At 41.9% G+C, this 62,363-nt stretch overlaps 4 protein-coding genes across 8 annotated transcripts; all 4 read left to right on the forward strand.

The window, feature by feature from the left end:
* Positions 1-384: 384 nt before the first annotated feature.
* Positions 385-1,486, forward strand: LRRC3C (leucine rich repeat containing 3C). Its single transcript, XM_003768302.2, has one exon. It carries the CDS (start codon positions 479-481, stop codon positions 1,241-1,243), a length of 765 nt encoding a protein of 254 aa, XP_003768350.1. The 5' UTR covers positions 385-478; the 3' UTR covers positions 1,244-1,486.
* A 1,886-nt stretch (positions 1,487-3,372) lies between these two features.
* Positions 3,373-19,197, forward strand: LOC100925970 (gasdermin-A-like). The gene is given in 10 exon segments (XM_012548309.2): positions 3,373-3,962; positions 9,216-9,399; positions 10,129-10,297; positions 14,623-14,716; positions 15,039-15,089; positions 16,054-16,156; positions 16,158-16,260; positions 16,747-16,897; positions 17,270-17,343; positions 17,652-19,197. Coding segments are annotated over 10 exon segments (2,034 nt in total). The 5' UTR covers positions 3,373-3,745; the 3' UTR covers positions 18,540-19,197.
* A 2,265-nt stretch (positions 19,198-21,462) lies between these two features.
* On the forward strand, positions 21,463-32,485 carry LOC100913948 (gasdermin-A). Of its 5 annotated transcripts, none has more exons than XM_031966205.1 (12): positions 21,463-21,656; positions 22,925-23,170; positions 23,382-23,562; positions 24,236-24,401; positions 25,584-25,680; positions 26,053-26,100; positions 26,897-26,923; positions 27,788-27,820; positions 28,361-28,515; positions 28,915-29,029; positions 29,116-29,189; positions 29,668-32,485. In XM_031966205.1, exons 2-12 carry the CDS (start codon positions 22,957-22,959, stop codon positions 29,908-29,910), a joined length of 1,353 nt encoding a protein of 450 aa, XP_031822065.1. In that variant the 5' UTR covers positions 21,463-21,656; positions 22,925-22,956; the 3' UTR covers positions 29,911-32,485. The 5 variants fall into 5 exon arrangements, with proteins under 5 accessions (XP_031822065.1, XP_031822066.1, XP_031822067.1 ...); XM_031966206.1 differs by having other exon boundaries at positions 22,952-23,170; XM_012548336.2 differs by having other exon boundaries at positions 21,464-21,656; positions 27,788-27,808.
* A 3,573-nt stretch (positions 32,486-36,058) lies between these two features.
* Positions 36,059-46,140, forward strand: PSMD3 (proteasome 26S subunit, non-ATPase 3). The gene is made up of 12 exons (XM_031966209.1): positions 36,059-36,477; positions 38,067-38,257; positions 39,523-39,660; positions 40,187-40,323; positions 40,774-40,964; positions 41,174-41,277; positions 43,982-44,096; positions 44,185-44,304; positions 44,405-44,508; positions 44,781-44,936; positions 45,457-45,507; positions 45,708-46,140. Exons 1-12 carry the CDS (start codon positions 36,246-36,248, stop codon positions 45,783-45,785), a joined length of 1,617 nt encoding a protein of 538 aa, XP_031822069.1. The 5' UTR covers positions 36,059-36,245; the 3' UTR covers positions 45,786-46,140.
* The last annotated feature ends 16,223 nt before the right edge of the window (positions 46,141-62,363 follow it).

Genomic DNA, 62,363 nt, shown 5'->3' on the forward strand with positions numbered 1-62,363 from the left:
TTGAGAGAAGGGGGCAGGAGCCAGAAGGGAGAAGACTCAAGTCTCTCCAACTGGTCTGGATCTTATCTCACTTTTCCTTATCCCTTTAATGTCAGTTGAAATCTAGCATCATGGAGATCTTCCTGACTACCCTGCCAATCTATCAATCCTATACTTAGGTGTGGGGGTAGGGCAGAAAACAATGTCCCAAATAAGAGAACAGAAACATAGGGAAGGGCAGAGATTTAGGACTCCCCAGACACTCAGTCACCTAACAAATGATCTCAGACAAAGATCCCAGAGGGACCCTTTGGATAGAATGTAGAGACCCCACCCTGCCCAGACCAAGACAGATCCTACAAAGCAAGGGCTAGGATTACTTCCTAGATACCCCTGAGCAGAATCAGTGGGAATATTTTTTAATTTTATTTTTTACTGGGGTAGGGGAATTACTTTTTTCAGGTCCTACATAGCCTGAGAACTATGTCAATCTGTGGTCATGATCCTGCCAACCATTCATCTTTTCCTCCTACTGCTGATGATGGACATGGGGAGTCCTATGCCCAGTGCCCGGGCACCTCCCCGGGGTTGCTATGTAGCAGAGGAAGCTGGTGAACGTACATTCCGGTGCAGCCAGGCTGGTCTAGTTGCTGTGCCTCTAGGCATCCCAAATGATACCCGCAAACTCTACCTAGATGCCAATCGGTTGGCATCCGTGCCTGCTGGTGCCTTCCAGCATCTTCCTGCCCTGGCTGAGCTAGACCTGTCACACAATGTCCTTGTCCGCCTCTCAGATGCTGCCTTCCAGGGTCTGGGAAACACCCTGAGATACCTGGATCTCTCTGCCAATCAACTGACATCTGTGCCTGCTGAGGCCTTTAGAGAACTACAGACCCAAGTGAATCTGTCTGCCAATCCATGGCGCTGTGACTGTGCCCTTCAGGAGGTGCTGAGATGGGTGAGGCTGGTGCCAGAAACTGGGGCGGGCATTGTCTGTGGGCCAAGTGCCCGGCCAGAGCTGGTGGGACGGGAGTTTCTGTCATTGATAGAAGAAACAGAAATGTGTGGGACCGGGAGAGGTGGGACCCGGCGAGGCACAGATGCTGCCCTGCTTGTCACCATGGGAGGCTGGTTGGCACTAGTGGTGGCTTATCTTGTTCACTATGTGCGGAGGAATCAGGAAGAGGCCCGTCGTCCACCAAAATTGCCTCCCACCGTGCCGGCCCACTCCGAGGATTCATCCATGCTCAGCACTGTTATTTGATGCTTCCATCATTCCCTTCCCTTTCACTCCTCCCTCCCACTTTCTGCTTCTCCATCCTTCCCACCGTAGACCCCTTGTGTTCCTAATGTTGCTGTCCCATCTACTTCTGTCTCTCCTCTGTCCCCTCCTGGCTGACTCTACCTCCCTTAAGTATTTACCCTCTTCCCTCCCTACCTCCTTTCTCCTCTCACAGTCAGCTAAACCTTAGTCTCTCCTACCCCAATCTCCCATACTCAGCTTCTCCCTTCCCCCAGCCAACTCTAGTTCCAGCCCTATCCCCCATGCAGAACCCACCTTCCTGTCTTAGTTCTTATACACAGGGCTGTCCTTGTCACCTCCTTGTGAAACAAGAGAGCTCATCATGAATCAGACTGGAAGAGGGAAATGGAGGTAGGGGAAGATATGGGTATGTGGTCTGATAAGCCTCCCTTCCCCCCATCCCTGATGTATTAGAAAACATTCAATAAAGGTACAATTTGTGGCTTCTCAAATATCTTTCCCATAGTTCCCTGTTGTGGTGGACAGAGCAAAGAGGATTGGCTTACAGTTCCCCTGGTAACCTCACCTCCACCCCTAGGGCCTCCATGCTGTATCTCCTCCTCTCCTCCCACCTTCTACCTCCTGATACTAGAGTCTATTTGAGCAGGGAAACAAGAAACTTGAACCAAGTTGTGAATTAATGATGATATACTGGGGAGTCTTGGGGGATGGGAAATGAGAAAGTATGCCCAGATACTGAGCAATAAAATGAGATTGGGAATTTAACTATGTTTCCTCTGTTTACCCCTCACATCATCTTAGCAACCTGGATCCATCCAGTCTCTCCAGTCTTGGAGACAAAAGAGAAAGCAACAGGGGAAGGACCAACATTCCTTATCTTCTCCCCAGGGGAACTGAAGAAGGGGCGAGGATTGAACTCTAAACTAATTCTGCTTAGAGTTTAACAGAAGTTTCAGAAGACTCTGGGTAGAATTGACTGCCAGTGAGATGAAATGACCCTTACAGTTCCTTGGCGGCATCTCAAAATGCCTTTTCCTCCCCACCCCCTGCATCCATAAATTGTTTCTGAAAGAAGGGCTGTCTCTGGACGGCTTGTGGGTGCCAGTGATGGAAACCAGAGATAAGGACCATCTTCTCAGTGTCCCCACCCTATGTAGGATACAAGTTTATGGGTAGAGTCAAGGAGTAGGAGTTCATGAAAGATGAAAATCTGGTTCCTCCCTTATCACTTAATTTCTATCCACTCTCACCCACCTCTGACTCCTTTCTTCTTGACCTCTTTTCTGATATCTACACCCACACTCTTTTTGTTTTTGGACTGTCCCACCCTCCCCCCTTCCAAAAAAAATCATATCCAATCTTTTGAGTGAATGGGCTCTGTATCACTCCTGATTTCTTCTAAACTGACCAAAGAAGGGATTGAAATCTTCTGTCTCCTCCCCTGTGAAATAGTAGAAATCTAATGGCCCATTCCCCACATGGACTTATTCAACAACTCAAAAATACCAAGGACCTTGTATTCTCTTGGCTCACAAATAGGTTGCACTTATGACCAGCCATTTTGTTGCTCTTTCTCAGGAGGAAAGGACATGGTCTTTTCATGGGCACTCTTTGAGTGAGATGCTGTCTTCCTCTGCCCTGTACCCCCCTACCATGTAAACACTGTCACATTCACCTCCTCCTTCCAGTGCCCTTCCCTTCCCCCTCCCTACTTTCTGGGAAGTGGACTGTGTGGGAACATAAGGGTGGGGACAGGTGGGTGCGGCAATTTCTCCACTAACAGGGACATCAGAAGGCCCATTTGTTGTGCCCATCATACCTGAGAGGCATCCAAAACCAACCTCTTAGAGGTGAGCCTGGAATCTGCAGTAAGAAGGATCCCCTTCAGTCTGAAGTCTTACTCTGAAGCCATCTGGGCATTTCTAATCTCCTAAAGGTGAGCTGGGAAAGACATGGGATCCAATAATTGAGAGAGAGTTCTTTGGGCTTGAGGGTGCCAATGTCTGACTTAGACCTTGGGGTGGGGCTCAGTAAAAGAGATAGGCTTTGGGGAAATATATGGGAAAAGATATCTCTTTGCTTTTTTCTCCGTAGGTGCCCAGATTAAGACCTGTGGAGTACAGGGACTGGGGAGGTGGGAGTCAGAAGCAACCAATTCAGTTAAGTCAAAGAAGCCAGACAAAGCTCTATGCCATTCAAGGGCAGGAGTAAGTGGGAATTCTCCCAAAGTGGGGCAGTGAGGATCAGATGTGGGAGAATTTGCTTCTCTGAGAAGGAGGGGCCAAGAGTGGGCTGAGGTCGTGGATGGTGTCCAGCAGAAAAGAGAAGCACAAAGTGCTCTTCCATCCATGATGTGCCTGCCCAGTTTTAGGGAAAGTCTCCCACAAAGACTAGGGGAAAAAATACAAGGCTAAGGAAAATGGGGGTAGCCAAGTAAAGCCAGAGATAACCTGTTCTTGCTCTGTTCCATCCTCCAACATTCCCTGCCAGGTCTTAGGAATCATGGCTCCTGTATTTCGAAACACCACTCAAGCTTTGGTACGGCAACTGGATCCAACAGGGGACCTGATTGCCACAAGCAGCATCATTGATGTCTCACGTTTCCGGCCTTTCTGCTTGGTGCGGAGGAAGAGGAAGGGTACACTCTTTTGGGGAGCCCAATATGTCAAGACAGATCTCTCTCTCAGAGATATGCTGGAGCCAGGAATTAAGCTGCCAGGTATAGTCATCCATAATAGCAATTCCCCTACACACACACATACACACACATATACCCCTCTTCCATGATCAGGAATACAGCATCCATACAGAAGATGCTGGAAACGCATGTACTACATATACTGCTCTTAAGCCATTGCATTCATGTAAAGAGATAGGAGAAGGAGAAAAACCGAACAATTATTTTATTCAATTGCCCATCTCCTCTTGTCCTTAAATGCCAATTTCTGGGGCAAAGTTCTGGTACCAGGCTCACTGCAGCTCCTTTGGGGCTGACACATATCCCTAGAAGAAGCAGATTGGCCAGTAATGCTAAAAGCTATAGGCTTTCATTGTGGGCATATTTTAAATCACAAATATGCAATGTTGCTTGGTGGATAGAGTCAAGAAAGGCCTGGGTTCAAATCCCATCTCTGATCCATATTGATTGTATGACTTGGGACAAGGCACAATCTCTGCATGCTCCAGACTACCTCTGAGCTACAGAGAAGGTGCTAATCTATCCTGGCTCAAGATGTTTTCTCAAAAGGAACCTTCCTTATGCTGGTGAAATCACAAGTCTGGTTCCAGACACTTTAACTTAGACAAGGAAAATCATAATTTCAAGCCCAAGTCATGGGACAGTCACTAGAGGGACCTCCTCCGTTCCCCCGCCCCTCCCCCCGCTCTGTGCCTATAAGACCTTGGCAGGAGGAAGCACACAGCCAAGTCAGGCCAAGTTCTCCTCCCTGCTGCTTTCAATGTGGGAACACGTGGGCTCCATCCTTCACACATCAGGGCAACTCAGTACCCCAGGGAAGGCCAAAGGTTGTTCTTTTTGTTTTGGGTTTGGTGTTTTAGAGGGGAGGGTCGCATTCGGCACATCTGATTGGCTGCCTATTTCTGAAATTACAGGGAGGCCCGAGGGATTGGTCGTAGCTGCCTTTGTCAATTAGGGCACGGACTGGGATGTTTCTGGCATAGCTACACTCCACATATGGAAAGGGGAAGGGTAAAGAGGGATGAGAAGGGGACAAGCCGGGCAGGGAGAGCAGAGAGAGGCTCCGTGGGGCACCCCCAGGGGCATTCAGGTCTTATGGACCTCAAAGCAGGGAAGCTCTCAGACAACCACAGTCGCTAAGAAGGGAGTATGGAGAAAGAAGCAATAAGGCGAGGATCCAAGGCACTGACTTGGAATATTATCATAGCTAGGAGTGAGCATGAATTAAGTGCACACTATGTCTATTAGTAGCAAGCAGCTGCAGAAAAAAGGAACAACTGGAGTGGGATGGGACGCAATCACAGCCTAGTTCCCTCTGACTGCCACCACCCTTAGTTGAAAGGAGAGGTACTTTTTTGTTACATAGAAACTTTCTCTTGATGTCAGGGTCCCTGATTTCTGTCTGCTTCTTGGGGACCACTGGTATAGCTATATCCTTAGGAAAGAGAGGGAAGGGAAAAAAGGAGGAAAGGAGAGAAAAGGGAAGAAAGAAATGAGAGGAAGAAGGGAAAAGGGAGAGAAGGAAAGGAGGAGCAACCAAGATGGAGGTCATCAGGTCCATGTACTCATGCATTCTGTTCTGGCCTTTATTCAAAGTCTATTTTTTCTTCTTTTAAATAATAACCCACAACAAATTAGGAAAGAGCCTGTTATTGGCAAGTTCACTTAGATAAGGTTAGACATTAGATTGGAACTGTGACTTTACTGGTATAAGGAATTCCCCTATGAGGAAAATCTTTCTACCAATGTTGGTTGGCATTTCTCTTCTACTTGCCATCTTAGAGAATTGCTTAGAACTCTAAGAGGTTAAATGACTTGCCCAGAATTACATAGTCATGATATGTGAGAGATAGGAGTTGAATCCAGGTAGCAATAAGGAAAAGAGATGGCTGACAGCCTGAGTTAGAAAAGAAAAAGGAAATTCAAACATAGGAGGAAAGGAAATTCATACATACATCAGAAAGCTACCTGGGATCATTTAGTATATGTTTATATACCCAACATCACTCAAAATACAGTACTATGTCGGTTAAATTGTATTTAGTATACTATATTTAATAGTGTGGGAAGTGTGAGGCAGATAATTTTAAAGGTGGCACGATGGGTAGAGTGCAGGACCCAGAGTCAGAAACACTCCTCTTTGTGAGTTCAAATTCAGCCTCAGATACTAACTAGCTGTGTGACCCCAGGCAAGTCACTGAAGTCTGTTTGCCTCCATTTCAACATCTATAAAATGAGCTAGAGAAGGAAATGGCAAATGACATCAATATCGTGCCAAGAAAAACTGAAATGGAGTCACTGTCAAACATAACTGAAAACAACTGAACAACAACCCTAACGAGTGTTTAAGTAAAATATAAATTTCTATTTTTAAAGGTATAAAACATCATCTATTCAGAAAACACACCTCTCCAGAAAGACCTCTTCTCAGTTCAACAAATACTTATTAAGCATTTTCCATCTGTAAAGTTAGGAAAGCAAAGACTAAAAAAAATAAATAAATATAAAAGCCCTTGCCCTCAAGGATCTTATATTTAATAATAATAAATAAACAATTGCTAAGAGCTGGACACATAAAAAGAGGCAAAAGATACCTACTACACATCAGGCAGTATGCTAAGGGCTGGGAATACAAAAAGAGGCAAAAGACAGTCCCTGCCCTAAAGGAGTTTACAGTCTAACAAGGTAGTCAAACTGTAAACAAATATATACAAAGCAAGCTATATATAGGATTAATTTGAAATAATAAACAGAAGGAAAATAATGGAATTAAGTGGAGTTAAAGCAGACTTCCTATAAAAGTCTATTTGGGGCTTAAAGGAAACTAAAGAAGTCAGTAGGAAGAGTGGAGGTTGAGTTTTCTAGGGATGGGAAACAGCCAGAGAAATGTCCAGAGCCCTGATGAGGGGAAGGCAGGAACAGCATACATGTAAACACATAATATGATATATGGTAGAGTGAGATTGGAATAAATGAAAAGTTTAAAGTTCAATAGGAAAACTTGAAGACAAGAGAACACTTTTTGCTTTCAATTGAGAGAGTGATCCTTAAAAGCTTCATGGAGAAAATAGCACCTGAGTTAAGGCAAGAAGGAGAAAAAAGCCATTTCAACAAGTAGAGATAAGGATGAAGTGTTTTCCAGGAATAGAGTCTAACCTAAGTTAATGCATGCCAACAGGAGATGGTAGGATATTATCAAGGATCAGCTAGAAGTAACGATTAAAAAAATGAGTATTTGAAGGGGAATCTATGGAATGAGGTTAGAACGATGAGTTGGATCCACACTGTGAAGGGCATTAAAAGTCAACCATAGGATCATGGACCTAGGATGGGAAAGGATCTCAGTGGTCATCTGATCCAACTATCCAATTTTACAGATGGGGAAAATGAGGCTCAGTGAAGTGAAATAACTTGTCTAAGATCACACAACATCTCTGAATTAAGATCCTCTGACTTCAGACCACTGTTCAATCCACTGTACTATGTTATGACAATATATACACATATATACATAATACATAAATATATATGTTTGTATACATATAAGACTGACTCCCTCTTGCTTATAGGAATATATATACACATGTATATGTATATATGCATACATACATACACATATACACACATATATATTTCTCTATAAAGAAGAAGGAACCAGTTAAAGTTTTTCTAGATAAATAACATGATCAGAACTGTTCAAGATAAACTGGAGAGGGAAGAAACTAGATGCAGAGATACTAGTAAGGAAGTTGTTATAATAGTCTAAGTGGCTTGAGATGAGGCAATTAGGTGGTACAGTGGATGGAGCTCAGTGTCTAGAGCCAGGAAGATTCATTTCCTGAGTTCAAAACCAGCCTCAAACTCTTACTAGTTGTATGACCCCAGGTAAGTCACTTAATTTAGTGTGCCTCAGTTTCTTCATTTGTAAAATGAATTGGAGAAGGAAATGGCAAATCACTGTTATCTTTGTTAAAAAAAAAAAAACTAAATGGAGTCACAAAGAATTGGATACAACTGATAAATGACTGAACCAAACAAAAGGAGACCTCCCAGAGAGGAGTGAGAGAAGGAAGGAAGAAAAGGGAACAAGAAAAAAAAGGGAGGAAATTGAGAGAGAGAAAGAGAAGGGAAGAGAATGGGAAAAGAGAGAAAGGAAAGAGAAAGGAAGTAGGAAGAAGAACAAAGAAAAAGAAAGGGAGGAAGGGAAAAAGGAAGAAAGGAGGAATAAAGAGAAAAAAGAAAAAGAGGAGGGGAAAGATGGAGGAGAGGGAAAAAGAAAGAAGAGGGAAAGTGAAGGGGGACAGAAAGTATATGTAGCCTTTGAGAAACAAATTGACATGAATGATAACAGAGAAGAGTTTTAAGTCTAAATATGGGCAAGAATGGTGATGTCATCAGCCCAAAGAGAGAAAAGGGGAGAAAGGGTAAGCTTAATAAAGGAAATCATGATCTCCCTAACGTTTCCAGTTAGCCAGTGTATATTCATTTCTCAGCCAGTGTATATATATTTCTTAGCCAAAGTATATTCATTTCACTGTACAGTATAGGCAAATTATAGCTACAAACTCATGCCACTCAACAGCTGATATAGGACTAAATCATAAAATGGTAGCTCTCAGATGGTTCCTTCATTATTCGCCTTTTAATTCAGAAATTCTTCCTTTAGATCTGGTATTCTTAACCAAGGATCTCTGACCTTATTTAAAAAAATTTTTTTATTAAATATATTCTATTCAATATAACTTGTTTTCCTTTGGAGCACAATGTGTTTTATTTTATGCTTTTAAAAACATTCTACTGAGGACAAATCCATAAAGCTTTATCACAATGCCCAAAGTCCACAACACAAAAAAGGTTAGTTAAAAACCCCCACTCTAGGTCATGATCTTTTGGGATTTTCATGCTTATGACTGACTAGCCTGCTTCCATACTTCAGTGAAAGGCTGAAGTAAACCCATTATAGTTTCTGGAGGTTCAGGAGCCATTCTCACTTAGATCTCATGTCTAATTCCTATCAATCTATTATCTAATTAACATTTTTGCACTGGCCTTAGGAATCCTACTTTCTTGTCGTCCCTTCTGTACCCTAAAGACAGGCTGTTCAAATTCCCTTACCCTCAAATTTGACTCACCCTATATTTTTTTCTCTCCTGACCTCTTTGCCCTTGGAGGAAGAAGGGGGCATTTGTTACTGGGAAGAAATCCAGGTACTTTTTGGAGGAGATGAATTTGGAGCAAGGTAATAAAATGAGCTATGGGTTCTCTATCTGGCAGCACCAAGAAAAGACACAAAGATCACAATTCAGGGGAACAGTGAAGGAAATATGCAGGCTGGAGTGAAGACAGAAGCCATTGGAATACCCGTAAATATCACTGTGTCTGCTGGTGGCTCCCATAAAAATTCCTTGGAGATTCAGAAGCTCAGCATTCTGAATGAATTGGAATCCTTAAAGAAATGGTAAGACCCAGGTTGGGAAGGAATGGATGAAGGGTAAATTATAAGAGACTGGCACAATTCCAATGGGCTCCATGACTGCCTTCTTTCTACAAACACAAGCTTGCAAAGACGAAGAGATAGCCTGATACAAACAAAGCCACAAATACATAGGTTTTCTTAAATTCAAAATGTCACAAATTTTCATGTACACACAAAGACACTAAATACAGACACTCAGAGAGACCCCACACATAGGCATCTGTGAATAATTAAGAATTAGTCTTTATATAGTACAATAAAGATTAAAAAGCATTTTGCCTATGTTATCTTGCTTGATCCTCACAGATCCAGGAAGGTAAATTCTAGGATTATCCCTGATTACCATTGAAGAAACCAAGTACGAGAAAGATTTGATGACTTGGCCAGGAAGAGTCTGAGGCAAGATTCAACCTCAGATCTTCCTGACCTCAAGTCCTTCACTCCTCACTGTACTATCCTGAGGTCATATGATGAATTCAGAGACACATACATCTTTCAGGCAAATCATGTGTGTCAAGATAGTCTCAGCTCTTATGGCAATCACTCACTGACTGTCTTGACTTTCCCTGTAGTCTCTGGAGTCTAGGAGGAATAGGGAAGGGATAATTCAGAGCAGAACAGCTAGACAGCAGAGGAGATACTTGGGAAGAAAAGTTGCTGTCCATCAGCAGTCACAGAGACCAATGAACACCATGGTTCTCCTTCTTCCAGGAAACTGAAAAAGCCAGAACCATCCTTCCTGAAGAAGCTTCGGGAGCGTGGAGAGAATCTGTATATGGTGACAGAGGCAGTGGAGACGCTGAAGGATGCCAAGCTGCAGCAGGGGAAGAAAGCTGGAGCAGACATTTCTATACCTCTCCTCACAGCCATGGGGCTCAAGGTGGGAATTCTGACATTTTTGGCTCCTTTTGGAGCTCATCCACATAACCCAAAACACTGGAAAAACCATAATAAAAAGATCCATTACATATATCAGGCCCTTTCCCTCAAAAAATCCAGGCCTTTGGCTTTCTCTTCTTAAAACTGCCAGTCCTATAATCCTTTTCTTCGGTCTTCTTAATGTTATTCCTAATTTATTAATTACTAATAATTACTTTCTAACATTCCTCCAGCATGATGTACACGACAGGACATTAAACTTGGGATTCAGGAAGACTCCAAATGTTCAAATTGTGCCTTAGATACTTACTAGCTATATAACCCACCTTTCATAGGAAGCCTTCCCTAACCCCTCTTAATTCCAGTGCTTTCCTTCTTTCAATTATTTCCTAATTCATAGAGCTTACTTTGTATATACGTGTGTGTTATCCCTTCCATTATTAGATTGTGAGCACCTTAAGGATGAGCACTATCTTTTGTCTGTTTCTGTAATTCGAGTTTAGCACAGTGACTGGCACATAGTAGGTTCTTAGCAAATGTTTGATCCCTGGGAAGCCATGCAATCTCACTTAGGGGAGCAGCTAAATGGTACAGTGGATAGAACACAACTGTGAAGTCACGAGGGCCTGTGTTAAATCCAGCCTTAGACACTTATGATCACTTAACACCAATCACTTTCTCCCCAAATTTAAATGAATAATCTCGCTTGGCCTCAGTAAAATAAGCTGTTAGATTTAATGGCCTCCTTGGTCCCTTCTGGCGCAGCTATACAGTGGTATAGTAAATAAAGTGCACCAGGCCTGGGGTCAGAAAGACTCATCTTTAGACTTTAGACCCCAGGGTCACATAGCTAGATGATCCTGGGCAAGTCTCTTAACTCTGTTTGCCTTAGTTCCTCATCTGTACAATGATCTAGAGAAGGAAAATGGCCAACGACTTCAGTGGATTTAACAAGAAGATCCCAGATGGAGCTACAGAGAGTTGAACACGAATGAAACAACAACAAAAATGGTCCCTTCCAGCTCTAAATCTATAATGTTAGGAGAGGAAGAAGTAAACATTTAATAATTATCTCCTATGAATGAGACAGTGTACTTACACTTTACAGATATCTCATTTGGTACTCACAACACTCCTGTGAAGTAGATTCTCTTCAGTTGAAGAAACTGAAGGAAACAGAGGCTAAGTGACCTGCCTGCAGTCAAAGCTAGTGTCTAAGGATGGATTTAAATTTAGGTTTTCTTTGGTCCAGATGCAGTTCTCGGTGCACTAGGGCGCCATCTTCCCTGATTAGATTTTCCTGACTGCCCAGTTCTCGGTGCACTAGAGCGCCACCTAGCTGCCCCATCTTCCCTGATTAGATTTTCCTGACTGCCCAGTTCTCGGTGCACTAGAGCGCCACCTACCCGCCCCATCTTCCCTGATCAGATTTTTCTGATTGCCCAGTACTCTGTGCACTAGGGCGCCACCTAGCTGCCCCATCTTCCCTGATTAGATTTTCCTGACTGCCCAGTTCTCGGTGCACTAGGGCGCCACCTAGCCGCCCCATCTTCCCTGATTAGATTTTCCTGACTCTGCCCAGTTCTCGGTGCACTAGGGCGCCACCTAGCCGCCCCATCTTCCTTGAGTAGATTTTCCTGACTGCCCAGTACTCTGTGCACTAGGGCGCCACCTAGCTGCCCCATCTTCCCTGATCAGATTTTTCTGATCTCGGTGCACTAGGGCGCCACCTAGCCGCCCCATCTTCCCTGATTAGATTTTCCTGACTGCCCAGTTCTCGGTGCACTAGAGCGCCACCTAGCTGCCCCATCTTCCCTGATTAGATTTTCCTGACTGCCCAGTTCTCGGTGCACTAGAGCGCCACCTACCCGCCCCATCTTCCCTGATCAGATTTTTCTGATTGCCCAGTACTCTGTGCACTAGGGCGCCACCTAGCTGCCCCATCTTCCCTGATCAGATTTTTCTGATTGCCCAGTATTCTGTGCACTAGGGCGCCACCTAGCCGCCCCATCTTCCCTGATTAGATTTTCCTGACTCTGCCCAGTTCTCGGTGCACTAGAGCGCCACCTAGCCGCCCCATCTTCCCTGATTAGATTTTCCTGACTGCCCAGTTCTCGGTGCACTAGGGCGCCACCTAGCTGCCCCATCTTCCCTGATTAGATTTTCCTGACTGCCCAGTTCTCGGTGCACTAGGGCGCCACCTAGCCACCCCATCTTCCCTGATTAGATTTTCCTGACTGCCCAGTTCTCGGTGCACTAGAGCGCCACCTAGCTGCCCCATCTTCCCTGATTAGATTTTCCTGACTGCCCAGTTCTCGGTGCACTAGGGCGCCACCTACCCGCCCCATCTTCCCTGATCAGATTTTTCTGATTGCCCAGTACTCTGTGCACTAGGGCGCCACCTAGCCGCCCCATCTTCCCCTGATTAGATTTTCCTGACTGCCCAGTTCTCGGTGCACTAGGGCGCCACCTAGCCGCCCCATCTTCCCTGATTAGATTTTCCTGACTCTGCCTAGTTCTCGGTGCACTAGGGCGCCATCTAGCCGCCCCATCTTCCTTGAGTAGATTTTCCTGACTGCCCAGTACTCTGTGCACTAGGGCGCCACCTAGCTGCCCCATCTTCCCTGATCAGATTTTTCTGATCTCGGTGCACTAGGGCGCCACCTAGCTGGATAAGTTACTTAACCCTGTTGGCCCCAATTTTCTCATCTGTAAAATAAATTGGAGGAAATGTCAAACCACTTCAGTATCACTGCCAAGAATGCCTCACAATGAGACACGACAAATGAATAAGAGGCTCTCTCCATTCCACTCCATCCCCTCACTCCTGTATTTCCCCAACCTGAGTCCATCTCTTCTCAATTCCTCTCCTATTTCCAATACTTCTTAGCTGTGTGACTTAAGACGAGTCAGGGATGATTTGAACTGATTCTAAATCTAGCACTCTTTTCACTATAAAAACTTTAAAATAGGCCAACTTGTCAGAGAAAAGATAAGGGCTCGCATGAGCTCTCCTCCAAACTCCTTTAAACACCGTTAAATAATGTCCTAAAAAAATTTGGGGGTGGTAAACCCACAAAAAGACAATTCGAAATACTTTTCTAGACAAATACAACTTAGGCTGGCAGGAAAACTCTGGTGCACCTAGGTGAGAGGGCAGGCCATCCCCTTACTAATAACCAGGATCCAGCACAGACCAAGGCCCATCAAACTAGGAGCAAACCCTGGGAGTCACTGACTCATCAGCAGCAGTTCTGGAATTCTCAACCCACAGATGGTTAGGGCATCAAATAATTGATCAGAAGAAGATTGCAGGGTCTTTGTGCTGGCACTGGAACAGGACTGTTGCTTTGCCCATATTCCGATCTGGGTCACAGTCCTGGGAGACAGTTCTAGGGTGAGAAGGAGCTACTAGCTCATCAGAGCTTGTAGTAACAGCAGAGCAAGGACCCTCCTTACATTTCCAGGGCAGAAAAGAGTGCTTGTTATCACTCAGGGACCACAGAGCATGGGCCAAGAGGGTAGTGAAAGCACCTGTCTTTAGGTCACACCACCTTGGAAGAACTGAAAATTTATAGGCCCTTAGAAGTATTTCTGAAAACAACTGCACAAAATCCCTGAAGCTCAGGATAGTACATCTTCCATTCTGGAAGCAGAGCTATACTTGAACAAAGAGTTAAAAGTCAAGAAATGGCTGGAAAAATGAGCAAACAGAAAAAAATTCTGAGCATAAAAAGTTACTGTGGTGACAAGGAAAATCAAAACATTCTCAGAAGAAGACAATAAAGTCAAAACTCCTACATTCAAAGCCTCTAAGAAAAATATGGATTGGTCTCAGGTCATGGAAGAGTTCAAAAAGGATTTTGAAAAATCAAATGAGAGGTAGAAGAAATATTGGGAAGAGAAATGAGAGTAATGCAAGAAAATCGTGAAAAAAGAATCAATAGTTTGTTAAAGGAGGTACAAAAAAAATACTGAAGAAAATAACACCTTAAAAAAAAAAAAAAAGACTTAAAAGAAAGCACCAAACTAGGCCAAATGGTAAAAGACATACAAAAATCCAATGAGGAGAGTGGCTTGAAAAGCAGAATTGGGGGGCTGGGGAGTGGGAAAGACACAAAAATTCATTGAAGAGAAAAACTCCCTAAAAAGTAGAATTGTTCAAATGGAAAAGCATAAAAACTCACTGAAGAAAATAATTCCTTAAAAAAAACCCAACAATCTATATGTGTGTTAATGTATTTCTTAATCATAGAGCATTATGTAAATATGTTATGATTATGATTCATAATCTTTTCTTTCTCTCCTTTTCTTGCCTTCCTCCAGGGTTCCTTTAGCTTCAGTACCATCATCCATGTCTCTCTGGGCTCCATCCTAGCCTTCCGACTAAGGCAGCTTGTCATTGGAGAGAAAAATTGGGGTATGTTGCAGCAAAGTGAGGAGGGAAGAAAGAAGGAAGCAAAACCGTCTCCCTATCAGGTCATTGAACTTCAAGGATCAGTCCCCAGAAGACCATTTACCTCCTAGGTTTCTATTCTTGTCCTTTTCCCCCTAATTCCCCAGAGTCTATAGCCCAAAGTTCCATTGAGACCTTTCTTTCCCCATTCCTTTACATGTTGACTTCAGAACTATAGGTCCTCTTCTCCCCTTGTCATTAAGCACTCCTAGTCTCCCCATCTTCCTGGTAGATTCCTAAACAAAGCAACCATAACCCTTGCTTTCTCCTTCTCTATCTACTACAGACATCTCCTATCTCAAAGATAAAAAGCTGAAAACTTTCACCTCCACTGAAGGTGGGTATGGCCAAGGGGCTGCTCTCCCTTCTCTTTTTCTATAATATGATTGAGCTAAAAGGAGCAGAAAAAATCTCAAGCAGGGAGAATTTGCATAGCTCCTCAAGTTCTGGAAGTGAGGAAAAAGCTGCAACGAAGGTGCTCATTAGCCAACCATAAGGGAGGGAAGGAGATGGTGAACTCAATTTCACATAAATACATAGAGATGGTGAGTGGGATAGAGGTGGGGGAAAGCAGGGCACAGTGAGGAGGAACCAGAATTCTTCTGCAGAAGCTTCTTAGGCCATTCTGCTGCTTCCCCAAGCTACCTAGTGAAGAAAAGGGGTATAGAGGTTAAATTAGCATCTGCATTATTAATCATTGCTCTCTCTTTGTGTTTGTCTTCTCTGGCGTGTCCCTGACATTGCTTCTGCTTTTGCTGAAGAACCCAAACCCCAAACAAGTAAGAAGCTGAACTGTCACCTCCCTTTACCACCAGACTCTGTCTAGGGAACTAGGGTTGGACAGTGAGGGAGTTAGAAAGCCAACAAACAAGAGTTGCTATCTCCAAAAGCCCCAATTCAAGAGAAGGAAGTGGGACTCTATCTACCCTACTGCTATCCAAACTTCCTTTAAAACAAAAGCCTTGAGGGGTAGAGTTGGAAAAGGAAGAAAGAGAAAGAAAAGAAGAAAAAGAGGATAATGTTGAAGAGACAGGAGGAAGGAGAGGGAAATAGGAAAGAGGAGGAAGTTGGAGAGACAAAGAAAGAGGGAGAAGAGAAAGGGGAAAGGGAGAATGAGGAATCACTGAGGGAGGAGGGAAGAGGACCACACTGGGGGCGAGAGGAAAGCTACAAAGGGGCAGAGGGACTGAAAATGTAGACAGAATGCTTGGCTGCATGGCAGAGGGAAAGTACTGGATGATCAGATGTGTATGGAAAGCTACTGGCTGAATGAATAAATGCTGGGGGGATTCTGGACTTAGGAACTAGTCCCAATCACTATGTTTCCAAAGTAGGGTTACGGGCTGAGCCTCCCTCCAAAGAGCTCAGGGGATTCGAGGCACTTCAGGCCGAGGTGGAGGCAGATGCCCATTTTGAAGATCCTGACGCTGGAACAAAGTGCACTTCTATTGAAGGCTCTCCTTTGGCTTCTGGGCCAGGCCAAAGCTCTGCAAGAGTTGGAGGACCCGGTAAAGTGGGCAAATACAGGAGTGTGGGGTGTAGGTTAGGGGGTGGAGTCAGCTTCCCCCCATGCTTGAAAACTTATAGATAGGCCCCAAAGAAGGCAGGTCCAAAGAAAGGAAACTAAGCTCCCCATGTGATGGAGACCCCCCATTTTAAAAAGTCCTCTTTTGGAAAAGGAGAGATGATTCCTATTCTAGAACAGCTTTTCTGTCTCCCCTGTTGTGGAAAGGGGTGAGAACTATCAAGACTCATCCACTTTCTTCAGTAGGCCTTTCCTAGCATACCCCCACTGCTAACACTGCTCAGATTACCTCTCATTTATCCTCTGTATTTTGGATGGACATCATCATTTGTATCCCAATAGAATATGAGTTCCTTGTGGGGAAATGTTTATCTGCCTTTCTTTGTGTCTCTGATACTTATCACACTGCCTGGCACACTATTAATCCCTTAAAAAATGTTGGTTGAATTGTTGGCTATCTCTTTTCCAGATGAACCGAGCATTGGACCTTGAGGAGCCAGTGATCCAAGGATTCCTGGGAGGTCCTGGGGATATCATTCTAGCCAAGCTGCAAGATATCTCAGGAAAACTCAACCCCATCCTAGCTGGGAGTTTTCTCTACCTGTTAGGAGCACTCCAAGGTAAAAGGAAAGTTGGGAGCCAAAGGCAGTCTCACTGGAATAGCCTTCATGGAACACATTTCTATGATGCCTGTGTTTGAACAGTGACTGTAGCTCACATCATTGCTCCTTCCTCCCACTATGAAAAAGGGCAAACAACTGAGCCTTTATCCTCATTGTTCCCCTATCCCACCTGCCCCAAGTATGGTGCCTTTCCTCCTTCCCATGTCTCAATGGATAGCACAGCTCCAGTTCTTAACCAAGGCCACTGACCATCTCTAGTTACTTAGAACTGACTCAGTGGTTCTTTCAGACACTGACCCCCCCCACCCCCCACCTCCTTCTCTGATCCTTCCTTCTCCACTTTTTTCCTGCTCCTTGGCCTATCCCCAGAGCTGAGTGAAGAGCAACAACAACTGCTGGCCATGTCAGTGGAGAAGAGGATCCTTTCCCAACAGCTGGAGCTGGTAAGGATTAGGAATACTGACAACAGGAATCAGGTTTTAGAGCAAGAAGAGGCCCAGGACATCAAAGGCCATGTGTAAGTGCCCAAAGAGGTGGCCTGCTTTGGCCAAGGTCCAGGATCTCCTTAGTAACTGAGATCACATGGCAGCCATTCTCCCTCCAGAGAGTCTAGCAGAAGCAAAAACCAGGATCAGAGATTTGAAAGGGTGAAGAAGAATAAGAATAGGGCTGGCTTTGGGATTCAAATTTATTACAAATAATCCACAAAATCATGGGGGTACACATTCTACTCCTACCCTCTACCCACCAGATGAAGACCATCCTGGACCAGAATTTCATTCAAACTGAAGCGGGACCATTCCGTCTTCATTGTGAGCTCCTCCAGAGCTTCCAAGGCGAGGAACTGACTGTGACCCAGGCCCTGATAGGTCTCTGTGGCCTCAATCTACAGGGTGATGGTCCCCTTTTTGCCTGGGAGCCTGATGCCCTGCCTCCCCTCTGCGCCCTCTATGCTGCCCTCTCTGTTTTTCAAGTATTATCTAGAAACTCTTGGTTTGGCAGTCCTTTCACCCAAGTTCATAATACCTTGACACACTCAGGAATAGGAAAAGGAGAGTGGAACTCAGGGACCAACCTTGGGGGGATAAGGAAAATGGAATGGGACTTGGGGAACTGGAGGGAAGAGAGAATCCGCCCTCCATTCCCTGAGCTCAGCCTAGATCTTGAAAAGTTCCACCTGGGGTCCACTTTGCAAGATAAGGGCTTAGGGGACCTGGCTTCCCCACAGAGTATGAAACTCAGGGCCTCCAAAGAATCAGAGAGTTTTTCTTCAGTTAACCAAGAAATGGAAGAGAATGTCAGCTCCCACACCAACTTGCTTAGTAAGGGGTTTGGCAAAGCTGGGATGTTTCAGGGGAGAGAGACCCTAGAACTTTTGCCTGCAAGGGAAAACATAAGGTCCTCAGTGTTTGGTCTAGATGGTGACAAAGGCTTCTTCACCCATTCAAACCTGCTGATGAAGGGGGGTCAGAGCCCAAAGATGACAGCCATGAAGGCTGAGACAGCAATGGCTGCCGAGTTTGATCTCCATGCTCAGTCTCTACAGGTTGAACACCATCTGCTAAGACAGAGGTTTCACAGCAGCTTGGCTTCTAAAATGGATTTTGGGATGGGGGGAAGACCCTTAAAATTCTTCTAGAGACTGAGGTGAGAGTTATAAGAGCTATTGTCCAAGAAACAAATTATAGAGGGATGTTTGAGGGATAGCTCTGAATCAGAAACCTGGAGGGAGATGTGGGTGGGGAAGGCCTCCTCTTTACCTAAAAAATCCAATTTCCTAAAGAAAGCGCCAAATTCACATAAATCCTATGGAGATCTTACTCCTTTCTGTGTTATTTCTTCAGTCAATTAGCATTTATTAAGCACCTACTGGGTTCCAGGCACTGTGCTAAGGTTTAGGAAAATAATGAAATAAAAGATAGTCCCTGATTTCAGAGCTTACAATCTACTGGGGTAGACAACATGCAAAGAACTAGGTACAAAGAAAGCCCAATCCCAATTATAATCATCTCTTTGGATTTTGGTGAGAAGTGATCTCTAATTGCCATTTTCCCCAAATGTTTCTCTCACCTCACCTGACAAATGGAAATCCTCCCGTTTCCCTTTCCCCCCAGAAAGATGAACACGTATAAGAGTAAAGTTTCTCAGGGTGCCACTGCTGCCACCTGCTGGGTACCCATTTTTATTTGGGTCAATGTTGAGAACCTTCCCTAAGCTCTTGGTTTTTTCCTCTCATTTTTTTCCTTTTTATCTTTATTATGAGGGAGCAGAAACAAACAAATAAATGAGAAATTGCCAAAAATAAAAGGAAAAAATGAGCAATTATGTGATTTTTTTTTTGGTCAGTCTTGTTTATGCTTCTCTGGTACAGAAGAGAGTAAGAAGCACTCCCCAGACTTTCCCTTTTTACTGCTGGTTCTCCTATCATACCCCACCTACCATTCCCCCAAAGCCTCACCCAAGGCTGGACATTGGTTATTCAGTTCAGTGACTGAACCCTGAACTGCCACCAGAGGGAACTGAAGAGGATGTACTTCCCAAGAGATTGAGGTTAAAGTACTGACCAGTATTTATACCAGGAATGCAGGGCTGGTTCAATATTAGGAAAACTATCAATATAATTGGCCATATTAATAACCAAATTAACAAAAACCATATGATCATCTCAATAGATGCAGAAAAAGCATTTGACAAAATCCAACATCCATTCCTATTAAAAACACTTGAGAGTATAGGAATAAATGGACTTTTCCTTAAAATAATCAGCAGCATCTATTTAAAACCATCAGTAAGCATCATATGTAATGGAGACAAACTGCAACCATTCCCAATAAGATCTGGAGTGAAACAAGGTTGCCCACTATCACCGTTACTATTTAATATTGTATTAGAAACGCTAGCTGTGGCAATAAGAGCTGAGAAAAAAAATAAAAAATAAAGTATTGACCAGTCCTTCCAGAAGACTGGACTATTTGTCCCCCCACCCCCTGAAGAGTAAGAGTCCTAAGCATCTGAGGCCTTCCTGGAGGGAAAGGTCACCCTCACCTAGCTTCCTGAATTCAATCACTGTAACAGGGCAAAAGAATTTTCTTATAGAGTCTAACTTTAAATTCCAGTCTTGGAAATGTAAACAATGGAAGCTGGAAGGAGCTCCAGGGTCCTCAGAGAAATCATGTGAATTTCTCTGTAGGGATCCAGCAAGTGTCAGAGATGGGATGGGGAGAGATAGATAAAGGATTCTGAGAAAAAGAAACAGCTGGTAATAGAGAAACTTACATGGTCTGAGAAAGAGATTAAGACAAAAAGCAAGGGTCCAGAGCAACTCCATTTCGAATTTAACAAAAAGCCTTTAAAAGTCTATTATGTGCTAGGTAGTATTCTTTACTTTCAAAATGAGAAATGTAGTCTCACCTGAACCCTCACCCCATGCATAACCTCAGACCTCTGTCCTTAAGCTGATGCTAAGAGTCATGGGTCATCACAGAGGTTAGCAGAATGGTTGGGAAGGAGAGTGGGTTTACAGAGGGGCCAGAAAGAATGATTATAGAGTAGAAATGATAGGAAATAGATGTGTTCTGAGTCCACGGAGTCCTCACCAGGTAATGAGAACATTTATGGTTAAAAATGAAGAAATTTAGACTGTGTTCCAAAGTGAAGGAATAGAAGCTTGCTCTCTGAAATTAGTTGATTAGGGTCAAGGGAGAATTTCCAGAGTCTACAGAATTTCTCAGTCCAGAGGAATAGATTAATGGCCTCTTCTTTTAAAAATCTAAGCAAATAGTCATAAACAGGAGTGAAAGACGTGTCTTATTGTATCTTTATTTTATTCAAGTTTATTTTCAGTCATAACAAAAAGTCATGTGGGTGTTAAAGAGGTAAAGAAAAGGAAGCAAAACTTCCCCCAAGGAAATGTAAATAATATGTTAGTAGAATGCTTGGTATGTAATAGGTATCATATAAATCTTTTCCCAAAGAAAGGAGCAAACTAGCTCAGATTAGAGTCAGAACAGGTCAAAGCTCTCCTACAGATGAGAAATGGTAAGTAGCCACTGTATTTCCACACTGGACAAAATGAGGAGGCTAAGGCCTTAAATTAAAAAAAAAAAAATTATTTGCCCAAGGCTAACAAATGCCAAAATCTGGACTTGAATTTCTAGATGTGGTATTCTTGCTGCTTTATCGTACCAGACAAGATTCTCCTTGACAACTCTGATCTTTTTCTCCAACATCACAGAAAAGTGTACAGGAGGATATCTCCCCCAACACACACACATATTATATACATATGTACATATATATATATCCTGAGCCACCCTGCAGCTTTAAATCTCCCCTGCAGGGGACCCATCCTTACCTCCACTGGCCATCAGCCATTGATCCAGGTGCTACTTCCCATCCTAGTGTGACTCCTATCACCCACGCTGACACCTGCCAGGAAGCTCCCACCTGGCCCCTCAGCCCATAGCAAACGAGGGCCTGGGGCCCCGGGCAGGGCACACGAAGAACAGGTTGATGCAGTTCTCCCGGAAGTGTGGCCAGTGGGGTGGGGTGGGGTCATGAGGGCAGGAGAGATCTCTGTGGCCTCCTTCCTTCCCTCCACAGTGACATAAATCAGGCAGTCACACAGACACCACTGAGCAGAGATTCTCTCAACCCCAGCATCCCTGTGAAGACCAGATTGGATTAACGTCTGACCCATCCAGCACATGACCTCTACCTCCAACTGACAGCACCCAACCACCACCACCACTCTTCGGTAAAGATTCTGGAAATGGGAGAGGTGGGGTGGGTTGTGAGGGAGACCTGGAGGGCAGGGAAGGGGCAGTGAATGGCAATAACTAAGTGACTTTAGAGAAAAAGACTCTCCTGGAAGACAGAGACCTGCAACCTACAGGCAGAATTTAACTCCTTACCTGTTTTAATTTTCACCTGTTAGACACTTAAGTACACACTGAAAAGGCTGGGCAGAAGAATCTAACCTACAGGAGAGGCAGTCCCAGGACAAAGTGTCCAGCGTCCTGGCATTATGAGGGTATATTCAGCCAGCCCTGAAGATAGTTCTCTAGCCTGTAGAGAATCTGCCAGAAACCACAATATAACTGAGGCAACTGGGTGGCATAGTAGACAGTGACGGGCTTAGAATCCAGCCTCAGAAACTGCCCAGCTGTGTGTGTCCTTGGACAAGTCACTGGAGAAGTAAACAGCAAACTACTCCAACATCTTTGCCAAGAAAACCCATGGACAGAAGTCCATGAGGTCACAAGGAGTCAAGACACTTGAAGGAACTGAATAACTACATGGCATAAGTGTGGAGTTCACTCCATTAGATCAGAATGGTCCTTGCAGGTTCCCCATTCCATCCAACTACCCAGGTATGGCAGTTCTAGGCCTGGGAGTGGAGCACTCACCCTCGCACAAACGATTTAATTGTGCCTGCTACCCTAGCTAGATCTATAGTTGAGCCAAAAAAAAAAAAAAAACGCAATCCAAGATATCAGATGAGGCTTCGTGTAACTGTGACTTATATTTATATAGAGCTTCAGGGTTTTCAAAATATTTTATCTCATTTGATCCTCACAATAACTGTGAAATATTACAAGTATTTTATTGTTGGTCCTTTTTTTGAGTCTGAGATTCCTCAGGATACCTTTTGGGGTTTTCTAGACAATGACCTGTTTGCCATTTTCTTCTCTAACTCATTATAGAGTTGCCCAAGGTCACACAGCTAGTAAGTATCTTGAGGCCAAATATGGATTCAAGAAAATGAATCTTCTTGACTCCAAGCCCACTACTGTATTCACTGTCCTATCTAGTTGCCCTATTACAAGTATTATTAACTTTATTTTGCTAATAAGAAAACTGAGGGTCAAAAAAAATCTAAGCTCCTAAAGTAAAAGCTGGTAGGTGGCAGAATCAGGATTTCAGCCTAGGTCTTCTGACTTTTGAATATATTAAGTTCTATGTTATACCATGATCCCTAAAACAGAGATATCCCAGCTTTCTGTTTCTGTCTCTCTCTGGCAGCCACCTGATTCTTTGCTCTTTCTTCAGAAGCAATGACTTTGTTTGAGAATGTCACCAGGGCCCTGGCCAGACAGCTCAATCCCAGAGGGGACCTGACCCCCTTGGACAGCCTCATTGACTTCAAGCGCTTCCACCCTTTCTGCCTGGTCCTAAGGAAGAGGAAGAGCACATTGTTTTGGGGTGCCCGTTACATCCGCACTGACTATACCCTCCTAGATCTTCTTCAGCCTGGGACCTCACCATCAGGTCAGTTTGTGTCACAGATAAACAAAGTAGAGGTAGACATGAACCTGGTCATCCAGTTTGCAAGGCACTTCCTCTCTCCCTATGGCAGGGACTGATTCAGTGTCATCCCATATAGGAGAAGGAGGATGGGCTTACCAGTTGGCCCATGGCACTTTGATTTGGGGAATGCCTTTGGCCCAGCACCCCATTTCATCCCTTTTCATCCCTTCAGATCTATCAGACTCAGGGAGCTTCTCTTTCAAGAAGATGCTGGATGCCCGCCTGGAGGGTGAAGTAGATGTTCCCAAAACAGTGAAAGTCAAAGGGACTGCTGGGCTCTCCCACAGCAGCACACTAGAAGTTCAGTCTCTCAGCGTTTCCCCTAAAGCCCTGGATGACTTACAGAAGGAGAGGTGAGGTTAAAGGGAACCTTTTGTGAAGGTGAGGGATGGGAGAAGGGGAATCTAGAGGAAAGGCTAGAATATTACCAAATTTTTCTTGGTGTTGGGGTGGGGAGAGGAACCCTCAGACTACTCCCCTGACATAAACTTCATAAGGCTAGCTCTGGGGAGAAAGTCCTTCTGGCTTGTGGCCCTCACTTTGCATATAATGTGACTTTGCATATAAAGTATTCCTCCTAATAGAAACTTTTTGTACTTAATTTTGGGGGCAGTTTGAATTTGATCTTATAACTAGGTTAAAGTGCTCTTGAATTCTTATGGCTTTTGTAGCCATACAAAATAAATGACTTTGGAGGCCACTTGCTAGTGACCCAGACTGTTTCTGGGTACAAGAACACAGTTCTGGTCGAATATCCTGCCATCCTTTGTGAGTTTCTAGGACAAATTTGCACATAGGATGCAACAATATTAGCTCTTAATGGCAGTAAATGGCATTTGGGAGATAAGAGATGAGAAGGTCAGGAGAAGATACAAAGAATGGACAGCTCAGAAATCTAGGCCACAAGAAGCCAGAAAGAAACCCTTAGTACAAACTTGGTTCTCAGAGGCTGGGAATTCAGAATGCAACAGGAGGAAGAGGAAGCGGTAAACCCTTGGACCTTCTCCTTGTGCCTTCTCCACCCAGGAAGCTTGTGCCTGAGCACTCATTCCTAAAGGAGATAAAGCAACGAGGGGAGAACCTGTATGTGGTGATGGAAGTTGTGGAAACTGTGAAAGAAGTCACCCTGGAGAATGCTGGAAAAGCTTTGGGATGCTTCTCCCTCCCCTTCTTTGCCCCTTTAGGACTTCAGGTTTGGTTTCCCCACTCCCATCCAGGAGTACATCCAGGCACATAGGAAAGGTAGAGCCCAGCCCTGCCAGTTCCATTTCCAGTCAACACCCCACATTGGTCTAACAACCTTGCCCTAATACTCCATGGCCAGTCTCTTTTTCTGCTTTTCTTGCACTCTGTCCTCAGGTCGGCCAATTATGCTAAAAGCCCCTTTCCTGATTATCTAGATACAGCCCTGTGCTGGGTCCTAAGAAGAAACAAAAGTTAGTCAGTCCTGAGCCAGCCAAAGTCTAGAAAACACCTGTAATGGGGATAACCAAGGGAGGATTCCTCCCACACACAGAGACACATGAATGCTAGGCTAGGATACTTCCTATAGTACTGACCTCTTTCAAGTGATATGTCTTGGCTTCTATAAAAAGCAGGTGCCACCAGAAGCCTATGGTGGGTCCCTGTGATTCTCTCCTCCTCCCCCCATCCCTGGAGGTATGAGAATTGTTCTAAATCAAACTGATTTGTAAGGCATCTACACAAATGATTGGAATCAGAAGCTTGAGGACAGCCAGTTCTTGGGAAATGGAAACCTAAGCAGAAGAGTGAAAGCCCAGAGTAATAAGTATACTCAAGTGAATAGTGATTAGTGAGCCCCAACTCCAGTGGGCTGCTTGTACTATTCCCTGGTAGTAGAGAAAGTCTTAGGTTCTGGCCTGTTGAGACAAATTTACAGGACAACAATTAAGCTCCTGCCTTCCACAGTCCACCCCTTCATGGGATGTACATGTCTTAAGAGGCATGATGTCTCTTGGGGTAGACATGGACAAAGCAAGCTTCGATTTTCTGTGTGTGGCTCTTGGACCACTACGGCCGAGTCTTGGAGCCAAAAGCAAAGGATGGAGGCTTCCTGAAAAACCTAAGAATGGATGGAGATTGAAGAGTGGATGACTAGGACACTATATCTGAGAGGAAGGGGAGAAGGGCCTGTCAAGAGTAATCTAAAAACAGGTTGGCCCAACTGAGGTAGCAGGTCTGGGTCAGCAAAGAGGATGAAGGTGGTTAAATGAATAGTTAGTGGAAAATGATGGAAGGGCTTTGAAGTGGATGCCACAGAGCAGAGCCATTTGTGAAAAGCAATTGGAGAGAAAGATGAAGAGAGGAAATTCAACTGTCTGTAGTTTTCCTAATCTTTGTTTTCTAATTCTAGGGGTCCTTAGATCACAAGGAGGCTATCACTATCCCCAAAGGCTGTGTCCTAGCCTTCAGAGTGAGGCAACTGATAGTCAAAGGAAAGGATGACTGGGGTGAGTTGAGGCCCAGGGAATCAGAGTTCTTTCCCTCTCAGTCTATTGGGCCCTTTTCCCAATCATTAAGTGTCCCTGATCTTTTTCTCTGGTAGCTATTAAATAGGTTGAGAAAAGAAGGGAAATTATCATGATTTAAATAATGCAATCCAGAGATATGGTCTGTGTTACAGGGAGAGGAGAAATAGAAAGAGAAACCTGAAGGAATGAAAGAAAAAAAGCTTTTTCATATTGGTGTTGTTTGATTTTTAAACCTTTATATAAGATAAACTAATGACAATCTAGAGAGAAATTTGCTTGATTCCAAATATTTCTAAAAGTCTTTGGATAGCAGGTGAAAAGTGCTAAACAATATCTCTCCTCACCCCCCAGACATTCCCCATGTCTTCAATGAGAACCTGAAAACCTTCCCTACTGAAGGTGAGTACAACTGCTCCGAAGTAAAAAGCCTCTAGTCTCCCCATCATTCATGCCTCTAAAGTCCTATCCCCAGCAATCCCTTCCTGTACCCTCAATAGTCCCTCCCTTCATTCAACACCTTTGGATGTGGTACAAATCCTGTAATCTCTCTGGGCCTCAGACTTGTCATCTAGTAAATGAAAGAGTTGAGCTAGATGACATCTCAGATCCCTTTGAGATCTAATTCAGAGGATCCTACTCTTTTCTGAGTCATGAACCCTATTAGCATTCTGGTAAAAAAAACCCTGCAGACCTTATCTCAGAATGTTTTTAAAGGCATAAAATAAAATACTTAGGATTTCAAAGAAAACCAATTATAATGAAATAAAGATGTGATTTTTTTTTTCACCTATCCATGTCACAGAACCCTCCTGAACTATCCACAGACTTCTTAGGGGTCCATGGACCCAACACCAAGAGCCCCTGCTCCAAATATATGATTCTATGATTTTCTTCTATTAATCCTCATTGCCTTACAGTTTTTCCCCACTAAACTATAGGTCCCAATTTTTGGAGAGAGAAGAGGATAAGATAGAATGCTTTTTTTATTCTTAGACTAAAAGAAAGAAATAGAAAGACAAAAAGAAAAGCAGAGCCTAAACATTCATAAAAATAAAGATATTTGCTCCCAAATTGAGAATAGGTGCCAACAGTATGTTTTCATAATGACACTAGTAAAATGGTAAATTACAAAATGTTTCCAAGGAAAAAGTAGGCATGGATGTTATGCTGATGTATTTTTATTTTATTTATCTAGAAAAGCCTGAAGAGAAAATATTCTCCTGTAAGTGTACTACTTTTCTTTTCAGATTATTACCCTTTATTTATTCTGACTTTCAAAAGACAACGCTTTTCTTATTCATTTTTCTATGGCAATGTTAGGAGCTCAAGAAACCAAAATCTTTAAACTATTTTTCTTTAAAAAAAAAAAAAAAAAAAAAAGCCATGATTTCTAAATTTTTCACAGAAGTAGAAATTTTTTTTGAGGCAACTGGGATTAAGTGACTTACCCAGGGTCATACAACTAGTAAGAGTTAAAGTGAAGCCAAATTTAAACTCAGGTTCTCCTGACTTCAAGGCCAGTGCTTTGCCTATTGTGCCTTAAAGTGGGAACTTTTTAGGGAAGATCCTCAACAAGTGTGCTCTCTGAGGCCTATGTCCTCAAGATTCCACTGACAATGACTATTCACCCATTAACTTCTCAGTATTCGAAGTCCAGGCCTGGAGCTGCTGCTGCTGCAAAGGTCAATGGATTTTGCCACTGACCTTTCTCCTACCCCACCAAATTTCCTAACCATTATGACTGTTTCCTTATTTTCCAGAGAAGCTAGGAATGATGAGATTGTGATTCTTAAAAGGACAGAACCCTCTTAGAAAAAGTTAGGACATATTTCCCTACTCTCAGTATTATCCCCACATCTTGCAGTTGAGTGACCCTGGGCAAAGGATCACTTAATTTTTATGAACCTCAGTTTCCTCATTTATGAAATGGAAATTATAATAGTAACAACCTACATGGTGGTTGTAAGGATCAAATGAGATTTAAAGTATTTTGTAAATCACAACATTCTATATAGAAATGAGTTTTATATTGGTAACATGTTTCAGGCTGCCATTCTTATCCATTTGTTTTCCTTTTCCATTCCAGTTATCCAGACATCTGATATTTGTAAGGAGATTTGTGAGTTTTTCCTATAAACATGCAGGAGAGGGTGAGAGCTGCTATATCTCAGGTCCCAGGGTCTAAACCCTCTCCAGGGTCAAAGGTCCTCTATGATGCCAACCAGAACCACCCATGGATTGTCAGACCACAGGACAGAGCCTCTATGCATGGGGACATTCTGAATGTCCCCTAATTGTCACACAAGCTCACCCTCTGGAGGAGTCCCACTATGGCAGCTGCCATCTCCCTGAGAAGTTATTCTCTTCAGTAACAGGAGGGGGGAGGGAGAGAAAAAGAAGTCCTTCCTCTCCAGCTTCAGATAAAGACTGGGCTCTCACTATTCCCAAAACTAAGACAAGTGATATTAATAACATATCAAGTCCAGTGAATTATTTTATAGGTCTCAGAATAAGAGAAAGCCCAATCCAAGCTAAAGAACAGAGTGTAGGAATCTAAATGGAGGAGTCCTAAGGAGAAAGAAACTCATGGACAACAAGTTACCAGATGAAAGGGGTTGGGAGTAGGTAAGGAATTGCCTTGTTTTTTCTGCACACACAGCTGAAGTTCCAGAAGATTTCGGGTCACTTAAGAAAGAAGTGCAAAGTGAGGCCCAAGAAGTGGCCAAGTTGAGCAGAGAAGGGCAGGTGTCACTACTCAAATCCCTCAGAAACCTTCTAGGGAAGAAACAAGACCTCCAAGACTTAGAGCTGGCGGTAAGACAACGAGACCCAGTGTAATGGATACGTTTTCGGGGTGGGTAGGTTCTATGAAATGGGCAGGCAAAGGAGGAGGTACTGGGGGAAAGTTAGAAGAGTACTCATAATTTAGAGATGGGAAAATAGGATATCCTTTTCAAAACTGTCCAGGTGATCTCAAAAGCCACTGCTATTCCTTCCATACTCCTAAAAGAGAAAATAATAAAGGTCCTTCTCCAAAGCATATGCCCTTTTGCCCTCTGAGTAAAGTTTACCATAAGGGAAAGAGGGTTGACAGTGAGTGCGAGGGGCACATCATTACAATGGGATTGGAAGGGGACTAGTTTAGAACCGAAGGGTTGTGTTCTGAATCAGAGAGGGTGAACTTGAGGTAGGAGATGGTTTTCTCTTTCACAGTTTGAAGAAGCTCTGAACAAGGGGCATCCTGTGTCCCTGGAGGCCAGCCCAAAAGACATTGAACTCTCCCGTGATGTTGTGGAAGGCATTCTGTATTTCCTTGGAGCCCTGACAGGTAAATGTGAAAACACCAGAAAGGGAGGCATGTGGAAGTCTCTGAGAAAGCCCTTCCAATGGCATAACAATGCTTCCTTTTTCTAGAGCTAAGTGAAGCCCAACATAAACTACTAACAAAGTCCATGGACATGAAGATTTTGCCCCTGCAACTGAAACTGGTAAGAGGAAATGGGCCCAACCAGAAGAGCTGGGGGGAAAGACTTCAATGGATAACAACAGAAAACATGATTTTTTTTTAATACAAGAGAGAATGTGGAAGTACCTGCCCTATTCCAAGAGTGAGACCTCAGAGATCTACTAGTCCTTCATTTGGTAGATGATGAAACAGACTCCAAAAGAAGTGACTGGCCCCAGATTACATAGCTAATAAATGACAGCGCTAAGGCCTCAAATCCAAGTGTTCTGACTCCCAAATTTAGCAATCTTGTTACTGTACTATATGCTTCCTCCTCCTCCTCTCTGGGTCCCTCCCTCAATCCAAGAACAGGGTGGCAACAGCATACCTGTTATTTCTTACAGGCAGTTATGCAGTGTGAAGTTGAGCCAACCTCTGGGTTTCATTGCCCAATTCTGAGGGGGCAGAAGAAAATACAGGTCTTTGGAGAAAAACACTTAACTCCTTTTGTTTCCTTCTAGGTGGAGAGTGTTATGGAGCAAAACTTTCCAAAGACGGAGGAAGGTTTATTTCCCCTGAACCCTGAACTACTATCCTCCCTTGGGGATGAGGAATTGACCTTCACTGAGGCTCTGGTGGGGCTGAGTGGCCTGGAAATGCAGAGATCAGGCTTCAAATATAACTGGGACCCTGACACACTCCCCCAACTCTGTGCTCTGTATGCCAGCCTCTCCTTCCTCCAGCTGCTAAACAAAGAGTCTTAAACTCTTCTTTCCCCTGCTTCCCACTTCTCTTCTCTTAGCCTATCTTCCCTCAAGCTCTTTTCTCACTCTTCTTACTGGTATAAGATTCAGAACCACCAAATGACAGTGTTACTGAAGGTGAAAGAAACCTCACTCATATGGGGGATTTAGACTCTGCCCTCCCTGCCACTGTCTATCAGCTGAAACTTAAACTCTCTAAAGAAGTGGTTCCTTTAGAAAAAAACAAAAAAGCTAAAAATCTAAAGATCATTTAGACAAGGAAAAATATTACCTACTACACCTACTTTTACTTGCCCTCCCCCCCCCCAAATAAATCTCCTTAGACTAGCAAGAATAGGATTTCTTTAATTATCATGTCAATAATTAATTCATGCCAGAAAGGCAAATATAGTATGTCAGAATGGCTATATATTGTATAGACATTTTGTAAAAGATTCATTTACACAAAGGGCCTACAGTTATTTTGCAGGATTTTCTCACTTTCTTGACTCATGGTTCCTACTCAAGATACCTGAAAAACTATCTGTATGATGCCTTTCAATATAATGTGTCTCATGTGGTTTTTCAAGATTTCAAAAGAAAATTGTATTAAAAGTTAAAAAAATATTCTTGAATTGGAATCCCATAGGTTTGTCAATTGTGAGCCACACCTAAACATAAGATTTCAGGAGCAAATCACTCCCCTATCTAGTTCAGTCTTGACTTGCTGTTCCATAGAGAACAAAGTGAGGATTAGATTTCTTTTCTCTCTCTTCAACTTCTTGCCATTCCACATTCCCCAAGCCAATTTACCAGTCTGTCAGATGAAGTGAGAACAAGATTCAAGAGATCCTTGGGCCATAACATCCCCACCCCAAGCAAACCAAACAGCTCCAATTCCAGAATCCTACTTGTCTCCCCTGTTGTCAAGACTGTTCTCTATAGAGCTTCCCTTTTTTTTTTCCTGTCCTATCTCTACAAGTTATTATCCCAAACCATCACTGCATATAACTTCTAGTGGAAATAACTTATTCTCCCTAGCTATTCAAAAAGAAAAGGAGTGCAGAAGGAAAAAAGATCCCAGGACCAGCCACTATTATAAACAATATTACAAGATCATTTTACAAACTACTTGGAGGAAACACCAATGTTCCATGAACCAATGTTCCATAGGAACTATTCCTCAAAAACCAGCAGGAGTTGAGGGAGTATGAAATGTCAGGTCCAAAAACAGGAAACATCTCCAAACAGAATACAATCAGGAGCCGTTTTAGGAATACGACACTAGAGTAAAGGAGCAGATACTGAAAATGAAAGATGACGATATAGAGGTAGGACATTATTTTCAGAAGTAGCAGCAGTACAACCTTCCAAAATGATTGACATTTTAAGAAACCAAAACTGGATGAAGGGGGAAATCCAGATATAAAATTATCTCAGAAAACTTCAGTCACTATATTATTAAGTATTATCATTCAGCCTTGTGACCTCTGTTCAGGCTGATCAGAAAGACGATAGGCTGATATAACAGGCATTAAAACCTAATAAGAGGTTTTAGGTTAGCAACATCAATAGCTTAACTAGGGTTTTAACTAAACTCAAAAATAAAAACATAGAAGCCACAACTAAAACACAAATCAATATGGCTTTATTAAGTACTTATTATGTGTCAGACGCTATGCTAAGTGCTGGGAATACAAAGGAAGATGAAAACCCGTCCTTATGGTTTCAAGATAGTCAGTCTAATGAGAGAGAATATGCAAACTATGTTCAAAGAAGATAAACTAAGATTAAGGTGGTATGAGAATGTTTTATTCAAATGGTTTAATGGTTTACTATATGAAATCTAGTTTGTTTACCTTTCAGTAAGGGAAGGTATCATTATTGGGAGGGAGTTGGTTTCTTGGAAATGACTGTGTCAAAATAAAGCCCATTGATTTCAAAAACAAAAGTCATATAACACGGTTAGTTCTTCAAGGGTCATGAGCCAAAGGAATCAAGTCTCCATCCTTTTTTTCCTCTCTTCTAAGATTGGTTTCCTCACTCCCTAATTATTCATGACCAGTTTCCAAATGCTTTATATCAAACAATCTTCCTCCACTCTTGAATATCTTCCAAAACTTTGCTACATTGCTCATGGTGTAACATGTAATTGTCTGCTGAATTGGTTGCTCTTTCCTTTTGATGTAATCATTATAAACAAATGAGCTAAGCGCCTAACAATCTAAAAGGGTGGAGGACTCATAAATTATAATAAAGCTAGTTTATTTTCTTTCTTCCTAACTCTTGCCCACCTACACCAAAATGCCTAGTGTGTTTTGGCAATATCTTTTGACATACATTATCTAAACTATCTGTAACAAATCACTTAACCACTCTAAACAAAGTTTCTTCATCATTTTAAATATATCATTTATATTTACATTTAAGTAAATCATTTATATTTTAAAATATAAGAGTTGGACTAGATCAAAGCTTCTTAAACTGTGGGTCACAACTCTATATGGAATCCTGTAACTGAGAAATTGTGCTTTATCAGTAAATGTTTAATTTGTATATTTTATATATCTGTATACCTGAATATATATATAAAAACTCCTCGGATAAAGAGTTAAAAAGTGGAAAAATTTTTAAGAAATCCTGGCCTAGATCAGAAAGAATATTTTAATGTTTAAAAACTTTTAATGTTGTAAAAATCCTGTCTTTTGTCCTCTTCCTCCCCCACTTCCTACCAAACTGAGCATACTCATTCCCTAAATGTTTTATTCACTCTTCATTCATTCATCAAATAGTCCTTGAGCATCTTACCATCTGCTAGGAGAAATAGTGCTCCTATCTCTAGCCTTGACTTAACAATAGCCTCCCTACTAGTCTCTCTGCCCTCTACTCATCCCACACACAGCTACCAAATTAATATTCCTAGAGCACAGGTCTAATCATGTCATTACCCAGCTCATAAAGCTCTGAGAGCAAAATAAAATAAAATAAAAAATAAAGCTCCAATGGCTATTAGCTCTAGGATAAAATAACTCCTTTGTTAACCATTTAAAGTCCTTTACAATCTGTCTATCTACCTTTCCAAGCATATTAAACACACTCTGTAATCCAGCCAAATGAATCTACTTGTTATTCCTCCTGCACAATTTTCCATTTTTGTGCCCATATCCAAACTATACCTCATATCTGGAAGGCACTCCCTCCTTTCTTTCCCTTCTTAGAATCTGTAACTTCCTTCCACATATAACTCAAGGGCTACCTCCTTCAAAAGATTTTTCCTGATCTCCATCATTTGTTGGTATCTTTCTTTCCCTTGCCCATTATTTCCTGTTTATACATTTTGTTCTTTTCTATTTATTACTTCCCCACATAGCTGTAACTTTCCTGATTTTGTGTGCTGACTTAGAGAAGATCTCAAGTTCAAGAATTCACTCATTGATCCAACTGGAGATTTTTTTTTTTTCAAAAGCAAGTCTTTTGGAGAAGAAAAAGGATGACTAAAACTAGGAGGAACAGTAGATATATTACTGAACCTGGAGACAGGAAAGGCTTGAATTCAAATCCAGTATGAGATACTTATTAGTGGTATGATTCTGAGCAAGTCACTTAATCTCTTCCTGCTTCAGGTTTTCTCTGCTATGAAAGAGGGATAACAACAGCATCCATCAGTGGATAGAGCACCAGCCCTGAAGTCAGGAGGACCCAAGTTCAAATTTGGCCTCAGACACTTAACACTTCCTGGCTATGTGACCCTGGGCAAGTCACTTAACCCCAACTGCCTCAGCAAAAAAACAAAAACAAAAACAACCAATAGCACTCATCTCACAGGATTATGGTGAGGATTAAATAATTGTAAAGCACAATGATTAGTACAATGTGAAAGCTTAATAAATGCTTATTAAAAAACAACATAAGAAACCCCAGAAACTGAGGACCAGGAAATCTAGACCTTCCCTACCTGCCCAGATTCAGAGTTGCTCAGACAGGACAGGTTGCTACTTGTTCACTCACCCCCAAAGTGGGCTTATCTCACAGTGTGTTTGGGGCAGACCTAGACTCCAACCAATGCCTAGATTGGGCCCAGTGTATGTGGGATACTAAAACAAAATGAGACTGAGTCATAAACAATTAGGAAAAGATTTTCTTAGTCATAGTAGCCAAATTATCTACAAGTGTAGGCACTGAAGAAACCTTGAGTTGATTCAGCCTCTTCCTGAGTAGCTCATCCAGTTTCCACCAACTAAACATCAAAAAGAATGCCTGGAGTTCTGTGATTGTGACCAGGAAATATGGTCAATAACAGAGGGAGTTTAAAAGGCTATTTGAGTGCTTTATGTTTCTAGGTCAATTCCTGGGCTTCAGTCTTTTTCATCTTACCCATTTTCTGTGGAGTGAAACATCTAACCATCCACACTCAGTGTGCTTTTAATAGCTTGAGTGCCCAAGAAGAAATCAGGGATAGACACATAGATTTGAGGGATACTTAAGACTCAAGCTGTACTTAAGCTTTGTTTTGGGGATTTATTTCAAGAGTATGAGACTAAGACTCCCAAGACTAGATTTGGTTCATATGAGCCCAGTTGTTATGGACTCTGGGCCAAAGGATTATACGGACAATATACACAAAAATACTACAAATCGGAAGATTTCTCTCCTTGGACTCTGAAAAACCAGGTTCAGGAGACCTTCTTTTGTGTAAGGGATTCTTGGTGATGGGGAACATAATGTATAATAGAACACTGGATTTGAAGTGAACCAGAAAAATCACGTCTCTTTCTCAATCTCCTTTCTTTTCTCTGCAAAATAAGAGTTGGAATAGACCAGGCTTCTTAATCTTTTAACTGTGATGTAGGAATCTGGTGAGGCCTATATAGACTGCTCAGGTCTGTCACCTACGTTCATAATTAAAGGAAATGTTCAATTTCAAATTCTAATTATATCTATTTAATCACATTATAGTCAATATATTCCAATATACATCACAATCAACATATTATACCAAGATATTTTATTTTATTTTTTTAAATAAATATATTTATTTAAAAAGGGGAAAAAAGAATTAGTGAACTAATTGAAATTTATGATAAAGATGTATAGACATCATATTTCAAGAAATTATCAAGGAAAATTACAAGATATTTTGTAATGTAATTAACATCCTACATGTTATCTAGTTCATAATAGATAATTTAAAATAAATTTGTTATAAAATTATAAAAATAAAAATAAATTGTTTTTCCCATCCAAGTTCACAAGCTCTCCTCTGAAACCTTCCTCCGGACTCCACGTTAAAAATCCCCAGACTAAGCAATCTCTGGAGAGTCCATTATGGCCAGCTTTAAAATTCAGCGAATCCGTTCTCTAGACAGCTAGTGAGAGAAGGACTCTCTCTAGGGGACCGGCGGCCAGGAGAAACGCAGACTCCAGTCCGAGCCCAAGCACGGTCCCTACAAGTGCGCGCCGTCGCAGACCGCTTCTGCGCGCCCTCCAGCTTTGGTCCCTGGGCCCCTCCTGTGAGCTCCCCGCCCCGGGGCCCTGGCCCGCGACCCGCAACCACTCCCGAGTCCCCGAACCCTGCGAGGAGAGGCGTCTTCCAATTGGCACAGGGCCCTCCCCTCCCCCATTTCATGGCCGACCCCCAGCATTCTTCCCGCCCCGCTCCGTCGCCCCGGCTTGTGCTTCTTCCCCTGCTTCTCGCCTTCTCCCCTCGCTCGTCCTGCGTCTTCAACTCCTCTCCCCGGGGGCCTAGCCCACTCTCGCGCCGCGCCGCGGGAACCACGGCAGTTGACAGACGGACACGCAGGCGCATCTCGCGGAGGCCGAAGAGCCAGTGAGAAGCATGCCCGGCCACCCGTGGCCTATTTGAGATGAGCGCCACCACTGGCCGTACCTAATTTGACAAGAGAGATGAGAGGAGAGTGGAGGAGCGAAGGGGTTTCAGTTTGAGCCTAAGGTGACCCCTGGTGGACAAGCACGGGAGAGTACACTGGAGAGGAAAATAAACAAAATAAACAAACCAACTCCGAGCTGGCGGCAGGATGGGGCGGGGCGGGAAGCCGCAGATTGGCTCCTCCCCGATCCTCCACCTCTCTCTCGTTACGTCAGCCTCAGGCCTGCAGCTCGGTGCTTGATTGCTTCCCCCTGTTCCTACTCGGCTATCGGCCCCCTGGGCCTGGGCAAGTCCCAGAAGCCCCAACGCCGGGGAAGGGTTTGCAGCTGCTCCGTCATCGTGCGCCAGGACGCGAGCCCGCGCGCGCACACAGGCCCCGTCCGGCGCCCCCGGTCCCCGGCGCGAGCGCTCACGAGAGGCCCCGGCTCCGGCCCCCCGGACTAGGCCGCGCCCCGGGACTCCGGGCGTCATGAAGCAAGAGGGCTCAGCGCGGCGCCGCGGCGCCGACAAGGCGAAGCAGCCTCCCGGCGGAGGAGAGCAAGAGCCGCCCCCCCCACCGCCGCCGCCGCCCCCCCCGGCGGCCCCCCTGGATGTAGAAATGAAGGAGGAGGGGGCGACCGGCGGAGCAGCCGGGGAAGGCGAGGGCAGGGCGGCCTTGGCAGAGCGCTCTCAGCGGGAGCTGGACACAGTCACCTTGGAGGGTGAGGGTCCGGGTCCGGGCCGCGCCTGCTGCGGAGGGGTGGGGGGGGGGGGCGGCAGAGCCGGGACGGGCGGCAGAGCCGGGACGGGGTCCCCTCCCTAGCCGCCCGGGCTCCCCGCGCACCTTCTCCAGTATCACCTCGGGATTCTTTCCACCACTCCCCAGGCCCCCGCAGAAAGGGGTCTTTCTGCCGTCCCCACCCCGAGGCCGGCCCGGGGTGGACGTGACATCTGCGGGGACCCCTCCGTGCATGCATCTGGGCGCCTCCGCGTCCGGATGGCTTTGGGCAGGCCGGTACAGTGAAAGCTGTGCTCCTCTTTCCCACTTCCTCGTCTTCTGCTCCAAGTCCATCCGGCATCAGGTTCCCTACTGTTACACACACAGACCCACCAGCCATTTGGGACTTTCTTGGTTGGGGAGTGGGGGTCCTACCCCACCTCCTTTCTTGTACGCTCTTCTCTTTCTTCCCAAGGTTTCAAGCTCTCGGCTTCTCCGCCCCATTTGCCTTGTCCTCGTAGAAGAGCTGTTTTGTGTAAATGCCTTAATAGCTGCGAGATATCTTTGTAGCCTTAACATTGCCTCAGATACCCCTTCTTGGGGTATACTTTCACACGTATTCCATGGGTATGAGGCTATCTGTCTTTTGAACCAATGTGAACTGTCTTCAGTCTTAAAGGCCCCTGGAGAGAAAAGGGGACTGGGAATCCCCGTACCCTACCAAGCAAAACTTTTCATGAAAATACTTAGGTTTTCAATATGGTGACTATCAGTACATTAAAGTCAGATAAAAGCTTTTTAAGAGGGATCCGTGATAATTTTTAAGAAAAAAAGGGACCGAAAAGTTTGAGTTTTGCTCTCCTTTTCCACTGCTGGTCTTCCAGAAACATTGGTATTGATGCATTTGTGCTTACAATTGGTACTTTTATGGTGGTGGCAGTTCTGAGCTCTTCTAAGCATTGCCAAGTCAGAAATTTCTTCCTAATGATATGTTGATTTTAAAATTAGGCCTGTGGTTTCATAGATAGGAAACTTAATTTAACAGATTCAAGCCAACTTTTCTATAACTCAGAGTTCTAGAAAGTTGTTGGGAGATTTCATAGGTTAATGACTTGCCCCTGGGCACATATCAAGTGTCATCAGTGGCAGGATTGTACCAGGATGCTTATCTTATGTATGGGTTTATGCTCTCTGAAATTCTATTTAAGATAGTCTCTTTAGCACGAGTGCCACTGAGTAGTTATTGATGACATTGGTTATTAAATTGGCATCATCAAATGAATTATTTGATTTTCACTCCTCTGCCCCCTTCTTTTCTTTTGTCCTTTTGTTGCCCCATCTTCATTTTTTCCCTTGTCTTTTGGCTGTGCTTTAGAATTGCAAACAAGGTATTGATAAACATTCTACAACCCCACTAGTCACACTCAGGACTAATAAGGTTGCAACTCCTACTGTAAAGGAGAGTCCTAAGAAACTTTCCCAGGAGCCTAAGGTACTGATTAGTGCTTTGGCATAAGACTTGGGGGCAGAAGGGCAAGCTGTGAGTTAGAGTGGGGGAGTAAAAGATGCCTTTAATTCTCTGGTCCTCCACAGACATCAAGGAGCATGTGAAGCAGCTGGAGAAGGCCGTGTCAGGCAAGGAACCCCGCTTTGTACTGCGGGCCCTTCGGATGCTACCTTCTACTTCTCGCCGTCTCAATCCCTATGTTCTCTACAAGGCTGTTCTTGGCTTTTTCACCTCCTGTAATGCTACCCGTGATTTCTTACTCGCCTTCTTGGAAGAGGTGAGTGGGTCAGACCATCATAAGGAGTGTATATCGGGCAGACTTTATTCCCTGCAGATCTCCATGACCAGGTCAACACCTGCATCCTGCTCTCATCCTTGATTTTAACTGGTCCCTTATTGTCCTAAATACACAGTGTGAAGAGGTGAAGGGAAAAGTTCTGCTTGAACAATTAATGTCTCAGTAACACTTTCAGTTAATCATGGAAATACCCTTTTTTCAGCCTTACAGTCCCCTTTCTTTGACCAGAAGAGGACTTTTTGTATGATTAAGGTTCTTATTGTCCCATGGAACATCCTTATCTCTGTTTACTTTTAGTCTCCCTAACCACCCAGAGCTCTCCCTTATCCACATATTAACCTATCCTTCAAAGTCTAGTCCAAGTCCTAGATTTTTATCCCAATTACTTAGTGGTTTCCTGTTTCTAAAAGTTATTGATATTCATAGCACTAGATGTGAAAGCCAAGAAAATGCAGTGATGTAATAATGGAAAAACAACTTTTTTTCCCAGAAGAACTGAAAAGGAAGGGTTACAAAATAATTTTCTCAAATTTTAATGAGTCTTAACATCTCTAAATATGTTGTGGGAATTTTTGAACAAAGTAGAATATCATAAATATTTATGGTCTTCAACCACCATAGTGACTTAGATCTGTGCAGAGCGTATAAACTAGGCATGGCAGTACATACCAGTATCCCTGAAGTTGGGGAGGCCAAGGCTGGTAGATCACTTGAGGTAGCAGTTTTGAGTTGCAGCAGACCAAGACAGTTAAATGTCCACACTAAGATCAGCACCAATATGGTGAGTCCCCTTGAAGTGGGTTTGTCCAAAGGCAAAGAGGCCCAGGTCAGAAATGGAACAGGTCAAATTTCCTGTACCAGTCAGTAGTAGAATAGAGCCTATTGCATTTCCAACCTGGATGAGATAGGGAAACTTCTTCCTACCTCTCCCCAAAAAAGGCAATTTACCATTTCCATTTTCCCCCTCAAAACAATTAGCTGCTGCTTTATGACTTCAGAAGGTCCAGATAGTTTATATTTCATGTCTGTCTCATAATTTAGCAATTAATTGTAATCTTTCCCATGTGCTTTTATACATGGCATTTTTGTTTCTCCTGCTAAATTGTAAGCTTTTGAAATTTAGAAATGTAACTTATATGTCTAATCTAATAAGTGCTGAGCACATTGGAAAGCACTTATCTGTTGATTGAGTGACTAATTTTGATTGGGGCACTTCCTAACTGGCATTAATCTCTTTTTCCTAGCCCATGGATACAGAAGCAGATTTGCAGTTCCGCCCCAGGACAGGAAAAGCTGCCTCAGCCCCTCTCTTACCTGAAGTGGAGGCATATCTCCAGCTCCTGATGGTCATCTACCTGATGAACAGCAAGCGCTACAAAGAGGTATTAAGCGGGGTACAGTGATGGTGAACGTGATCCAACAAGTATTGCTATTTGAAGTGTACTGGCATGAGAGATTTTGGAACAAACTGTATAGGATATGTAGAATGACTGGAAAAATTATTGACCATTAGGTCTTTAAGAATTGTTTTTCACTTTATAGTTTATTGATACTCCATTGTTGTTATTCCCTTAACTTTCCACCAAGGGAGTATCCATTATTGCCATCCTGCGCAAACGTTAATGTAATTATTTAAGAGGCAGTTGCCGATCATCCCCTGCTTTTTGAGAGAGGTAGAGCCGTTTACTGAGGTTGATACCTTATTGATAGTATTTATTAGAGTCTTCTAGCCACAAGTATACAGTCCTGCCATCATTCTTCTGGAGCACAAGGAACAAAAGAGTAGTAGCCAGGTTCTAGGACTGGAGAAGCTGTAAATGCTTAGGACAGACTTCTGTCTGTCCTAGATTATACTGCTATATAATACATACATACATATACACATAGTTCTTTTTATTCTCTTCCTAGGCCCAAAGAGTTTCTGATGACCTCATGCAAAAAATCAGTACCCAGAACCGCCGAGCCCTGGACCTGGTGGCAGCAAAGTGTTATTATTACCATGCCCGTGTCTATGAGTTCTTAGACAAGCTGGATGTGGTGCGCAGGTAAGGGGACCTGTGACCGGGCTGTGAAGTTAATCAACAGTCAGAGCACTGGTGTGTGACAAGGCAAAGGATCTGTGATCTCTACAACTTGGGACCTCCCTAAGGTGGATCACTAGCCTGGGACTTAGGGACTTAGGGAGAGACAGGAATTGGGATTTGGGTCCATATCTGGCCACCACTTTCTGGGCTGCTGGTCTGCCTGCCTTTTAGTCTGTTGAGACCACAGATTGTTATTTTTGGATAGAACTGTGTTCTATCCAGAGGAAGGGAGTCTGAGGAGCAAGGCTGTCAGAAACCAAAGGAAATATGACCGCTGCCTTTCAGTTTTATTTGGAAGGTGCCTGGCAACACATAGGAGATGTGAGGAGGAGTAAACTATATGTATCTGTACTAAAAGGGAAAAGTTAGAAGAACTGATGTAGCCCGCACTCACAGACTCTCTCCCTGCAGCTTCCTGCATGCCCGGTTACGGACGGCCACCCTTAGGCATGATGCAGATGGCCAGGCCACTCTGCTTAACCTCCTTTTGCGAAACTACCTGCATTACAGCCTGTATGACCAGGCTGAGAAATTGGTGTCCAAGTCCGTGTTCCCTGAGCAAGCCAACAACAATGAGTGGGCAAGGTACCTCTACTACACAGGTGAGTAAGAGGATCCTTAACCCACTCTCTAGAGGGAGCTGTGGGGACATGCCAGACTTCTGTCAGGAGAGGGGCATTCCTGCTGGGGTGTTCCGTAGTGGGGGCATGGGAGGAGAGGGTTCAGTTAAGGACTTTACAGGCTTTGGATCAGAGGAGGGATGATTCTTAAGTAATTCATGCTCTCCCTCTTTTTTCCCCCGTATATGCAGGGCGAATCAAAGCCATCCAGCTGGAATACTCAGAGGCCCGAAGAACGATGACCAATGCTTTGCGCAAGGCCCCCCAGCACACAGCCGTTGGCTTCAAACAGACAGTAAGAAGCAGCATCTCTCCTTCCTTCCTCCATCTCTTCTCTCCCCTTTTTCCTTTATTCTTGATTGTCCCCCATGTCTTCACTTAAAGTTTTAGTAAATAGTTTTAGTAAATATTTTTAATATAAAACACTGTACTGGGGGAATTATACATATTATAGACACACACACATTTATTTATTTATTTGAAGAAACTTATGTTTTAAAGGCATTTTAGGATGCCGTTCCTGATTCATAATTATTGAGAAATAGGTTTGGAGCCATTTATTCTACTTGCTGTAATCCAGTCATAGATCCTTACTTGGATCAGGACTGACCAGGCTGATGTTCTTGTGAGATTATTGGCCTAATCTAGAGGTGTACTCAATGGCCAGGGTAATTTTTCTCTGATACTAACCTGACCCAAATTGGGAGTAAATTTGGCCTTGTAAGCTCTTCAGCAATCGACAGATATTTGGTGCTTGTGTTCATTGCACTTTAGGAGATATAGAAGTGTAAGACATGGTCCTTACCCTGAGGTAACTCCAAACTTGGAGTTAGAAGATTTGGGTTCAGTTTTCAACTCTGCCACTAACCAGCCTGTACCTTTGTGCAAGTTCCTGAACCTTAATTTCTTAATCAGTAAAATGAGGTTTATACAGTGTACTTCTAGAAAATGAGATTTTATACATCTTTTAAGTTTATAAGTTATAGTTTATAAGTATATGTTATACAATTTATAAGTATATAAGTTATGCAGTTTATAGACTGTTTATAGAGAGTCTTATTCTAGATTGTTGTGAGGATCAAATAAGATCATATAAGCTAGTCCAACATGAGTTGCATAGACAGAAGACTACCTCCAAAGAAGGCTTTATGGGGAAGTTAGGCCTGGTAGGGTGAGTAAAATTTTGACAGGCTGAGAGAGAAGTTAGAGAAAATGTTTCATAAGGAAGGAGAGGTGCAGAAGTACCAGACAGCTTAATATCAAAAATAGAAATATTTAAAGTTTCTTTACAAGCTACAGCCAACTACAGAATTTTAGCTTTTAACATCATTAAACATAGGGGTAATAGACCATGGGGTGAAACAAAAGGAAAATAATTGTACATGATTAGAGGGAGATGGGAGGGGCAAGATATGTGACTCCAAATGAAGTCATTCATCTAATGAGTCGTGAAGCCACCTTCTCAGGTACCCCTCCAGATTCTTCAGATAACAAAGGAACAGAGAGTTGTTGTTTTAACTAAATTTTTATGCATATTTTCTGTTTCTTAGACAAAAAAAATCAGCACAACTGATCGGTACATTGAAAAAGTCCAAATCAGTGGACTCCTGTCCACTTCTCACATGCACAAGGGTCACATGCTGGGGTCTGCTCCTCCTATAGCGGCTTTCTGCTTTGCCCATCTCTTGTGGCCCTGCACTAGAAGCAAGAAGGGGAAACTTTTTCTTTCAATTTCCACTGGCAGTGATAATTTTAGTTAAGATTCACAGACAAATAAAAAGCAACTTAAAATCAGACTCATTAAATAGAACAAAAATGTTTAATAACTCATTTTTAAAATGGTAAATATAAAACTTTAATCAGGGAAAAAAAAGTTATTTAAATTCATTTAAGGGAGATACAGATAGTCAGCATTGAACTTTTCTAAAGCCTGGGCTGCTGCTTTATGACACCACCCTTACTCTCTACCCATTCCATAGGCCTTTCCCAGATGCCTCAGAACTTCAGCTCCTGTCCTTCAGTCTCCAATTTCATCCCACATTGACATCCAGGGGATCACATTTATGGCCTTTAATCTACTAAAGTTGTCTTTATTTGTCCCCATTCCCTAGCTGACACCTTCTAGCTTGGCCACCTTTTCCTTGTGCCCCCAGATCCAACTCCCCACCTGTAGCCTTCCCAATTTTCTGACACCCTAAGCTACCAGCCCATTTGCCTTGCAAATAGCAAGTCTCTAAACCTCCTGAGTTTTGATGTCCCTGCCACTGCCATGTGGTCTTGAGGGCAACTGTTTCACTCTCTCTGAACAAGAGTGAAGTGCTGAGCAACCATATAGATGGGAGATGGGAACATAGAACTTTCATCTCAAATCAGCATGGGCTAGAAAACTTCCTGTGGCCACCTGAAATTAAGTTGAGAGATAGGCAGGTCCTAGGTGCCTGAGGTTCTTTTTTTTTTCTTTTTTTTTTCCTGAGTTTTTATTATAGCTTTTTATTTACAAGATATGTGCATGGGTAATTTTTCAGCATTGACAATTGCAAAACCCTTTATTCCAATTTTTCCCTTCCCCCCCCTCACCCTCTCCCCCAGATGGCAGGTTGACTAATACATGTTAAACCATAAATTAAATACAATGTAAGTATACATGTCCAAACTGTTCTTTTGCTGTACAAAAAGAATCAGACTTTGAAATAGTGTACAATTAGCCTGTGAAGGAAATAAAAAAATGCAGGCAGACAAAAATAGAGGGATTGTAGTGTTCATGTATGTAGTGGTTCATAGTCATCTCCCAGAGTTCTTTTGCTGGGTGCAGCTGGTTCAATTCATTACTGCTCCATTGGAGCTGATTTGTGTGCCTGAGGTTCTTAACGTTTGCTTCCAAAGCAGGATGCCACTAACTCCCTGGCACTTTTCTCATTCCCACCCCTGGTGGCACTAAGCTGCCGCCCAGCATTTCTCACTTGAAAATTGTAGCTTTCATTTCTCCGTTCCTTCCCCAGGTGCACAAGTTGCTTATTGTGGTGGAGCTGCTCTTAGGGGAGATCCCAGACCGACTACAGTTCCGTCAGCCCTCACTCAAGCGCTCCCTCATGCCCTACTTCCTTTTGACCCAAGGTAGGGCTGGGCCAGCCTGGGCCCCTGGAAGTCTTGTTTTGATCTGAGCCCCTCCTTCCTCATTCCAACTTTTCTTGTCTCTTCTCAGCTGTCAGGACAGGAAATCTAGCGAAGTTCAATCTGGTCCTGGATCAGTTTGGGGAAAAGTTTCAGGCAGATGGGACCTACACCTTGATCATACGACTGCGACACAATGTGATTAAAACAGGTATGGATGCAGGTTTGGAGGTTTGGTGAAGGAGCTTGTGCTGAGACGGGCAGGGGGCCGGGGGTGAGGCCTGTGCTCATTCTACCCCTTCCTCTCCAAGGTGTGCGCATGATCAGCCTCTCCTACTCCCGAATCTCCCTGGCTGACATTGCCCAGAAGCTGCAGCTGGATAGCCCAGAGGATGCAGAGTTCATTGTTGCCAAGGTGGGAATGAGTCAGAGACCAAACTGTGGCCCAACTCATTATCTTCCTAAAGGTTGGGGGACAGGGAAGAAAGGTGAATAGTCTTCAGCATTCTCACTTTTTCCTGGGGAGGAACTGCAGTAGTTGTTCCAACGTAGTCAAGTGGATTCTTTGACTTTTTTCCAGACAGAAACAAAATGAGAGAATACTATGGGAACATGAAAGCAGAAGGCTGTGGGGATTTAAAAGATCTTTCTGATGATTCCTTTTGTTCTTGCTGGGGGGGTATATAGGCCATCCGGGATGGTGTCATAGAGGCTAGCATCAATCACGAAAAGGGATATGTCCAGTCCAAGGAGATGATCGACATTTATTCTACCCGAGAGCCTCAGTTGGCCTTCCACCAGCGTATCTCCTTCTGTCTAGACATCCACAATATGTCTGTCAAGGTGAGCATCCTGAGGTTTGCAATGGGAACTGATGCCAGGAAGCCAGCAGTCTCTTTGAAATACTCATTTTCCATGTGCTTTCAGGATAGATTGGGTAAATGCTCCCTAGTCCCAGCTCAGGTACAAAAACTGGGATATTTGAGCTAAAAGAACCCTTCATGGTCATCTAATCCAACTTTTTTATTTTACAGATAAACAAGTTATTAAGGCCCATAGACCTTAAATGATTTACATAAAGTAATACAATATTTGCAACACAGTAAGAATTTAATAAGCTACATGCAAGGCCCTGGAAGTAAAAACACAAATGTGAGACTGATTTCTGGAAAGCTTACATTTTATTGACTAGCAGGTATAACTGCCAGAATTAGAATTCAAGGGTCCAGATGTACCTCACACTCCATCAGTATGTCAGTCTTTTTATCTCTCTTAAGTGACATAATTGAAAAATACTAGATTTATTATAAACTTGGTTCAGCCTCAGGAATCTTAATTAACCTTTGACCATCTCTCCCTTTAGGCTATGAGGTTCCCTCCCAAATCTTACAACAAGGACCTCGAGTCTGCAGAGGTAAGCCCTTATATCTTGGATAGTGAAAAGCCTTGCAGAGTGAAGAGAGTCACAAATATTGGGGGATAATTGGAATTGCTACCCTCAGGGTGCAGTCTCATTATTAGCTATTCATTAATAACTAATAAGCTATTAGTTGGGAGAGGAAGGAGTGATTCCACACAGCCCAAGAACTTGATCACTTGACCCCTTTTCTCCAGGAGCGGCGTGAGCGAGAGCAGCAGGATCTGGAGTTTGCTAAAGAGATGGCTGAAGATGACGATGACAGCTTCCCTTGAAAGGGGCAGCTGGGGAGGGATAGGGGTGAGTGGGGGCTGGCTCTGTCTTCCCCCTCTGTGGCCCCCCTTTTCCAGAGAGCCTCCTCCCCACAGTGTCTCACAGACTGTGCATGTGCAGGGATGGGGGATGGGGACTGGCCCCCACCAGACCACAGAGCCTCTCTCCAGCCGATGGCCTGGCAGATGGAGAGCAGGCAGGCAGGCAGGCTCCCCAGGGCAGGGTCCTGGCCAGCAGGATTGGAGGGGGCAACCCCATGTTCTCCTCTGGGGAGAGGGGTATGGGGGTGGGACACGTTGGGTTGTATGTTTTTTGAAGCTTCAATTATGACTTTTAAACAATAAAAAGTTCTCCAAAGCTCTATGTCAATTAATTACCAGGTGTTTATCCAGGGATTCATGCCCCTTTAAAAGATCTGGGGGTCCAAAGCCTCTTGAGGGTAAAGAAAGAAATGAATCCAGGTGAAATAAGGCTGACAAGGTAGGCAGAAGAGGGAAGTGAGAGATTCTGTTAGGAGGCAGATAAAGAAAGGGAGAAATTTTCTGAGATTAGTGTGCAGTCATTGGAATCTGTCAGCAATGGTGGATCAGTGTTTTCAAGGTGGCTTTTTTTGGAATCCCAAGGCTCAAAATGACTTGGAGATTAAGGTAAAATGTACCTATATTCTGGTCTTCTCAGGACCGTCTGAGAGTCCAAGTGCCCACTGGGTCAAATGTACCCAGCATTCATACATAGAAGGCGCCACATGTGTGCCAGAAGAAACCTCTGGCCTGTCCAACTGACAGTGCTTCACATGCTGGCCTCTGCTTACTGTGCTTTTTCTGCTGGATTCCCCACTTCCGTCTTCTACCCAGTTGAATCCTCAGGCAACTTCCAAAGACTTCATCTGTCTCTTGAAGTCTTTGACCATCTGTCTCCCAAGATTCCTTCATCCAAACTCCAATGACCCTTAATGTCTGACCCCCCCTATTTGGTACAAACTTAAATCCTATTTTATAGTACTGTTCATTTGATGGGTGAAAGTCTTCAAATTCTTTCTCTGGGCAAATTCTTGGAAGTCACGGATGGCTGTGGCTAAGAATCAGTTCTTTCGACTGGCGAATTAGCCATGATGACCGTTCTCCTTTCACCCATGCTGCTCCCTTCCAACTGCATTGGCTGTTCCAGGCCTAGAGTAGTGCCCTCCCTCTCTTCCATCACTCGACATGAAGTTCTTGGTACTGATCTCTCCCTTTAGAATGTCACTTCTCTGAGTAGAGCTCACTTTATTTATCGTCTCTCTCCTCCAGCCCTTTGTCTAGCTCCTAGTAAGCACTTGAATATTTCTAAACTGAACTATTTCTACTTTTATGACACACCTCCACTGTACTACATATAGATACCCTGCAGGGCCATGAGGCCTGGCTCTCAAGGAGCTTACAATCAAAATGCCGCCTTCAAATCTCCTGTAATAAGTAAATATTCACAGACCTAGAGGTGGAGGGAACTTGGACACCCACCCACCTAATCTAACTCCTTGTTTTTACATGTGAAGAATTGGGAACAGCAAAATAAACTGACTGGGCCAAAGTCACATTGACAGCAAGCATCAGAGCCATCTGAATGCAGAGCCAAGGGCACTTGGTAGATGACAGCTGTTATCCTTGACTCTTCCAGCAAGTTAGAAAACCCCAAACTGTCATTTCCTTTAGCCTGATAGGATCTAATCGTCCTGTGTTTTGTTTCAATTTCTATGATTTCTTGATTTCATTTCCTTAGGAAATTGTAAAGTTTCTTTAATAACTTCAAACTTCTAAAACAAACGAACTATTTTTTTTAACATACCAATATTCTTTGGGCACTAACGTACAGCTGCCAGCCTTAAAAAGCCAATCTCCTGTTTAAAATTAATTTTCCCTAAGAAATGATGGGAAGATGAGTGTGAACAAGCTATAAAATGTTATAAACAACTCAAAAGAATTATTGAAGGAATGTATGAGGAGAAGAAAATCTCCATAGGAAGTCCATGTGTTCTACTGATATAATTGGAATGTCAAGAGAAAATGAAGAAGACTAGCAAATTGGGTGGATCTTCTAAGTCAAACACAGGAAGATGTATAAGAAGCCCAATGGGAAGGCACTGAATTTTGTATCATTGCAATTATCCTCAAAATCACAGATCTATTTGGGTATTACCTCTTATGAACATGAATTTTGTGCTTTTTTTTATTCTAAAAAATTTCGTTAGTCCCAAATTTACCCCTCTTCAACTCATGGAATACCTCCTAAAATTGCTTAATAGAAACCCTGAATTTTTCTTGTACCATCAATGCTTCAACTTTTGTCTTTCTAATATAGAATTCTGAAACTTTAAAAATCTGTCTTCATATGATAGTCTCTTGATCCCTTTATCATCTTTAATGAAATTCTATTTCTCTGATGCAGTATGATCAGAGCTGCAAGTAACATTTCAGAAAGAGCTGCAGTTTTATCTTAGGGCAAGATGACATTTTCTCTTGCTTCCAACTCTTCTTCTGCCTGCAATAAACACTTAACAAATGTGAAGGTAAATTGAATGCCCAAGAATTTATTGGGCTTGATGACAGAAAGTGAAAGAAATATGCACATCCTGGGAAAAGTCTTGAAACTGCTGACCTATGCTTGAAAATTATGGCCATGATGTAATACTACTCACCCATCCATTCCAGCTCTACCAAGGTAATTCATGAGGCTTGGTAACAAAATAAATCCATGAGAATTGAAACTTTGTCATTCAACTGTGTGGACCAGCTTCAGGGATCTGATTCAGAACTCACTGGATAACGCACTTCGATCTCCTAGCCCACCTCTCTACCTCAACATCCCTCCAAATTGGGACCCTGTAGGATAACTCAGCTCATTCTCAGCAGAAAGTAGTTTCAGAAGAGGAAATCATCATCCATAACCCAAAGAACTTTGGGCCTCATTTGTTTGGAGAGAAATTGTTGGAGCGACTGGACCCCAGCAAAATACTAGCCAGTGTCTGAATGGGCTCCCAGGGAGGTACAAACTGATCTGTGCTAATCTCTGCTATTGGTAACCAACTGTATCCCTGAGAGGTCACCAGACTGACCAGCTCATCTCTGTCTTAACTTCAACCCCACAGCCAATTCTATTTCACTCCCGGTTTCTGGACACTACTTACCAAGTGTTCCAGGATTGAACCCCTGAAATTTCAGTTTTGGTGTGCTAGACCCCCTTCTGTTTGGGGACCCCAACCCACTTTTTTTTTCTAACCCACTTTTCAAAAGATTTCTGTAACAAATTAAAAGAGTGGGGAAATGATTGAGATCCTGAATGGTAAATGTGATTGGCAGAGAGAAACTGGACACTGATGAAATTCTTCCCTGGAGCAGGCAGGAATAAGGTACTCCCACCCTCTGTGGAGGAAATCCAGTTAGAAACCCAAGTTATGTCAAGTCCCAGAGGCAAAATTTCCTCTATAAATCTGCTTATGGCCGTGGCTTCGTTGAGCCTCCTTGGGTCAGTCCACCCTGACATTCTTATCTCCTGGATTCTTTGCCCTTACCCCACCCCCATGCCATGTGATGTCTCTCCTAACCCCATTATACTTTGTGATGTCTCCTTTCTCAGACCCCACTTCTTTTTAGGGCCCTCAATCCCATTTAGGAGTTAGCCGCCTGCAGTTCCAATGGTCTTGTGATGGAGAGAGCCTTCTGCATCCAGAGAGAAGGCTGTGGGGACTGAGTGTCTTTCCACCTTTTTTATTGTTTTTGCTTGCACTTTGTTTTCTTTCTCATTTTTTCCCTTTTTAATCTGATTTTTCTTGTGCACCATAATAATTGTGGAAATATGTATAGAAGAACTGCACGTTTAACATATATTGGATTATCTATCGTCTAGGGGAGAGGATAAGAGGAAAGGAGGGAAAAATTTGGAACCCAAGGTTTTGCAAGGGTGAATGTTGAAAATTATCTATGCATATGTTTTGAAAATAAAAAGCTACAATTTACAAAAATTAAAAATAAATAAATGAAAAAAAATTTTTTTCTTCTCTTTTTTTTTATTTTGAAAAAATTTTCTTTACATTATCCCTTGCACTCACTTCTGTTCCGACTTTTTCCCTCCCTCCCTCCACCTCCTCTCCCAGATGGCAAGCAGTCCTATACATGTTAAATATGTCACAGTATATCCTAGATACAATATATGTGTACAGAACCAAACAGTTCTCTTGTTGCACAGGAAGAATTGGATTCAGAAGGTAAAAATAACCTGGGAGGAAAAACAAAAATGCAAACAGTTTACATTCATTTCCCAGTGTTCTTTTTTTGGGTGTAGCTGATTCTGTCCATCACTGATCAATTGAAACTGAATTAGATCTTCTTTTTGTTGAGGAAATCCACTTCCATCAGAATACATCTTCATACAGTATCGTTGTTGACGTATATAATGATCTCTTGGTTCTGCTCATTTCGCTTGGCATCAGTTCATGTAAGTTTTTCCAAGCTGGTCATTTCTTACAGAACAATAATATTTCATAACATTCATATACCATAATTTACTCAACCATTCTCCAACTGATGGGCATCTACTCAGTTTCCAGTTTCTGGCCACTACAAAGAGGACTGCCACAAACATTTTGGCACATACAGGTCCCTTTGCCTTCTTTAGTATCTCCTTGGGGTATAAGCCTAGTAGTAGCACTGCTGGGTCAAAGGATATGCACAGTTTGATAACTTTTTGGGCATAATTCCAGATTGCTCTCCAGAATGGTTGGATTCGTTCACAACTCCACCAACAATGCATCAGTGTCCCCGTTTTCCCATATCCCCTCCAACATTCATCATTATTTTTTCCTGTCATCTTAGCCAAACTGACAGATGTGTAGTGATATCTCAGAGTTGTCTTAATTTGTATTTCTCTGATCAATAGTGATTTGGAACACTCTTTCATATGAGTGGAAATAGTTTCAATTTCATCATCTGAAAATTGTTCATATCCTTTGACCATTTATCAATTAGAGAATGGCTTGATTTCTTATAAATTAGAGTCAATTCTCTATATATTTTGGAAATGAGGCCTTTACCAGAATCTTAAACTGTGAAAATGTTTTCCCAGTTTGTTGCTTCCCTTCTAATCTTATTTGCATTAGTTTTGTTTGTACAAAGGCTGAAAAAAATTTTTTTTAAGGATTTAGCCTGCCAGCTAAGGGCATGCTACAACCTCATGGGGTTTTACCTTTCTCTTGAGTAATTATGAGTTCCACTAAGGAACTTATTTTTTCTATCATTAATTTTTAAATCCCCTTTCTATGCTCTCTCAACTGTTTTATATTTCATATTCCTGGTGTCTATTGTATTTCTTCTTTTTGTCTGTAACCTTTTCTCCTAAATAAACCTACTTTTGCCAAAGAAGAGGAAAAAAAGAAGCTTTTTCTCATTAAAGTGTATACTTTAGCAAACTGTCAATAACCACTTGAAAAATGCCCAAACTAATCAGATAAATGCAAATTTAAACGATTTTGAGATACTGCCTTTATAATCATCAAATTGACAAATAGGGGGCAGTTGGTTGGCATAGTAGATAGAGCACCAGCTCTGAAGTCAGGAGGATCTGAATTCAGATCTGACATCAGACACTTAATACTTCCTGGCTGTGTGACCAAATCACTTAATGTCAATTGCTTCAGCCCAAAAAAAAAAAAAAAAAATGACAAATAATACAAAGTGATAAAATTCAGTCTTGGGGATGAAATTGTGGAGAAATATTTGCTTATGTTTGTGCAATTGTGAGATGAAGTGATCTTTTTTGTAAAGCAACATGACAATATACAGTATTATAAAACTTCTAAGTTTATGAAAAAAAAGTAAATACATTTTTGGTTTATTTGATTAGAAAAGGAAAGGAAAAAAAAACAAATTACCAGCATCAAAAATTAAAAAGGTGAACTTACTACCAGTGAAGAAATTAAAGCAATAATTAGATTCTATTTTGCCCCCAACTGTATGCCAACAAATCTGACAATCTAATTGAAATGGATGAATATTTCATAATTCCATTTTAGATAAAGAAATTGGACAAGCCATTAATGAACTCCCTAGAAAAAAATCTCCAGGGCCAGATGGATTTACAAGTGAATTCTACCAAACATTTAAAGAACAATTCCATTGCAATGCAAATTATTTGGAAAAATAGGCAAAGAATAGGTCCTACCAAATTTCTTCTATGACACAAATATGGTGTTATTACCTAAACCAGGAAGAGCAAAACAAAGAAAGAAAATTACAGATTAATCTTCCTAATGAATGTTGTTACAAAAAAATTTAAATAAAAGTATTACTAAAGAGATTGCAACAACTTATCAGTAAGATAATACACTATGACCAAGTAGGATTTATACCAGGAATGCAGGGCTGGTTCAATATAAGGAAAATTATTGCCATAATTGATCATATCAATAACAAAACTAACAAATATATGATAATCTCAATAGATGCAGAAAATGTTTTTGACAAAAGGTGGCACCTATTCCTATTAAAAATATTAGAAAGCAGAGAAATAAATAGAGTTTTCCTTAAAATTATAAGTAGCATCTATCTATGTGTAATGGGGAAAAGCTATATGCATTCCCAGTAAGATCGGGGGTGAAATAAGAATTCCCATTATCACCACTATTATTCAATATTGTACTAGAAATTTTGACTTTACCAATAAGAGAAGAAAAAAAAAAGTTAAAGGAATTAGAGTCAGCAGTGAGGAGATAACTTTGCAAATGATATGATGGCATACTTAGAAAATCCTAGAGAATCATCCAAAAATCTACTTGAAACGAAGTTGCAGGATATAAAATAAACCCACATAAATCATCAACATTTCAGTGTTACAAAAGAAACCCAGCAGCAAGAGGTACAATAACTGTAGATAAAATATTTGTGTGTCTACCTGCTAAGACAAATTCAGGAACTATATGAACACAATTACAAAACACTTCACGTAAATAAAGTCAGATCTAAACAATTGGAAAAATATCAGTTGCTCATGGGTAGACTAAGCTAATATAGTAAATATGACAATTCTACCTAAGTCCAGTGCCATATCAATCAAGCAGCCAAAGAAGTATTTTGTAGAGCAAGAAAAAATAATAGTAACAAAATTCATTTGGAAGAACAAAAAGTTTAAAATATCAAGGGGATATAATGAGGGAAAAAATGCAAAGGTTGGTGACCTAACAGTACCAGACCTAAAATGCTATTATAAAGCAGCAGTCATCAAAACTGTATGGTACCGGCTAAGCAACAGTGGTGGATCAGTGGAATAGGTTAGATATACATGACACAATAATCACTACTATAGTAATCTATATTTGGTAAACCCCCAAACTCCAGCTTCTGGGATAAGAACTCACTATTGCTGGGAAAACTAGGGGGGAAAAATGTCAGAAACTCAGCTGTTTTATACCTCATACCAATATAAAGTCAAAATGGGTATATAATTTAGGTATAAAGGATGATAATATAAGCAAATTAGAAGCGCAAGATACAGTTTAACTATCTGTGGAAAAGGGAGGAATTTATGGCCAAAGAAGTAGAGGATATTATGAAATTCAAAATGGACAACTTTGATTACATAAAATTAAAAACTTCTTGCACAAACAAAACCAATGCAGCTAAAATTAGAAGGGAAATAGAAAACTAAGGGAAAAAATTTTATAGCCAGTATTTCTAAAATGTATAAAGAAATGAGTCAAATTTATAACAATACAAGTCATTTTCCAGTTGATAAATGGTCAAAGGATATAAACAATTTTCAGATGAAGAAAATAAAGCCATCCATAGTCATATGAAAAAAAGCTCTCAATCACTATTGATTAGAGAAATGCAAACCACCTCATACCTCTCAGATTAGCTAAGATAACAAGAAAAGATAATGATAAGTGATGAAGGGATATGGGAAAACTGGGTCACTAATGCATTATTGGTGGAATTGTGAAAAGACCATTTCTGGACTATTCTGGAGAGCAGTTTGAAACTATGCCCAAAGAGCTATAAAACTGTGCATACCCTTTGGTCCAGCAGTGCTGCTAGTGGGTCTGTATCCCAAAGAGATCTTAAAGAAGGGAAAGGGACCAACATGTGCAAAAATGTTTGTAACAGTTCTTTTTTTGTGGTGGCAAAGAACATGAGTCTACCTTATCAATTGAGGAATGGCTGAATACAAGTTATGGTATATGAAAGTAATGGAATATTATTTTTCTATAAAAAAGTTTGAACAGTCTGATTTTGGAAAGATCTGGAAAAGTTTACATGAACTTATCCTGAGTGAAACAAATAGAACCAGAAAAAAACATTGTACCCAGCTGCCACAAGATTGTGTGATGATTACCAATGACAAAGTTCAAAGCAGTTCAATGATCCAAGGCAATTCCAATAAGTTTTGGATGGAAAATGCCATCCACACTCAAGGAAAGAACTATGGACACTGAATGTAAATAAATATTTGTTATGTTCACTTTTTTTCTTTTTCTTCCATTTTTTTTCTTGTGATTTTTCCCTTTTGTTCTGATTTTTCTCTCCAAACATGATTTATAAGGAAATATATTTTTAGAAAATGAATGTACATATATAACCAAAAAATGATATTTTTACATGTAACAGGAAAACGATTTTAGAAAAAAAAATTTTCTCATAGATCTCTGACTCAGATATCTTCTGTACTAGAACTATTCCCCAAGGATGTTAAATAAAATAGGAAAAAATAATTCATCTGTACAAAAATATTCAGAACAGCTTTGTCTGTGATAGCCAAGAAAAAGGAAAAAAAAAAAAACTCAGCCCTATCCAACCACTGAAAGATAATTGAACAAATTGTTCAATATGTGAATATAAGTCAGCAAAGTAGTCATAGAATGATTCAGAAGATTTAGACAGTTGCAAACCAGACTATTCATCTCATCTTATAAATATAAAAATAAAAGAATATAAAATATTATATATAAAATAAAGAATATTGTAGCATCTTAAAAAAATTTTACAAGCATGAAGAATTTTGTAAATGTTGGGAAGTTATGATTAGATGCAGTAGAGGTAGAACCACAGCAATAATGGGACACTGACTATAGTTGTCTATAAAAGTGGATAATAAATGAGAAGCAACAAATATGTTTCTAAAATACAGAAAGCCATCAGAAGAGGACATGGCAGCTAAAATGAATGGTTTTTGTTGTATTAGTAACATGCATTCTTTTGGCACATGAATAATTTGGAGTTCACTGCCCTAACCATACACTAAGATAATCAAAAATTTTTTTAAGGAAGTGACTCTCAGATCCCTTTCCCAGTTATAATACATAGGATATGGAAAACAAATGTGAAAAAATGAGATGAATAGTCTGGTTTGCAATTGTCTAAATCTTCTGAATCATTCTGTGACTTCTTTGCTGACTTATATTCACAGAATGAATAAATAAAACTATCAGTCACAATTTTTCTTCATTCGACAATTTATATCCTTTTCTTTTAAAGGCGTGTGGCATTTTAAGCAATCATTATGGTCTTATGATTTTTTAGAAAAATATTTTAAATGGAAAGAGGGAGCTCAATCTTTAAAGGAATCCTATCATCAGAACAGAAACTAGTACAGAGAAGTCAGGGTTCTGCCCCAATACTGGTATTTTCCCCTCTGCTTCCCTGTTCCTTACCCCTCTCAGAACACTGTCCAACTATCCAGCCTGATTGCTTGTTTTGCTCTCTGGTTACCAGTATCCATGGCCACAACCTCCTTCAAGAGAACTAAGTCATAAAAAAAAAAAAAAAAAAAAAATTTAAAGGTAGGTTATGCAATGGAGAGAGTGCTACCCCTGGAGTTAGGAAAACCTGAGTTCAAATTTTTAACCTCAAACATTTACTAGTTATCATGCAAACCCTCTCCAGCCTCAGTTTCCTAATCTATAAAATGCTTCTAATAATAGCCTTTACCCTCCCAGAGTAATTCTGAGGATCAAAGGAAACATTGGTAAAATAGTTTTTAAACTTAAAGCACCATATAAAAAACTGCTATTATAACACTCCTCTTCCAGCAGATCCATATAAGTGTCAACTGGCTTAGAGACGACACTACAAAACCCTTGTACACCCTGCTCTAAAGTAAATTCAGTCTTAGCCCCCTCCCCAAACCTTATGGCTCTCTGTCTTTCTTCCCTGGAAAACCCTTGGTTCCACTATTACCAAAATCCCCTTCATCCTAGATCTCTTAGTACAGTGTTTGCCATACAATAAGCACTTAATAAATGCTTCCTTCTGTCAGATGCTCAGATTTGGATATAAACTTAGAGCTGGAAGTCTCTTAGAATGGTCTCATCCCATCATTTTGCAGAAAAGGAAAGTGAGTCTCAGAGAATTAAAGTGACTTGGACAGGATCACCTAAGTTTTACATTAGGGAGTCAAGATTCCAACCCAGGTCCTTTGATCCCAGAGCCAGAGTACAGCTCAAGACCATGTGTTTTCTCATATTTCTGCTAGTCACTAAAACCTAATTTTCTTAAGGTAACTAATATTATGATGTGCTCTTTACTGCCACTTTCATTTCCTTCCTTTGTCACCATTCATCAGACATTGCCTCGTTTAAAATTCACTTCATCCTTTCCAAATTCTCATTATTCTCCTCCCTGACTCTCCAGGTCACTCTCCTGCCTAGCTCCCCAGTCCTGTTGTTGTTTAGTCTTTTTCAGTCGTGTCCAATTTTTTTGTGACCCATTTTGAGGTTTTCTTGGCAAAGACACTGAAGTAATTTGCTATTTCCTATCCAACTCATTTTACAGATGAGGAAACTGAGGCAAATAGGGTTAAGTGACTTAGACAAGGTCATGCAGCTAGGAAATTTATGGCCAGATTTGAATTCAGCCTTTCAGGCTCACTGTGCCACCTTGATGCCCTCCCTGACTCACCCTGAAATAAATTCAGTTCTTGTCTTGTCATCCTCCACTCTGGCCTCCCAATTACTCAACTTCCTCAATTCTTATAACATGTCTCCAGATGTCTATTTCTTCTATACATCCCTTCTGCCAAATACAACAGAATTTGCTCCAGGTCCTAAAATTCCTAATTGTGGCTCTGCCTATTATGAGTGTCTTAGTAAATATTCTACTAGACCACAATTTGCATAAAAATATGAGATGTCCTATTTATATCCCCCTATAAATATTAGAATTATAGATTGTCAGAGCAGAAGAAACCATCTAATCCAGAACATTTCAATCTGGGATTGAGGGTTAGATTTCAATTTCAATCTGTGAATTTGGATGGGAGGAAAACTTCATCTTTCTCTCAATGATTGGTTTCCTTTGTAATCCTATATATTTTATTTTGAACATTTAAAAATGTTTTACAAAGAGGTCCTTAGGCTTCACTAGATCCGTACTTCTTAAACTTTTTCCACTTACAACCCCTTTTTACCAGGGAAATTTTTACATGACCCCAGGGATATGGGTATAAAAAATAAGTATTCAAAGCAATCATTTACAGATAATAAATCATAATTTCACTTTTCCCCCATTCAGCTAAAAAACTCCATTTGGGGTCACAAACCACAGTTTAAGAAGCCAGGCATTCTGACTGCTGCAGTGATTCATGACACCAAAAAGGTTAGGAACTCTATAGAGATCAGTCTCTCTCTGTCTCTCTCTGTCTCTCTGTCTCTCTCTCTCTCTCTCTTTCTCTCTCTTTGTCTCTCTCTCTGTCTGTCTTTTTGGTGAGGCAATTGGGGTTTTGACTTGCCCAGGATCACACAGCTAAGAAGTGTTAAATGTTTGAGGTCAAATTTGAACTCAGGTCCTCCTGACTTCAGGGCTGGTGTTCTATCCCCTGCACTACCTAACTGCCTCTCTTTCTTTTTAAAGAAGAGAAATCTGAGTCCTAGAAAAAAGATGGAAATAATTACAAAAGAGGAGTTGTTGCCACCCAAAAAAGAAAATTCTAGGAAAAACAATGGAATAATAGAAGGGGAGGGAAGAGTTCAGTAGGGATAAGGTCGAAGTGGATGGGAATAAGAAAATGGCAAATTGTAGCCAGCAAACAAGTTTGGATTTTTTTGTTTCTGTTTTTGGTTTTTTTTTTTTTTCCTACTTGGTGTTTGACTCTGTACTATAGGAGTTCAGGTGAGGTAAAGTAGAGAATTTCCTAACCAAAGGACAACAGATTACCCCCCCCCACTTCTCAATAATAATAATAATTTTATCTCCAGTCCATCTTGGTTGCTGGTTTTATTTTTCCCTTCAGGTTTTCAAATTCTCAGACCATTTCTCCTTGCAATTCTCCACAAAGCATTCTATAAATATTTGTTGAATGAATGAGTGAATGAGTGAGCACAGCTATCAGTCATAGGAGTTAATGTTGAAAGAGACCATAGTAGTCATCTAATCCAGCTCTACCATTTTACAGCTGTCTGATTACCCCAGAGAGACTTAAAAGATTTATCTAAGAACAGAAAATCAAGTCAACTTCAGAGCAAAAGGTTGAGGAACAGCTGCCATTAGGGATGATGAGAAAAATCGACCAAGACAAATGCCAGGGCTTCCATTACCATAGACTCAGGGTCTCAGCTTCCATCCTCAATACCCTTCTCCATTTCTTGGATGATGCTGTTCTTCATTTTTTGAAGAATACCAGTAACTTCACAAGTGTCTTGATTGGCCTGTGTATTGGATTTAAGTGAACAGAGTTTGCACCAAGTCATCAACCTCATTCTTCCAGAGTTATCAAGGTTCAGTGGCAAGACAGAAGTCAAGATGACTGGTAATGGTCTGGGATGCAGTGGGTAACCTTGGCTTCTCTGATGCCCTAAGAACTCCATAGCATCTGCTTCAGCCGCCTTCATGGCCACTGGAACAAATTGTTATCATCTGCCCATTTCACTAGGGAAGTCTTCACATGCGTGGGATAAACACCCCCCCAACTCACTGACAGGTTTGGGGCATTTTGGTTATTCTCAACCTGGTTTTACGGGGTTGTGGTCGTGACTCATGCTACAGAGTCTGGGAGCCACAGGTGAGAGGAGCTATCAGATCAACATCTAAGTGGGACCTTGAGGCAGAAGTTTTATCGATTCCTCAAGAAGAGGTGAACATCTACCATCCTTTAACAAGCAAACTCTCTCCTCTTATTCCTTTTCTGGATCCCCTGCCCTCTCATGTCCATCAATTGTTTTTGTCCTGTCCTCTCTCCTCTTCTTCCTTTTCTGAATCCCTATCATTCAGGATCAAAGACCACCCATTTGAAACTCCCATCCCTGTTCTCATGACCATCAATTGTTTTTGTCCTGCCCTCCCTTTCTATTATCAATATTTGTTTTGAAATTTCCTGAAACACTGTAGCTTCCCAATCTATCTGCTTCTCAGTTCCCATGATCTATACCTTCCTGCAACTTGTCACTTACGGGAATGTTCAAACCTATGATCTCACCATTACCCATAAGTATTCATCATCTGAAATTCTGCTCAGACCATTCCTCTCTTATTTTATCTCTTCCTTCTGTCTTATTCTTCCTAAATCCATTTTTCTTTCAGTTATACCAACTTTTCTTAATTTCCCAGCTCATCAGGACCCTGGTTCTCATTTTTCCTCTGTTCTTAAAAATGATCTTATAATTAATTAGGTCAACTTTACACTGTTCTCTACTCCAAAATCCCTCATTTCTTCATTCTTCTGCTACTCATAACTTTCCAAATATAAACTCTGAGATAAGCCCACCACCTTCTACTCACATTCTACTGAATGCCACTGAAAGAAATTATGCAAATTAGGTCGATTATAAAATTACATTTTTCTAAGCCCAGCTGGGTCCCTGGCTGGTAAAGAGTAATTTTTTTAACCGTCCCTGAGTGATTCAATCACAATATTCACAGCTAATTTCATCCAATAGAATTAGAAAGGGTCCTCATGTGAGGCTTTTATTTTATTTCTTTTAAGAGCATTGACTTTAACATCAGAAGAGCTAAGTTCAAATCTCACATCTGACACTTACACCTCTAGAACATTGTTTTTATTTATCCTTTGTTCTCAAAGAGCACCAATGACATCTGGAGAGTGATTTTGGGACTTAAGGAGTTAGATTTTAGTGAGGCAGAACCCAGAAAATCATCAACTCCACTTGCTCGTCTAGAGTCATCCAAGTCCACTGGAACCTCAGACTAAGTCATTTACCCCTCCGGTCCTCAGTTTCTTCATTTGTAGCATGAAAAGGTTGGGCTAGATGACTCTAAGGTTAACTCTTGATTTATGATCTTTTGATTTTTCTCTTATCTCTCCCCTTGGGATAAGTTTATAAGTGAAGATATTATAAAAACAATATATATAAATAAAATATTTTAAATGTTGTTAAAAACACATCATAACATCTATTTTTTAGTGAGGCAATTAAGGTTAAGTGACTTGCTAGGGTCACACAGTTAATATGTATCTGAAGTCAACTTTGAGCTCAGGTCCTCCTGGCCCCAGGGCTTTATCCACTGTACCACTATCTAGTAAAGCACATTCTTCAAGGAAACAAAATAGAGGACCTCTTTTCTAATTCTATTCCTCAAATCCCTTCAATATTCTCTCTTTTTTTTGTTACAGCCTATGAAGAAGAGTAGTTCCTTCTACTTGTCAAAACCAGTCTCTCTACTTGTTCCCTTGATTTCAACTTTCCCATTTCCTCCAGGAACTTGTCCCTTCTAGCATTGTCTTTTGCTGTGTCACCTTCAATCTTTCTTTATCTGCTGGTTCCTTCTCTTCTGTCTACAAACATGTTCAGATCTTTTATTATTATTATTATAGCTTTTTATTTACAAGATATATGCATAGGTAATTTTTCAGCAAACCCTTCTGTTCCAACTTTTCCCTCCAACCCCTCCCTCAGCCCCCTCCCCCAGATGGCAAGTAGACCAATACATGTTAAATCAAACATGTTCAGATCTTAAAAATCATTCACTTGATCCTTTTATTGCCTCAAGTTCCATTCTGTGTCTCTTCTCTGGATCTCAGTCAGAACTAGAAAAAGTCATCTTCCTTGGCTGCCTTTATTCCCACACCCTCCTATTCACAATATGCAGTCTGATTTCCAACCCCTCCCCTAGTTGACTATGAATTTTCTCTTTCCAAAATTGTCAACTATTTCTTGAGGAGAGATTCAGAGAGAAAGAAACAGAGAAAGAGACAGAAATAGAGAAAGATGAAAAAGAGACAGGGGGAAAGAGACAGAGAGAGAGAGAGAGAGAGAGAGAGAGAGAGAATTTGGAGTACTTTTCTCTTTCTCTCTCAGTTAAAGTGATTTGGCCAGGATCACACAGCTTGTCTATGTCAGAGACAGAACTTGGACCAAGGAGTTCCTGGCTTCAAGGTTAGCTCTCTAGCCATCATATAACATATAAATATGCATATTCAGTTCTTAAGTATATCCTCTCTGTCTCATATATATATGTGTGTGTTGAGGTGTAGACCACATGTTGAGGTCTACATTTGAGGTACCTAAATGAAATTAGGGTTTAGTTAAGGTCTAGTGGCAGGTTTGGGGTACAGGGAGTCAAACAGAGTTCCCCTGCAACCCCCTTAGATTCGGCGCAAGGATACGGCGGTATATGAGGTCTAGTAGCGGCTCGGATTCCCAATAAAAGCATTTATTGGCCCAGAGAGCTAGATTAATAAAAGAGGTTTATTACTGAGTTTAGAAGTAGGAGATAGGTGAAGATAGAGATAAGGAGGGCACTGGACAGAGAGTCCAGTGGACAGAGGGTCCTCACATGGCGACCATGTTTGGAATCTCTGCAAAGAGGGGTTCCCAGTGTGGTCCTTTTAAGTCGGAGACTTAGCTCGAGGGGCTTTGGGGTGTAGCCCCAAAGTTGGCTCAGATCCGGGTGGGGCTGGGACAGGTCCGGACCTTCTATTGGAATTCAAAGGGACCAGGATTTGTGAGTCAAAGGGTAATTTACATTAGCTAGGGGGGTTGGGAATCAAAGATTGGAATCTTTCCCGCATCATGTGTATGTGTGTATTATATATATGATTATGTATCTGCATGTATAGATCATATGTGTGTATCTATATATCTATATCTTCTGTGTTACATTCATATACCATAACTTATTCAGCCATTCCCCAAATGATAAATGTCTCTATCTCTTTAGGTCTTACCTATTCAAAAGTCCCCAAAAGTTTAGCTCATGTCTAGACCAGCTAATCAGAGAAAAGCATTCTCAGTATGAAAAGGAGTAACAAGGTGTTTAACTTCTTATTAAACATTAAAACCCCATCATCTGGGATTACGTTCTGGGAGGGCAAATCCGTTGGTCATTGGTCAATTGCCAGCTAGGTGATGCAGCAGATAGAACAGTAAGTGTGGAATTTTAAGACTTGAGTTTAAATCTAGTCTCAGACAAGTCACTTAACCCTGTCTGCCTCAGTTCCCTCATCTGTAAAATGAACTGAAGAAAGAAATGGCAAATCATTCTCCAGTATTTTTGCTAAGAAAACCCAAAATGGGATCATGAGGAGTTCAACACAAATGAAAAAACTGAACAGCATATGCATGAATATAATATATACATATGCATATATATACATGTACATAT

Source organism: Sarcophilus harrisii, chromosome 4, assembly GCF_902635505.1.
Source record: "Sarcophilus harrisii chromosome 4, mSarHar1.11, whole genome shotgun sequence".
Classification (NCBI taxonomy): Eukaryota; Metazoa; Chordata; class Mammalia; order Dasyuromorphia; family Dasyuridae; genus Sarcophilus; species Sarcophilus harrisii.

Excerpts from the sequence above, each read along its gene's own strand:
- LRRC3C (XM_003768302.2), top strand. The coding sequence starts at position 479 with ATGATCCTGCCAACCATTCATCTTTTCCTCCTACTGCTGATGATGGAC.
- LOC100913948 (XM_031966205.1), top strand. The coding sequence starts at position 22,957 with ATGACTTTGTTTGAGAATGTCACCAGGGCCCTGGCCAGACAGCTCAAT. Across the intron at positions 28,516-28,914 it reads TCCAAGACTTAGAGCTGGCG|TTTGAAGAAGCTCTGAACAA; the intron begins GTAAGACAACGA and ends TCTCTTTCACAG. Across the intron at positions 29,030-29,115 it reads TTTCCTTGGAGCCCTGACAG|AGCTAAGTGAAGCCCAACAT; the intron begins GTAAATGTGAAA and ends TCCTTTTTCTAG.
- PSMD3 (XM_031966209.1), top strand. The coding sequence starts at position 36,246 with ATGAAGCAAGAGGGCTCAGCGCGGCGCCGCGGCGCCGACAAGGCGAAG. Across the intron at positions 40,324-40,773 it reads AAGCTGGATGTGGTGCGCAG|CTTCCTGCATGCCCGGTTAC; the intron begins GTAAGGGGACCT and ends CTCTCCCTGCAG. Across the intron at positions 44,509-44,780 it reads CAGAGTTCATTGTTGCCAAG|GCCATCCGGGATGGTGTCAT; the intron begins GTGGGAATGAGT and ends GGGGGTATATAG.